The 60,880-nt window shown below is 41.9% G+C and overlaps 2 protein-coding genes across 4 annotated transcripts; one reads left to right on the forward strand and one right to left on the reverse strand.

Moving 5' to 3' along the window:
• Window positions 1-14,089: 14,089 nt before the first annotated feature.
• On the forward strand, window positions 14,090-40,142 carry chrna1 (cholinergic receptor, nicotinic, alpha 1 (muscle)). Its single transcript, XM_049599845.1, has 10 exons — window positions 14,090-14,301; window positions 22,781-22,923; window positions 30,021-30,065; window positions 30,580-30,689; window positions 30,797-30,992; window positions 32,518-32,755; window positions 35,332-35,555; window positions 35,659-35,773; window positions 36,069-36,193; window positions 38,011-40,142. Exons 1-10 carry the CDS (start codon window positions 14,247-14,249, stop codon window positions 38,137-38,139), a joined length of 1,380 nt encoding a protein of 459 aa, XP_049455802.1. The 5' UTR covers window positions 14,090-14,246; the 3' UTR covers window positions 38,140-40,142.
• A 484-nt stretch (window positions 40,143-40,626) lies between these two features.
• On the reverse strand, window positions 40,627-59,900 carry lnpk (lunapark, ER junction formation factor). Of its 3 annotated transcripts, none has more exons than XM_049599847.1 (16): window positions 59,754-59,900; window positions 57,934-58,003; window positions 56,321-56,362; window positions 55,742-55,792; window positions 55,512-55,648; window positions 55,297-55,355; window positions 54,982-55,022; window positions 54,128-54,211; window positions 53,965-54,016; window positions 53,638-53,748; window positions 53,254-53,346; window positions 51,784-51,889; window positions 50,766-50,836; window positions 50,389-50,559; window positions 48,671-48,760; window positions 40,627-45,832 (listed from the first exon to the last, which is right to left on the reverse strand). In XM_049599847.1, exons 2-16 carry the CDS (start codon window positions 57,958-57,960, stop codon window positions 45,642-45,644), a joined length of 1,326 nt encoding a protein of 441 aa, XP_049455804.1. In that variant the 5' UTR covers window positions 57,961-58,003; window positions 59,754-59,900; the 3' UTR covers window positions 40,627-45,641. The 3 variants fall into 3 exon arrangements, with proteins under 3 accessions (XP_049455804.1, XP_049455803.1, XP_049455805.1); XM_049599846.1 differs by having other exon boundaries at window positions 53,254-53,364; XM_049599848.1 differs by lacking the exon at window positions 48,671-48,760 and having other exon boundaries at window positions 53,254-53,364.
• Between the last annotated feature and the right edge of the window lie 980 nt (window positions 59,901-60,880).

Here is a 60,880-nt window from a genome sequence, read left to right on the forward strand (position 1 = left end):
TGCAGCTTTTTTTCCCCAGCTGAGACACTTTGGTTGCATCTGGTTGCTATGATACGGATATTCTGTGGACGTAAAAATGTCGGCACGAGGTAGAGTACACACTCCAGATGAAGGAAGGCTGAAGCATATAGGGCAACACATATTCTGTGTGGTCTGTTTTCTTTGTTTTGTGATTTAGCGCCACTCGCCATTCTTCACCTTTGTTTTCGCCTCACTTGACTCCTGTGTGGAGTTTCATATGCATTTATGTGACTTTAATTTTGTCGGAGCACTAAACAGTAAATAGCAGTGCTTGCCTGATAACAATCGGCTGTACGCTGCATCCCTCATCCCGGGAAATCTAAAAAGACTGCAATAAAAATAAACACCCTTTCCATGCACAGCTAGGATATAATGTCTGCTGCAAAACTTTGGCTGTTTGCAGTTGTATGATCTGCTCTTAGAGGAGGGCAGAGATGGATTTGCCCTCCTCCATCAAATCATTCGCACCAGGCAGCACTGATAATCACACGCGCACACACACAGGATACCTCATCCCAAAGGACTGCTGACATATGAACCCCTGAATACTGTGCGTTGTGTGTGTGTGATCATGCGTTTATTTTTAACACCCATCTGTACTGTGTGTTTGATGTGTTCCTCTATATGTGTGTTATCATATGTCACACTGGAATGTGTGCGTGCATGTGTGTGTGTGCGTTTGGGAGAATACCAGTGCTGTCAGGTGTACTTAGCTCAGGGCCCAGTGATGAGTTCTCCACAGTGGCTGGAGGGGTCACGACCCCATTATACACAGGTCACACACACTGACCTCCACTGTGGGGGTTTATGGGAGCGAAAGTCCTGCCGTGGTCTGATTGTGTACTTTATGGATTACATTTATTGTGTGTATATGCCTGTTTGTGGTGACAAATATATCACTTTTATATAATTCATATGTCAGCTTTAAGCACACGGGCAAATTCTCCATTTTGGTGCCTTTGAATTTAAAACAGATGAAGGTGAAACAGCAAATGAACAATAACGGCTGGAGAACAGCTTGTGGTGAACTCATGAACTGTTTTCATGCCGGAGTATATTGCTTCCAAACTGAGTAAATGCAGTCTCTTTGTGTCGGTCCCAGACACATTAAAACTCTTAATGCACTTGTCATGGAGAGAATCAAACTTATTTTCACACCACGGCACAGTCGGGACAGTTTTACATCTGGAGTACATTTGAATTTATTCCTTTACAAGAAAGAAAGTTTCCATCTTTTCTCAAGTGAGCTGCAACGTGGGAGATAATCTGAAACAGCTACAGGAGATATCCGTCTGATATTTGGCCATTTGGAGGAACAACAAGCACAAAGAGACACACTGCTGATGTATATTTGCCAAAAGAAAAGTGTTCTCAGCTCACGTGTTCTTAGACAATTTACACATTCGGGAAATGCAACATTATCCTACATAATCCCCATAATCCTATTGTTCTTGTTTTTGTATCAAGTAGACACACACAAGTCCTTTTACTTTGGCATCCAAGAACTCCTGAGAAAACCATCTGCAGCTGATAGATATTTAACTTTTTCACAAGCTAGTCGCCAACTTTTCACGCTAGCATTTAGTACTGTAAAGGTGAGAGCTTGTTAGACATTCTTTTGTTTACATGAACTCCCTCATTTCCAATTAGTCACTTTGGTCAAACGGAACAAAACAAACTTCCCGTCTCCAAATCAGGTAAATGTCGCTGTGTTCCCTGGGACCCAGTCACATTACCTCGTGTCCCTCAGGGACCAAAACTTAGTAAATGTAGGTAAATTAAAAACACATCAGTGCTCTCATCTTACGAGGACTTAATGCGAGTAAATATAGAATCTCAACCAAGAATCCAGGCTAATTAAAATATACTAGGACTCTTATCATTTGGGGACTTGTACTTAGTAATCATCTCTCACCTGGGGGCCTGTTCATGGGGACATTTATGTTTTCAGTTCCCGTCCCTGAAACACTTTCTTTTCAACAGGAGAGCAGACTTTTTGGCACTCCAGAGAATCATCATGACAGAGCTCACAAAGAGGAGGAGGAGGAGGAGGAGGAGGAGGAGGAGGAGGAGGAGGAGGAGATGAGGAGGAGGAAGAGGAGGAGGAGAGGTGGATGCTCTCAAACAGCAACACATTAAACCTCTCTTCCCGTCTGTCTCCAGTTGCAGAGTTACTGAACACGTGTCTAACAAAGTCCATTTTGTTCATCGTCTCACCTGGAATACAAACACACAACAACAACAAGCACTCAACCAACCAACCTCAACCTTTTAACTCTGTTGCATCTAGATGGATCTCAGCTATCTTAAAATGATGTGTTGGGCAGCTCTTCACAATATTTCACTGCCTCCTCTGATACTTTAGGGTGAGCGCCACAGCTGTGCGTCTCATCCAGCCGACTCAACCTTAAATTCTTCTCCTCTCAGTCACAATAAAGATAGCTGTGGAATGCAATTCTGAATTTCATACGGTGATAACAGCAAAATAAATGAATGACAGAAGATAAGTATGGTCTGACTAAACTGCAGATTCTTGTGCAACACATTCTCACTCCGACCTCGTCATATATCGACATTTGGTCATGGACATTCCACAGAGAGTCATTACGTCCAAGGTACCCTGGGTGTGTTGGTTGTTGACATTGTGGGACGCCGTGTCAACTACAGCCTGTTACATGCATTGTCTGTTTTCAAAATACACTTCTTTTTTCACAGGAAATGTACAGTTTGCATACAGTCTCTTTCAAAATAAAAGCACTGTGTCGTGTTGACTTTTTTTTCCTCCAATAACAGATACACATGGTTATGTTAAGCCAACACATGCACATGGTTTAGGTTTAGGCAACAAAAGCATGTTGCTGGGTTTAGGACAAAAGGGTTTGGCTTTACAATCACACGGGAAGCCAACACTGGCCTCCGGAGTGAAAGTCGGTGGTTGTTGGAGCCATCCAACACCAATCCTGCCCTCCATGCTCCGACTTTTGCCCCCTTAACTTTCACTGTTGTCTGTCCATGTTTCCCCCTGACGCCACCGGCTGCGTATCATGCCAACGTGAAAGGACAGCTTTTTTCAGTGTCTGACGCTGGAAGTCACTTGCAACGCACCGGTATTCGACAACTTTGGAGAGAGACCGGGTTGTGTTGCACACTGTAAAAACACTAGGGTTATAAATCACTAGCTTCATTACAATATATCATACGAATTCTTTGTAAAATGAGATATTTGCTGATATCACAATGTCGGCCACAATACCATTTCAATTTGATTCAGTTCAAAGGCCTGTGATTGACATGAGATGGTGCCATGTGCCCATTGAACACAATCTGTTGAAGAAGAAGCTGCAAATCTTACTTTTTCCTTTTGACCATAAAAGATAAACATATGAATAATTGTAAATAACTGTAACCAGTTAAGTGCAGTAAAGTCTAGGTTAAATTGACTCCACTAACACATACAACAGCTTCACAACAAGAACATTTCACAAAAGAGGTATAAAACGCCTCTAAATAATAACTGTTAAGGTTCACAGCCAAACAGTTGTTTTTTACTAGTGACTAATTATTAGTTCAATCTAGGCCTGTCACGATAACAAATTTTGCTGGGCAATTTATTGAGTCAGAAATTACTGCAATAAGCGATAATATTGCGTAATATTGCGCTTTTAAAACCATTTTTTTATTGTTGTAATTTTGCTGTTTTTAGACCATTTTTTAAACTTATGTAATGATAATAAAGGCATATTGGCATATGGTCGTATTCGCTCTTTTTGTTGAGATGGTTTTAGAACAAACCCGGCACACCGGCTCATCCAAATTACTGGGCTCCCCTCTGTCATCTGGTTTAAATCCAAAACACTCCCACACAGGGGCCGTGGCATTTGGTTTAGGAACAAGTTCCCTGTCTTTCTCTTATGCTCAACGCTGTTTTTTTTCTCCGCCTCGTCTCCCCCTCACGAAGATCGCACCGTGTGTGTGTGTGTGTGTGTAGCCCATAGCCCCCCCTCCCCCACAGAGACAAAGACACTCGATGACAAGAGCTCTCCCTCCGTTCATTACGCTAATGAACCAACTCACCTGGCTGCCAGACGATGCACAGCAGTGAGCGCTCGTCGTCCAGTCTCTTTGGTGGAGAGAGATGAGGAAAACAAACACGCATGAATATGGCAATTAATCGCGGACGGAAAAGTTACTGTCTCCCTTTAAATTTACCGAAGTGTATTTTGAAAACAGACAATGCATGTAACAGGCTGAAGTTGACACGGCGTCCCAGAACGTCAACAGCCAACACACCCAGGGTACCTGGACGTCAACTCTCAACGTGGAAAGTCTATGACCAAACGTGGATGTGTGACAAGGTCGGAGTGAGAATGCGTTGTGCTGTTTGACAGTGACACAGCCATGCAATGGGAATCATAACATATATATCTTCGAGATGATGATATGGATCAAGGTATTTCGATTCGGAACAATGGATCGTTGCCCACCTAAAAACCAGCAGTGCAACAAGAACTGGAGAGAAGTGGAGATGCAGCAGTGGATGAACTTAATTTAAAGTGTCCAAGCATATTCTATCGCTAGTTAACAGCCAAAAATACACAGTGCTGTCTGTGGCCATATAATCTGTTAATAGCACACCTGTCGTCAGTATCTATGGACCAGCGGGAACTCTGACTTCACCTGACAAAGCAGGTTCTTTACAGATTTCGCACCAAGCTGGTCACATCTTATTTAAAATCGCATATTTGGGATGAAGCAGATGCCATGAGGATACCAGACCAATTCAAAGCTCGAAACATGTGCTTTGGTCTGTGTCAGATTCAATAGACCAGGCAGGCAAACCTCTGGAAGCCATTCAGACACATTTGTAAGCATTAACGCCAGAGAATAAATGCAAATGTTAAACAGGAATACTTTCATGCCAGACATAAATCTGATTTGAATAAATCATTTCTCGGCACAATCTGGATGTTGTAGTCATAAATGTGATAATGTGGTTTCTACACAGCGAAGTAAAAGCTCCAAAACACAGACCAAATATAATCTGAGAGCAGATAGAGATTCAAAATTTTGCTTGAAGACACTGCAGACTGCTTTTGATGCTCTCCAATTCATCAGGTGTCTTCCTCTGCTCATTTCGCTCCCTGCTGAAGTGTCCTTCAGCAAGACATCTGTTGGCCTTAGATTTCTCCCGCCTTCATAAATACTGCTCTGTGGCCGGCGCTGTAATGTGACCTCCCTGTGGGTTGACATATTTCATCTTTGGTGATCTTATAAAAGAGTTTAGAACTTCTATCTTTTGTTCTCTGTTGTGTTATATTTCAAACACACAATACTGTTTTAGACATCCACATTTTTCTCACTATCTTTACAAATAACTATCCTCTTAGGGCAGCACTGGATATTACACAAATCATCTGTTACACAAAGCTGCATTTACAAATACCATAAAGGGATGAAATTGATTTTTTTGTGCCTGGTAAGGACACATTCAGTTCTCCTGATGGTGTCTCACAACAAAGGCCTTTTTAAAAAACGCCTTGAAATAGACTTCATTCAGAGAATCTCTGGCTGCGCTCACCCTGAAGGCTCTGGATTCAGATTTACAGTATGCCTGTCTTCTTTCGCTTTACTTTCCCTGTCTGTTATCAATGTTGCATAGTCGTGTCATAGCTCCGTCACATGGCCGATATACATCACTTTGAATCACCATCAAGAGCCTCAAACTGTGAACACTTCCCCTCAACATATGTTAAACATATTTCTGTTTGGTCTTTTCAGATTCCACCCACTGGAATGTGAGCTCTTCGGCAGACATCTTTCAGCCAGCTGGAGAGCTCTGCCCCTTTTAATCTGAAAGCATTCAGACTTCATCTCCAAGCATCCTGGACGGGTGAAATATTACCCCCAATCTGTGTCCATTCAACAACACATCTGCTTGAGAACAGTTAACAGATATATCCCTGCAATATATTCACCCAAAACAACAAACTAACTAAGCATCAGGAGTTTTGAGTTAGCACTGGGACTCTTTCCAGTCCTTAAATTGGCCTGAATTACAGTTTTAAGTGTACCGAACAGTACAAGAGCCACAGCCAAAACACAGACACAAACAGATTTCTTCTGAAACAGATACCAGTATGACAAATTCCTCCGTCACTGCCTGAAATGCTGAATCGCATATCAGCAAGTTCACAAGTCTATGCACCGATCTGAAAGTACAAAATGTATTTATAAACTTTAAAGTGGTTTCACACCTGGATAAAACTGCTGTTGTCTCGGAAATCAATTCTTCTTTGCTGCTCTAAAACAGGAGCCGACACAACAAGTGGCACAAGCATTTTAGTACCAGATCATAAATCATTTCCGTCCATATCAACACGACGATACACTGCCCCTGATGCCTGCCTGAGGGACTTTCCAGCACCTTAAATTTTGTTGTCCAGGGGCGTTTCAACCTCATGCCGTCCCACCGTGTTATAAACTGACAGCATATTGTACCACTGAGAGAGGATGAGCTCTGTCACTGTCTGACACAGGAATCAATGACCAAGCAGCGGTATCTGACGACTTTGTAATGAGAATGGGTTCACATGTTTCTGTTGTATGAAGTCGCTGTATGTATGTGTTCATGCTTTACAAAGGTTTTAACCTGAGCCATGTCATACATAAATTATAGTAATACTTTCAGATTCATACAGGGTTAGGAGTATACAGCTGTGATGTATGTACGTATTTATTTATTCATTACCACAACTGTGTCAAATCGCCACAAGGTATCAGCCGTCATGCAAGCTCAGGTATCAGAATCACTATCAGGAAGGAAAAAAAATGGAGACAAAACATCAAGAAATAATCACAACCAGGATAAAAACTTAGAACAGTTTGGAAGACCTGATTCTTTCTTCAGTTGTTGCAAACTTAAAGCAATAGGCCGTTGGCAGTAGTCAGATTAGAGTCATTAGATTTTTTTTTACAATACTCATTTGACTCTGGTGTATAAACATTCAAACGAGAACAGTGTGTAGCCCAAATAAAATCCTTTATTTACTTTACTTACACACCCAGCTGTATCCACAGAAAATGAATGTCAGTTCAGACTACACGAGGCTTATATTGCCATATTCTACACTCTAAAGAGCTGCCTTTATCCTCCCTGTGGAAATGTGTGAGTGCGGGGTGGAAGATCTCAGCAGAGCACACAGCAACAATCATAAAGTAGCTCTCTACAGATTAAAATCTCCTTGCTGTTTTTTGCTTAAAGGCCTCAACACACCAAGCCACCGGTCAGCCGTCGACCCTCTTATTGTGATGTGTCCCACACTGTTAGAAGTAGCCAGCACTTGTTGGCTATTTTTCAGTTGATTCGGCATGCTGAGTTGGCACCTGAGATAGCGGAACCCGTCAGTGAACGAAATCTGACTGGAGGTTCAGCTCAGCGTACAAGAAGAGAAACAGAAGTGAGGAACGTAAACAGCTATAGTCAAGAGGGAGTGAGACCAAAACTAATTTGTTACTAGGGCCTGACCGATGTATCAGCCGTTTATAGCCATTAGAGAATAATCGGCAATTGGCCAACGCCGATGTTAACACTTATTTAAAAACATAAAAATTTAAATCGGCTGATATATCGGTTATCGGATTTTTTTATTCCACAATATCGGAATCAGCATCAGCCCCAGAAAATCCATATCGGTCGGGCCCTACTTGTTACATAAGGTGAGGCTGTTTTTTAGCTCTTTAGCTGAAACAGTTTGTAGCAGTTTGCCTGTGCACAGTAAATATGCTTTGTTCTTTCAACATCAGGTCATGACTAACTGGCTAACTAGCGTCAAGACAGTCTTCTAGTTTTCCTTTCCTTCTGTCCATACTCAGCGTTCATTTCATCCATATTTGTGCACATTTTTGTTGAGCGCTTATGGAAGTGGATAACGATCGGTAATATTAAAACGCATTCTTACTCAAACCTTGTCACGTATTGACGGTCTATCAAGGACTCTGCACATCCACACGACGTCCAAGGTACCCTGGGTGTGTTGGTTGCTGACGTTCTGGGACGCCGTGTCAACTTCAGCCCGTTACATGCATTGTCTGTTGTACACATCCGGAGTTCTGCAGCCTTAACTTATTTTTGTGGTCCGTCCGGCAGCGTATCATGCCGACATGAAAGGATGGCTTTTTTCCATCAGTGTCTGACACCAGAAGTCACTGCCCAAGCACCATGTCGACAACTTCACCGTGAGACCAAGATGGTCATATAGTGAAAAAACTTGCTGTCCATATATTGGGATGTATATAACAAATATACAACAAATATAGACTACTGCCGTCTGCTGGTTTGAAAAGTTATCTCTTCCCACACATGCCACTATTCCTTTTATGTTGGTTTGGTGTGTCTGGGCCTTCAGTCAATCATTGAAGAACACATAGATACTGTGGGATTACACACATCTTGTCTATATATGGTGCATATCTGAAGCTCTTTAATCTGCTTTTAAATGTGCACGTCACGCTCATAAAACTGCTTTGCTCCGACTCTCACAGACTCCACATTCTGCCTGACAACTTCCTCTCACAGCCAAAGTAAATTAATCCCATGTGATGCACTTACACTTACTAACTCTGAAACTTAAACTTAAAATCTTGTCTTTGCCAATTAGAGCTCCACGTCTGTGTCAGACTCTCTAATTCAATATGTTTCAATAAGCCTCCAGTCACATACCAAGTTGTGGTTGTTCATTAGGATGATCACACGCAGTACAGTGAGTGTAACCTCTGAACTGTCCCTCAGCTAAATCAAAAACACGCCTCCTGAATGCATAAATAGTTGTTGCTGATTTGTTGTCAGCTTCCTGCAGAACACTTCCTCCTTCAACTGAGTAACCTTTTCATCAACAAGGAAATTAAGTTTCATTCTAAAATCTGATATCTGCCATTTCAAAGAGGTGACACTCACTGTGAGGAAACTGACTAATCTAAGAAATGGAGATTTTTAAAAGGGTATCTGGTAATGCAAGAGTGTGATTGACAGCACCCCGGCGCACTGGATTATCTTCAATATATTATAGATACACAGATGAACTTTGGGTAATGATTTTCGGCCAGAATGGGAATGGAAGTGATGAATTTTCTGCATGTCATTAAAGTTGGAGATATGAGGTGTCTATAAGACAGTGACAGGCGGCTTAGATTGCTCATCTCAAAGTGCTCTTTCATATCCCCCTCAAAATTCAGTCTCCATTTTCCACCCCCTGTATGAGTGAGGAAAGAGGGAAAAATGGAGGTCAGTGTGTGTGTGTGTGTGTGTGTGTGTGTGTGTGTGTGCGTCTGCCAGTGTAGACTGGCGGAGAGAGGCATTACCTCAGAGTGCCAGACAGACAGAAAAATAGGCAAACAGTCTGATACAGACTGAGCGCACACACACTACTATATTTACACATGCACCCTAGTGAAGGCCGTAATGTCATCAAGCCTTGTGTCATGTGCTGCGGTTTCTCAGTCTTGTACTGCCATCTAGTGGTGACAGCAGGTGATTCATTCATGTGTCATCACAAAATGTCCCTGCTGAGGCAAACTGGTCAGAGCTGCAAAAGCCTTGGCGGTGAACAAGGAAAAGATGCGCCAGACACTGATTTTCATCCCATGGTGGAAATATGTTATTTGTAAGACCAGATTTATCACTCTGAACTACAGGATTTTCAGTTTAATGTGAATACAAAAATAAAAAGTTCCACAAATTAGTGGGAGAGAGGAATATCACCTCCACAAAGTTCATAACTCATGAACATTTTGTCAGAGCAGGGTTTGCACCAGGTGTTTGAAGAGCTTTATGTACTTAAATTTTGAGGAAAAAATGTTTGTGCAGTCTCGGGATATAAACTAAATGAAAACATTTGAATCACTAATAATCTGAGAGCAGTTAGTTCTACTTTAAATACTTGAAAAAGGCTTCTGAAAGCAGCACAAGAAAAGTGATGTGGCTCCAGGGTTTCTAAGGGTTAAAGGAACAGAATAAACTAAAATGGGATGCAGAAAAAAAAATTAATATTGAGCATTCATATGAGAAAAAACTAAAGAGATTTGTATGACAACAAATATTGTGTCTTGGAAAACAAAATACAATGGGATTTAAAGAGGTGGAGATTTATACCAGGCGGAAGATTAAACAAGCAGAGACAACGAAAATGATGGTATGCCCAAAATTTTTATTCTCATTCCAAGCATTGCCAATTCAAATCCACAGATTTAAGTTTAATATATGGAATAAGATTAGTGTAAATTCTGTATGGAATAATAAAAAACAGAATTAAATTTAAAATCTTGCAGGCAAGAAACAGGAGGAAGGTCTGGGTGTGCCCAACCTGCAAAATTATTTTTTGCAGTACACATTCCTTGCAATAATGAATTAGATGACTCCTGAAACAGATGCAAAATGGATTCATAGAGAAAAGAAAATAGCAACAATATCAATAACTATTCGACCATTCGTCGGGAGAGCAGCAATGACAAAACATGTAGGACAGTGTAAATGTGTGGCAGACAGTCACAAATGGGAAATGTGCATCTATACTTCTAAGCCAGTATTATATATTATTCAGAAATGGGCTGTTCTACAAAATGACGAGTCAGTTTTGGTATCGTAAGTACATTTCCAAGCTAGCAGTTTTAGTATTTTAATATAGTAAAACTAAAAATGCACGACTTCTTATGTGAAACCGTTTTTCTACATTGTGGTGTTGCTACTTAAGTAAAAGCTCCGATGATCCTAAACACTGTACAACAAAAAGAAAAGAGAGACATACATACAGAGTTCAGCACATCAGTTTAATTAAACTTTATGTGATCAAATATATTCACATCTGTAGACACAAACCAGCTCCACAATAATTCTGTCATCTCAGGAAAGCCAGGCACATAACCTTGCATAAAAATTTATTAAAATAAATTTTGAATAAATGGCAGAGAAATCAGCTTTTAAGTAAGAGCAGCTGACAGATGTAGGCAAAACAGACTGACAATACTCCACAGCAGGTCTACACACAGACGTGTAGAGACCAGGATGAGCCAGAAAACAGCTAAATATGACTGCTGAATTACAAACTGAGTCTTTTCCAGAAATGTTTCTCCATCTGAGGCTCATTTGGCCCCTGTATATTTGGCAAAGTAAAAACAACATGTTCACACAACACAAATGACTTCTTCAGAAACATCCTGTAAATGTATACGTCTGTTTCTGTCTTTATCACAAGTAATGCAATGCAGCAAACCTAAACTTATCTTGCTGCTACCTCATCTGACAGTTCATCCCAGTGATCCAAAAGAAATGGCTGACTTCAGCAGCATGACTTCATTTCTTAAAAATCATAAAACAATTTTGCAGTAGCTGCTAATACCTGCTTTCCTTTATTGTACAACACCCAAAAATATAAACCGAAACACAACAACAAAACCTTAAGGTAATCAAAATAATGTTTCACCAGACAAACATGCGTGGATAACTGAGGTGGGGTGTGTCTCAAAACTAAGACAGTCTGATGTTTCAGGGTTGAGCCTGTGGAACAAGTGAAGATGTCATATTAAGTTATAACAGCAGATTTCTACAGCTAAAATAATTAAAAGGCTGTTGCATTAAGTTGTGAGGGACATGCTCCTGTAAATGGCTAATTGAGATATTTGTGTAATACAATCTGTAAAGTGCGTGAATCCCAGATGTCAGAGCAGTTCCCACTGCAATTATGATGTAAGCTAACACATTTGACTCTTGATAATGTGGTAGATTATAGTAATACAGTAGTAACATGAGTAAATCACAGATGAAGGGATTCATTACATCAGTCGTTTCCAGCCTGGGGGTCACAAGATGATTAGCCTATTGGTTTAGTTAAGGATCAACGCAAGCTGTTTACTTTGTATTGATTTCATTTCTCTTAACAGAGACAGAAACCAACCTAACTCAAACATGCCCTTGTGAAGCTGCACTTGATTTAATGAATCATTGTGAACAGAATACTGGAATTGGAAGTGAGCTTCATTTGTGTCACTGGAAGTTCGGCCATCTTGGATGAGGCCATGGTCATCCTGTCCTTCACAGTACTCACCTGGGCAAAGTAATCATGGTCGAGAGGTGCCACCTGAAGCCATGACACCTCATTCACCAAGGCTGCCCACTGCGACTCCCCTCCATCACACTCAGCAGGTGGCTGGTCGTCCTCCTCTATGGCCTCCTCTGGCTCAACCCCCACCCCGACACATACGTCATGTAATATAACACATGCAGTCATCACCTGTACACAAGACAGGGCAAACAGACATCTCTCTAGATATATGGCAACTCAGGACATCAGATTGTGTGATACAAGGTGCGGTTATGTGACTATAGCAATTGTTGGGCATAAAAAATGTTGGGTATTTAAAAGACAATTACCTAATGTATGAGAAACACTAGGAGGATTCATCATCTTGGGGACGCACTGTGGATGTACTTCAGGTGCTTCCTGAAGTGTCATTTGTTTAATTTGTGTGTGATTACATATATTACATAGCACATATTACAACACAACATTTTACATAAACCACTTCAGGCCTGCCGTCATTACAAAGACCCATCTTAATGGTGACCCTTTAAATGTTTGGTGGCAGCGTTTAAAGCTGTTCCCTTTCCCGTTTCACTGGCAGCGTCAGTCAGCCTCTGTCTCTAGTTTATTACATTAAGCTGTGTTTTGTAGTTGCTGTCCATACGTTGTAAATTCATTAGCACGGCATTTGTTGGAACACTAGATGCTCTAACCTCTATGGGAGAGTTAGTAAAATTCTCCACACCAGTAATTGGCATGACAACAAGAAGCAAACTTTCCCAATCTGATTATGGGTCCTCAGCGTTATTTCTTGACATGGGGGAACTGACACAACTGGAAGTAATGGGGAGATATTGTTTGCCAGTTAGTGTACCTGTTCACCTTCAGTTTTTTACCAACCTTTCCACATCGTTGGCAAAGACGCTGACAGTACAGTCTCCTCCTTCGTGCTGACTGCTGTCGATAATTCCACTTTGTTTCATCCCTCCATTTCAACAAAAGAGTTGTTGAGGACAACTGCCACTGTTGCATCTATCTTCCACAAATGTTTGGTCTTGTTTAAATGCTGCAGATGGGAGTCTAACTACAGTGGCTGGCAAGAAAATGCGAATGGCCCCAGCGAGAGTGTCCATTTCCAGTGATTATACTCAAAAGACAACAAACCTATCATATTTAATTCTTGCCAATATATTCCCCTAAATCTTACATACTGGACCTTTAAATTACCAGTCAGCCAATTTTACATATCTGTAGCAATGAAAACAAATGTGCATCAGAAGCTATGAAAACCAAAAGGTAACGTAAAAACTTTAACTTGTAAAAGTATGATTTAGAAGAAGAACTGTTTAACGACACACAATGGCTCCTCAAGACGCAGTGAAACTATTGTCTTTGTGAGACATAACTGGTCAGTTGTTCAGTCGGACACAAACACACACTAGTTTCCTGACATGGCATGCGTCATGCTGGCAGGGTGGTGGGCAAGTGTGTGTCTGTGTTGTGCGTGTGTGTGTGTGTATTGCGGGATGGCAGCATGTGTGGACATGCTTCCCATTCCATCAGTGACAGCTCTCAGCTGTCCTCCCGTCTGCCTCCTTCCTGTCTCCCTCTATGTCCCCTACACTGTCCATCCGTCTGTCTCTCCTCCTCTCCCCAGTGCTGTCTGTCCTCATGCCTCTCACTGCCTCCTCTCTGTCTCACTGATATAAGGTGCTATACTGGAGTCATTACTGTAAGAAAAACTTCCACATGTATGGGAAATGATGACAGTGTTGATTTGTGTGTAGTCAGAGCGCGCGCGCGCACACACACACACACACACACACACACACACACACACACACACACACACACACACACACACACACACACACAGTCCCAGCTGTCTGCTGTGCCTTGAAGTGTGCTGAGAGGTGGGGGTGCTGTTGGGTGGGGGGAGGTGGAACGGAGAAACCAGAGCTCTCATACTGGGCGAACCACCTTCCCACTACTCACTTTAACGCCAAAGGGCCTGCCGCAGCTTCAGTGTGTGTGTGTGTGTCTCAGTGTAAAGTCAGTTAGCCTGAGGTTAGCCTGTGACCTGCTAACTGCTCAACAGCACGTTAACTGAGTGGATGCTGTAGATTTCTGTTTTCATAAACGTCTGGTGGAGATATGAACCTCTCTAAGGTCCAGGTCTTACTGGCATGGATCCTCGTTGTACTTGCTGGTAAGTCTTCCTGTGTGTGTGTGTGTGTGTGTGTGTGTGTGTGTGTGTGTGTGTGGGGAGGGGGGGTCCTTGGTATTTCAACCTTCTTGGTTATGTTTTTTAGCTCGCAGGTCTTAAAACTGTCTGAATGAAGAGGTAAACACAGTCTTGCAGTCTTGGTCGCTGTATTCAAAGCTCTTTAAACAATACCACAAACTAAACTCACTTTAAAATGTTTTGAACTCATCAAAGAAGCCTGCTGTTTCTAGAAGTCTAAAACAAATCTCCACAACTTAAACTATTTAGAAAACAGCCTCCCAGCTGTCATTTTACGCATGTTCTACATATTTCAGCATGCATGTTGCTCAGTTCATGTCCTCTGTGGATGAAGTACTGATTCCTCCAGAGACTGTGCTCGTGTGTCCAGTGGCATTGCTCAGAAACAGGAGACTGCTTCCTGACACATGGCCCGACACCAGGTGAAGGCACTGTGAACACTCTCTCACTGTATATGTGTTTTTTATATTGGGAAGTTAACGTCCTGTGCTATAGTTCATTTACTGGATAAACCTTTGGGAAACAACAGGATGAAATAACCAGACAGACACTGCTTTTAGCTTTGTTTCATCAAATTAAAGAGATATCAGGGCGGGGACAATATTTTATCCTCCAATTCAACACTGTCATGATACCTGGAGGCCAATTTGATACAGAATCAGAAATACTTTATTGATCCCCGAGGGGAAACTGATTCATTGCAGTCCCTGCGATGTAAGGAATACAGAATTATAAGAAGAAAGAAAATAATGTATGTATGAAGTAATAAAATAGAAATAAAAATGTGCATTATGCTACAATGTTTAAAACTGCTACGTAAGATATTAAGAATAAAGATGTTCACTGTACTGAGCCTGTAAGTGTGTATTGTGCTACATAACTACTATCTTACATTCAAAAATATAATGAATATGTAGTTTTCCCTTATGTTGGTACTGTGACTTTTAAGTACTACAGTTCTAAAAGTATTGCGATTCGATATGATGACTTATTGCATTTTTTGGCACTACATCATGGGAAAAAGGTAAATCATACTCTTCTGGAAACAGCTTATCATGAGACATATTTAAAAGAAAACGATGCACCTAACATATCAGTATTTCTGACGGCTATACCAGCAGCATCATATACTGCATCAAATATTGGTAAATGACATACAAATGTTTCTATGGTCTTATTTTAACTATTTTATTTCAGTGACGTACTTTGTGACCTCACTCTGTGACAGATGTTATATTAAATAAACTTTATATTTACTAAAATGTACAATAAAATAAATAAAGATTAAAAACTTTTTTGACAGAAGCTTCAGCACCAAGACTCACAGAGAGCTGGGTCTAATTTGTGTCACAGCAGCAACAGAAAGTTTGCTGATCCAACAGGGCAACACACGGTTACTCCGACCTCGTCACATATTGACGTTTGGTCATGGACTTTACATGTCGTCATATGGCTTGCAAGGTACCCTGGGTGTGTTGGTTGCTGACGTTCTAGAACGCCATCTCAAGTTCTGCCTGAAAGGTACATGGTCACCCTAAAACGCAACCACGTGCATTAGTTGTTGAAGGAAATAAAGTCAATTTGCAGTGTTGACATAGTGACCGACACAGTGTGTTTATTTTGAAAGAGACTGTATGCAAACTGTGTATTTTGAAAACAGACAATGCATGTAACAGGCTGAAGTTGACATGGCATCCTAGATGTTAACAACCAACACACCCAGGGTACCTTGCATGTCACATTTTGACCAAACATTGATATGTGCCGATGTCAGATTGAGAAAGTATTGCCTGCACACGTAGCTGCAGCAGTTTACAACTCAGTCTTTGAGTTCGAAACTGTGTCTGTAACTTCCTGTGCAAAGCAGAAATGAGAGTGTGTTTGCATTTGTCCTTCAGCTCCCCTAAAAGAGGCGGCCCTGCATTGTTAGCATTCCTCTCTGCATTCATATTTAAGGCATTTACTGTAGCTGTTGTCCTCCTCAAGAGTGATTTATATTTATCAGTCAGTAGGAATGGGTTCAGTGTCTTTGTCCAAGGACACATGGACAGCACACATGCTTTCTGATGCACACACTGTCTCTTGGGGGGGAATTAAACCTGTGACCATTCAAATACTGCCGTCCCTGCCTCTCCAAACTGTGGATCACTTTCCAGATCTTTTAAATAGTCTGTATTCCTGTGCTTGATCTTCTCTTTGATGATTTTCTCTATCATTCAAACAAATGTTTCACCCATAAAGTGCATCGTCTGCTTATCTCCATCCACTGATCCCTGAAAATGAATACACTGCACATTAATTAAATGCTCATACCCCCATATTGCCCAAACTCTGCTTCAAAAGAAAGACAGTAATTATAACATAATGTGACTGGTTTATCTGCGACACAAATAATGAGACCTTGACTTTAATTACTGAAAACATCTACTGAACATCAAATTACATGATCTGCTCGTACCTACCGTGAAGCATCGGGGTCTTGGCAGAAAGACAACATATGATTTAAGATTAACTGTAAACAGCAGTGTCCTCTGTATCGATCACATGACCATTAAAACCTAAAAATATTATATTTACAAAGACTCAAACGCAACATTAACAACAGCTCTGAAAAGGCATAAATGTGGATCAGGATACAGAGTTGGGACTGACTGAATAAACTCTCTCTGACACACAGTATCATGCACTTTACCCCAGCACAGAGTTTTCATCAGGTCTTCAGTCAGCGCTTTATAAACACAAATATGCATATATGCAATCACACCTGATTTCTATTCAGTGTCGTTTATCAGGTCTTTCTATAATCAAGGATTCAGTGTCTGCAGTGGCGAGATTACCAGTCGATTCTTTTCAATAGGAGTTTCTTTCTATTTATCCTTTCCAAGTCAGTGATTCGGGTTCTGGCACACTTTCCAAAACAGAGTGGTGACAAATTGATGCGATGGCCAGATAGAGGTGTTATGTCACGATGAATGGATGCAGCCTGTAAGCCACCAGTTGGACATTATCTGCATCGCTGCAGATGTGCAATAAAAATGGAGCTCAGTAAATCATTTGAAGGTCTTTATCCCCGGATGCTACACGTCCACTTTGAGAATTATTTACTAGCTGGAGCTTGTGTGGCAGTGCATCAAACAGCCTCCAAACGTGACTGTTTTGTCTCAGGTTAAGTAAATTAAGATCTTCAGATAATGTAACTGTAAAAATAAAATCACAGCAGCCTTTCATGACACTCTTGTTAGAGTCAATGTGTGGTATCTTATTTTATTTGCACTCCTAACGATGAAGATCCGGTTAGCTGTGTTTGTTTTCTTTAATTTTAGGTTGCATTTGATTTTGCAGTGGGAGGTCTGTAAAGTGGTGTTGAGGGTAGGCAATGATTGACAGCTCCAAGTGGCTCCTCTGTCCCGCCTTCCCTCCCGTCTATTTTTGTCTGTGGCCGGATCAAAGCGTGCTCGCAGGACAACAGACAGGGAGCGGGCAGCCGGCGACACACAGAGACAAAGGTAGACAGCCAGGGAAATGCTGGAAACATCAGCAGCACTGTACACAACAACATCACCTGTCTGAGAAAGACCCCCTGAAACAAGCAAACTGCGTGTGTGTGTGTGTGTGTGTGTGTGTGTGTGTGTGTGTGTGTGTGTGTGTGTGTGTGTGTGTGTGTCCTCTGCTCCTGCTGGCTAAATGAAACTAGATCCCAGCCTGCTCGGTTCAGGCTGACTGTGGATCGCCAGCACATTCCAGGAATGTCATGCTAAGGATGTAACTTGTGTCACAACTTGGCGAGCAGCACTATGATAATCTGCTGAGTCATATTGTAACAAAACTACACGAGGTGTTTACTTGAACAAAGGTAATGTGATAGGCTGTTTGCAGTACAAAGAACAGCCTTCTACAGTCATGGTGCAAGCATGAGGGCAAATGCCCGAAAGATATGGTCACTGTTTCTGGTAGAACCAGAGCAGGATATCAAAAACAGTATCAGCTGATAACAGATCACAGAAACATGCTTGTAATCATTCAGAAATATAAAGATAATCATATATGACAATAGTTTTTGACCGCGACAGCATTGTAGGGTTGACGACTGATGCGTTCACAAAGTAATTATACAATGAGATTTTTGGTCAATAGCCGTACATGGATATGAGGATCAGGTGGTATCACAGGATTACAGTATACCAGGGTATTAAGTAATCCCAACAGTATAACTTTCTATACCATCAAAAACACAGGCACCTCTCTTTCTGTTCAACTCACAACAGTAGCAATAGTCCTCATTGTAATAATATTGTTAAATCTAAAACCTTTGAAGTTAGAAATAAAACATTGTATTCATCATTTCATCAATTCTAAAACCACCTTTGTGATTTACAAACTTGAATGTCAGGTATGCCGTATCTTTTACATTGGCCGTACTAAACGCAGGTTACAAGATAGACTTGCAGAACATGAGTATGCGATCAGGAGAGGTTACCTGGACTGCCCTATGGCTAAATATTTTAAAGAACATCATGGCAATGACCCCTCCTCTTTGTTGGTTATGGGTATTGACCATATTCCTGAGGCAGGGACAGGACAGACAGAAACGTCTCAGTCAAAAAGAGGCGGAATGGATTTTCAAATTGAAAGCTACTGTACATCCAGGAATTAATGAGGACCTTGACCTGACTCCATTTTTGTAAATTAATACTTCCTATCATATTTCAGTTGTCTCTTTTTTGTGTTTTATGTATATATTCTATTAATTTTCATGTTACTTCTGCTTCTGAATGCAGTTTACGTATATTTTTTTGTTCTCCTTATAGAATTTGACCTATTGATGGTTTATTGTGATTTTTTCTAATTATATTTGTTATATTCTCGTTGTTTGCCTACTGGCCCTATAATGCAGGTTTCTATTCATGAGTGCATTGTATAAAGGGAGTTTGCTTATATGCCTGCAGTTTGGCAAATGGAGTGTTGATTGGCTCCACCCATGTCCGAGTAGCGCCTCATTTAGGCCACCTGTGAACCCTGCAGCTTTATGCCCTGATGAAGGCCAGTGAGCATGGCTGAAACATATTGGTGATTTTAATGTTCATCATGAACTAGCCATTTAATAAGGGCCTTTTAACTTTTCCACCAGAGAAGAATTGCCTTGGATTTTGTATTTTCAAGATGTACTGCACTTCCTGACCAAAGAGCACCTTCCTGGATACCAGGATACTGCAACCCACATGAGCGCTTCATCCGCGGTTGTCTTCAAGTCACTACAGTAGTACTGCAACCCTACATACAGGGTGTTTCTTTTAGTGTAATACACTGAAATGGTAATGTTGCCAGGTGTGTTTCATGCAAAGTGAGGCACACAGTTTTTATTACCTTGGCCATGGTGTCTGCAGGTAGCAGTGACTGAAGTGTGGTTCAGCTATCGAACTGTGAGTGATGATGTTCTACGTGGATACAAGAAACTTTGTGTATCTATAAGCAATAAATGAAGTGGCAAAGATTTACCTTTGGACTTTGACATGAGGGCCTCTAGTTTCGCAGACCGGGCGAGGCAGGGGCGCAGCGCACCTGCGCTTCGCCAACTGGGTGTGGCCAGGTGGATTTTGCAAGTTTGGCACACCGTGCGCCTGGCGCAGCTACTCCTCTTTCCCACCTCCGTCCCTCCTACCTGCGCAAGTCGGAAAGAGGGAGGAGAGAAGGCGTGGAGTGGGTTTTACACACATCACACCAATCAAATGAGCCCCTCTCCTCGCCCTTAAATGCGCCACGCGAAGGTGTAATGAGAGTTTACTCAATTCGCCATGGCAGAAGAGAGCAGCAGCGTCAGACGGCCAAACTTCTCCCAGGAGGAAACTGATGTTTTGGTCCGGGAGGTCCAAGCTCGCAGTGTCTGAATATACAGAACTGCGAGCAGACCTCCACGGGCTGATGATGCAAAGGTAGCCTGGGAGGAGGTCACCACAATTGTAAATCAATGTTGCGTTTCTCTCGTGTGTCCGTGCGCTCTCTCTTTCTCTCTCGCAGTCTCACTCTGTTTCTTTTCTTTTGACTTTTCTAAGATGACAGATGCTGAATATATACTCCCTATCTGATGCTGTGGCTGTTTGTGGTTGGCTGAGAGGGATGTGAACTCATTAGTTTGCAGCTGTGTTAATCAAATCAGGTTGGGTTTCCATTACGCGTGCCAAACGTGCCAAACGGTGCCAATCCCCTTTGATCTGACATCAGATGTGATGGGACAGTCGATATAGAGATACATTTATGTGCTGATTGCAGATAGTTGCATTGAATAGTGGTTTTTGGGTATTTATTGCATCGTTAATGTGCCTGATATTCTGGAAACCTGCCTGTGAGGTTTTGGTGACGTGTGCGCACTGTCCGCCGGTCAGCCAAACTTCAGCTTACATCGCCTGCGCTCCGCCTGCGCTGACAGTAGACCTGGTTTCAGTTGGCGAGCTTTTAGCGCACCTTCGGCGAAGCCTTTTGGCACGAAACTGGCACTGCGCCAAGCTGGGTCTGTCGACACCTCCCCCTGCTGCGCCGCCACACCCATCTCAGCGCACCTCGGGTTGCGCTGCTCGAAACTAGCTCTGCGCGGGATTCGCCACCCTGCACTGCACCGGGAAACTAGTGCCCGAGGGGTGTAAATCACAAACTTCATCATGATATATCGATTCTTCGGTGAAACGGTACAATATTTTCTGATTTTTAAAAAGTCTGCCACATTAAGATTTGAATTTGACTGAATTCAGGGGCCTGTGATTGAGGTAGGCTTGGACAGAAATGGTGACACATGAGCCATACTGTAGGAAGTTCAAAAGAAAGGTGTATCTTTTAAAAATGCTGATAGGTAGAGAGGTAGAGATAAATGGAGAGATGGAAAGATGTTTTTTACTGTGAATAAATGATATCATTGCTCACTGAATCAGTTTATCAATCCAAATTGATGTATTGCAACACCCCTAATTGGTTTGCACACTACACAGCCAATACCTACAGTACATATCAGTTAAGCTTGCCAAAACAACAGCACCTCAGTAACTGATAAGAAAGCCACTATAGATATTAGGGTTACAACCGTAAGACATTTTCACGGTACGATCATGAGAGTTAATATTATTATTATTATCAGTTAGAATGGTTAAATATTTTATTAAGATAATACAAACTTGATTAATGGAAGTATGGGTAAAAAGTCTCTTCAATATCGTGAATAAGCAAATACATAAGGTATGATAACCGGCAACTTTCATATCACCATATACCTTGAAACCAGCATACTGCTACAACCCTAATAGATATATTAACCTGCTGGGATTTTTCCAGGGATACAAAGATTAGAAACAGTCATACAGCACAGCTTTTATCCTATACATTGGCATAACTTAACTGTGGTATCACAGAACTGCCAGAGTCTAACTAATAAATGCTTTCCAAATGAATCTGAAGAAAATCTGGAACAAGGTACGACAGAGAAACAAACACACGTCCAGTGGTATGCCTCCTAAAACTATGAGTAAGCAAACAACTGCTGCATGAGTTCAGGTATTTTCAGCATCCACAAAGCTCATCGGAAACCAACAAGTGAAGCTGGACTCGTCCACAGTGGGCCATTAATATTTTTATGTTGCATATTCCATAGTCACAGCTTAATTTATGGGCTCATAAAGTCATGGTTTAAAAAAAAAAACTCTAAGTCTGTCAGCTGAAACACTTTTTGTATGAAGAGGTGTTAAATGCGGGTTAACTGTTCTGAACACGAAATGATCCAGACTGAATGTCAAGTGGATTGGCTGGAGCTGGTTTTCCCCAAACACCCTCTTAACACTCAGCTTAGGTTCGCTCCGAGGACTTATACAGAAACATACTTGATCGCAGCGCTTAGACAGCTCATGGGACACTCAGTGCCGAGGCTTTTCACCAGTGTGGCACGCCAGTCACTCCACTGCTGTTGCTGTTGATCTGTCTGCATGTGCCTGCGCCTGTCTGTCGCTCTCATCTGATGTTTCCTCTGTCTTCCTATACATTCTCGCACTCTGTCGCTTTAAAAGGGTTTCAGGTTGCTCGCCGTGAGCCTGGGAAATGTTTGCTGTGTGAATCACAGTTGAAAGCAATCTGCCGGCCTCCGGCTCGCTTCAGCTGCGAGTTCAGTTCCAGTATGAGACATTTGTGGGGACATGGGCGTCAGCTGGGGATGACAACATGTCATACTGTGTGCTGTGTGCCTCAGCCAACGAGGCCAATATAAGAATGCATTACAAATGTTTGTACCACAGCGCAAATCATACATCACTGACATGAGGAACAAGTAAAGTTTGAAGGTTTTGAAGCTTAATCGTCCAAAAATGTTTTCCTCTCCTTATTAAATCACTGTGAACGATGCCTCCAGAAGACGAGGCTCAAGTGAAGAGTGTGACAAGATGAAGTCTGACTGATTTTTTTTGTGCCCTAGGTCCAGTTTCCTGCTCAGAGGATGAGACCCGTCTGGTGAAAACCCTGTTTACTGGTTACAACAAGGTGGTTCGTCCCGTGGACCACTTCAGTGAAGCCGTAGAGGTCACTGTGGGACTGCAGCTAATACAGCTCATCAGTGTGGTAAGGGGCGAGGCAGGAGTTGGTATTGGCAAAAGCAAAAGAAAATTAAAAACTACTTAAATTAAGTGGCATGACATTATGCTCGCACTTTCACTTGAGGCTTTCAGGCTTCCTCCAAATACTAAATAGTGAAAACCATCCGTGACTCAATTTGTGCAAGAAATTAAAGGCTGCCATTACTGTAACTTAACAGCTCTTATAGCCCCTGTACCTTCTAGGAATGTTTGTAATTTGAAAATTTCTAATTGCATTAATGAGAGGGTAAAAGCAGACAAGATGTTTGACTCGACTGGACACATTGCTCTCCATACTGTGTTGAAGAAGTTGCATATTAGCAGCATGGTTTCACTTCATTACTGTTGCTATGTTACCTGCAGTTAAATATAGGATTTATGAAATTAATTCAAAGCAAATTAAATCAGAATATAGGCACACAGACACTACTTCAGAGAAAAAGTTACCTACTGTATGATCACAGCACGCAGAGCTATTGTAAATGTCGCTGTCCGAGGTACTGAAATATACAAGGCAGGTCTGCAAACTTCAGTCAATAGAGAAAGAATGTCACTGTATGCACTGGTGAAATTGTATGAAAATAACAGGAAATATTCGACAACACACTGCGTTTCAATGACCATCTGAAACACAATCAAGAAGCAAAGTTTCAATCAAGAACTGCCAGAAAGTCACAAGCTTTGACACCTTCAGATGGCACAGCAGCCAGAACGATGCAAACAAGACGCAAAACAACCAGGAATTCAAACACACTGTAAACACCAAGACTACAAATCATGAATCCACCCAAGCGACAAGGTGACAGAGACCTTATGACAATAGGCAAGACTCTACGGACATCACAAGCATATCACTTCAGTGATGGCACGACAGCCACAAAACACAGCACAAAGCAAATGAAAATAAGCTGCACTTACTTTTGTAGCTCTCCTTCTGCACCCAGGCTGTGAGGAGGAAGTCATGGCACTACACTGCAGTACATTATTAGACCCAATGATCCCATGTCTTCCAATTAGCACCCAGCAATGCATAGAAGCTTCTTTAGACACTGTCATCAACACTATAGAACCAAGGTCACAACAAGCAGCATCAGCTCAGAGCTGGCACCACAGCCACAAAACAACTTTCCACTGAAGTGGAGCATCAGGAAGATCACAGTTCCTTCAACCAGTGTAACCCACGCTACGTCAACCATGTTATAGAACCAGCGTCAACAGTACAACAAGTTCATCAGCTCAGTGATGGCACGGCGGCCACAAAACACAGAACAAAGCAAATAAAAATAAGCTGCACTTACTTTTGTAGCTCTCCTTCTGCGTCCAGGCTGTGAGGAGGAAGTCATGGCACGTCGCAATGAATGAAGTGAACAGCAAATAAAACAACTGAGCGCAGCTTTATGACCACATTTGTGGACCACATGATCCAGTTTTCACCCCAGCAGCAGGCCATGCCACCCATATGCTTTTTGAGGATGACACGCAAAATATAAAACCAGAATCACAACCACAAAAGATGACGTCAGAGATACAAAACGATTGCAAAGAGACAAAAAATGACCGCAAAGAGACAAAAAACAACCACAAGGAGACACTAAACAAGTGACAACATGACCAAAGAATTAAAAAGTTACCTCAAAGAGACACAAAACTACTTCAGTAAGACACTAAACTACCTTAAGGAGACCCAAACACTGTCATCAACACTATAGAACCAAGGTCACAACAAGCATCATCAGCTCAGAGCTGGCACCACAGCCACAAAACACAACTTTCCACTGAAGTGGAGCATCAGGAAGATCACAGTTCCTTCAAGCAGTGTAACCTTTGCCTTTTGGGGGCTACATCAACCATTATAGAACCAGCGTGAACATTACAGCAAGTTCATCAGCTCAGTGATGGCACGGCTTTCACAAAACACAAGCACAAAGCAAATAAAAATAAGCTGCACTTACTTTTGTAGCTCTCCTTCTGCGTCCAGGCTGTGAAGACGATGATCATGGCATCTACCTGAATACATGCAGACCCCACAGTGTATAGGGAGGTGGATTCCCACCGTATGACCTCCTACACCCTCTTCAGCAAGCGACGTAGGGGCGACAGGGCCCCTGACAAGAGGGCTCCACTTGTGCTAATAGAATTAGGGTTACATTATCGTAACCTTTGTTCTCTCACACAGGCTCTGCCCTCGAATGGAGTCTATGGGTACAGTAGGTGGAACCCGATGAATGAACGCCCTGCCGCAACATAACATCGACCCAGCCACAATGATCCTGACCCACTAAAGGTCAGTCGCCTGCTTACAGATAACCCAGGACACCACAGTGGAGAAATAGAGGACCCAAGCCAACTCAGGTGGTGAGCAACCGAAGTGGGTGGACGTGTGGCCTCACCTTACAGGGGTCCAAAGACAAGCAATAGACACCCTGCCCACTACATGTCCCAGTTCATCAAGGAACACAGAAACATGTTGGTGTATCACGTCCAGAGGGGAGTCAGGTGACACACAGCTGACATACACCCAGCCCTGTACACCAGTCCTGTGTTGTTACAGCGAGCACAGACCCTGGAGAGGAGACTGACAGGACGTAAACCACAATGCTGCCACATATGTCCGGGACACGTATCCCACTGAACAAGGCCGCCAACACTGCCACACCATGTGTGGAGCATGCGCAGACCACACTGGAAGGGTCCCTGCCACCTGCCTGGAGGTCTGGAAGATACACTCGCAAAGCCATCGCACAAGGCGTTTCTTGGTTGGGGCCTTACCGGCCATGCCATCACCAAAACACGTGTGTTGGGAGCCATGCATTCAACATAACATGCTGATGCACAAACTGGGCAGAGAAGATGCAATGCTGCATCTAGCTCAGTGCGCTACTCGCTGCTCACTGAAGAGAAAAAGGACGTCCGATGGCGAGAATCCACCTGCCTATATACTGTGGGGTCTGCACGTCTTCAAGGAGGCTCATCCTGATTGGCCAGCTCATTTATGCTTTGCTTGGGATAAGAGGACTGTTACACAAAGAGTCCAGTAGAGGGCGGAGCCTGTGTGAGGGGGGTACGTCACCCATACTATAGAACCAGTAGGACTTAATGTCACAACAAGCATCTCCTCTCAGTGTCAGTGAGGGCACAGCGGCCACAAACCAAAACCAGCACAACATAAGCACAATGTTGATTCTTCTATGGAAATAAAACAGTTAAGCTTAACTTCACCAGTACATTTCCAGTTATCACCCCAGCAATGCATAGAAGCTTCTTTAGACACTGTCATCAACACTATAGAACCAAGGTCACAACAAGCATCAGCTCAGAGCTGGCACCACAGCCACAAAACAACTTTCCACTGAGGTGGAGCATCAGGAAGATCACAGTTCCTTCAACCAGTGTAACCCACGCTACGTCAACCATGTTATAGAACCAGCGTCAACAGTACAACAAGTTCATCAGCTCAGTGATGGCACGACAGCCACAAAACACAAGCACAAAGCAAATAAAAATAAGCTGCACTTACTTTTGTAGCTCTCCTTCTGCGTCCAGGCTGTGAGGAGGAAGTCATGGCACGTCGCAATGAATGAAGTGAACAGCAAATAAAACAACTGAGCGCAGCTTTATGACCACATTTGTGGACCACATGATCCAGTTTTCACCCCAGCAGCAGGCCATGCCACCCATATGCTTTTTGAGGATGACACGCAAAATATAAAACCAGAATCACAACCACAAAACTTTCTCAGTAAGACTCAAGATGATGTCAGAGATACAAAACGATTGCAAAGAGACAAAAAACAACCACAAGGAGACACTAAACAAGTGACAACATGACCAAAGAATTAAAAAGTTACCCTCAAAGAGACACAACACTACTTCAGCAAGACACTGAATTACCTTAAGGAGACCCAAATAACTACAAAAGGCACAAAAAAAACACAAAGAGACACAAAGCAACCACAAGGAGATACTAAATGAGTGACACAAGCCAACTAAAGAGGACAAAATTACCTTAGAGACACAAAACTACCTCAGTAAGACACAAAAAGGCACAAATCAACCATGAGGAGTCATTAAACAACCACAAAGAGATACAAAACAACCAGAGTAAAGATACCTCAAAGAGACACAAAAATTACATCAGTAAGGCATGAAATTACCTCCAGGAGACCCAGATGACTACAAAAAGGCACAAAACAACCTCAGCATGACACAAAATTACCTCCAGGAGACCCAGACAACAACACAAGGGCACAAAACAACCACATAGAGACACTAAATGACTACAGAGACACAAACCCCCAAAAAGATGCACCGGGACCACAAAGAGATGCAAAACCACCACAAAGTCTGTGCATCTCACTCCTGTGCAGGAGAGGTGGTGGGGCCCTTTGAGTATCAGTGCACAGGAACTCACTGTCTCACAGTCCGCCCCTGTGTGGGCTCTGCCAATCATAATCAGACCCGTAACAACCAACAGGGTCACAGCCAGCAACATGTCAGCTCAGTGATGGCACGGCGGCCAAAACAACACAAGCACCATGTCAATAAAAGAAGCTGCTGTCCTACTGTTGCAGCTCTCCTTCTGCTCCTCCAGTCTGTACAGGTGTCGAGTCCTCCAGCGACGCTCCGTGTCCCGCTCTGTCCCCTGAAGGTGTCACATTGATATTGGTAACAATTAAAAAGTGTTTGCAGTGTTGACAAAAGTTTGCACAGCAAGTCACTTTTCCACACTCTGCTGCTGCTTTGTGTTTGGTAATCCTCTCAGACAGACGCTCCTGACAGTCTGCTCTGCACCAGGTACCGTCTGAATAACACACACAGACTCCTGGAGAACACCTGATTATTATTACCAGCAGTTTGGTCTGTGACAGCATCCCGCAGCTGGAGGACACTGAGGTGATTCATCTTCAGCTTTTCTTCATCATTAAGACGCTTCAATCTATTCTGTGGAGGTCATCCATTTTGTTTGCATCACCGGTGTCACCGTGTCCGTTACAAGAAATACAAACTTTTACCAATTCAGTTACTAGCCAATGATGACAGCAGGACTTGGCAATCGGCCAATCAATTTGCGCACCCGGAGTCAAATTGATCAGCGCACCTGGTGATCAGCGCACCTGGAGTCAAATTTGTGCCATCCACTTTCATTGGCTGAGACTGTGAGCATGCGCATTAATCATTCCCCGCGCTACAAAAAATGATAAACTACCAGTCAGTGTGAACTCGGTACATTCATGATAAATTACAGCTGGTGTTTTATGTCGTGCAGTAATCCAGAGTTATATTCTGAATTACTTGGAAGAGATTAACTGGCAAATAAACATGGCTTTTAATTTTTATACTTCCTGCGAATATAATCTTAATTATTTTTCCACATGTATTTTGTGTCTACTGTTCAGACCTTGTTTTCTTATTTTGAAAAGCAGAGGTGGTCACATGTGTCCTGGGCTGCCCTTCAATGAGCGATTAGAGAAATGTTCAGTCAAACACTGAGTGAGGAAATGACTGCGAGGTATTAAGTCATGAAATCAAATCAGAAGTGAACAGTTTTTATTTCTTCATTTATTTATTCAATCTTGAGGCTACTTTAATCAAATATTAGTTAAACTGTGGTAAAAATGGAAATATTCCTTTTTCCCTCACCAAAATTTAGCAGCAGATGGCATGTTGCTGTTTCAACTACATTTATATATCATGTAAATACATATAACTTGTGATATAAGTCAGTAAGTAAATTGTTGCACTTGATCCAGTTTAAAGGGTTAACCATAGAGCTTTTCATGTGTCCCCCCTGGCCTTGGACATCTGTACACTGTGGGTGTCCACACAGGTCACCAGACTATCACAGGGCTGACACATAGAGACAGACAACCATTCACACTCACATTCACACCTACGGACAATTTAGAGTCACCAGTTAACCTGCATGTCTTTGGACTGTGGGAGGAAGCTGGAGCACCTGGAGGAAACCCACGCTGACACGGGGAGAACATGGGGTTTGAGCCAGGAACCCTCTTACTGTGACGCAACAATGCTAACCACTGCACCGCTGTGCCACCAGAATGAAGTATTTAAAAAAGTCACTTAATAGCTTTAAAACATCACTTTTTCTTTCAGCTGCCAGTAGGTGGCACCTTAATTCTTTCAAACATTAATGTAAATCAAAGCAAATATATAATTAAACTATAAACTATAAGTACCTGGGGATACACATTGACAATAAACTGGACTGGGCTAAGAACACTAACGCTCTCTACAGGAAGGGCCAGAGCCGCCTCTATCTTCTGAGGCGACTGAGGTCCTTCAACATCTGCCGGACTATGCTCAGGATTTTCTATGAGTCTGTGGTGGCCAGTGCTATCCTCTATGCTGTTGTGTGCTGGGGCAGCAGGCTGAGGGTGGCGGACGCAAACAGACTCAACAAACTGATCCGCAAGGCCAGTGACGTTGTGGGAAGAGAGTGTGACTCTCTGATGGTGGTGTCAGAGAGGAGGATGCTGTCAAAGCTATGAACTATCTTGGACAATGTCTCACACCCACTCCACCATGTGCTGGTCAGGCACAAGAGTACTTTCAGTGGGAGACTCATACCACCAAGATGTACCACTGAGCGCCACAGGAAATCATTCCTGCCTGTGGCCATCAAACTGTACAACTCCTCCCTCTGAGTGGCCCTGAGACTTTTTCACACCCTGCAATAATCCAATGTAATGTAAATTTCTTATATTTTCACGCATCTTTCCTCTCTTGCAAGGAGCACCTGTAACATAAATAATTTCCCCTCGGGGATCAATAAAGTATTTCTGATTCTGATAATTACTGGCACAGTGAGGCAGCTGTGTCCATCTCCAGAAAGTTTGTCTTTGAGATGAAAAGAAGATGAAATGAAATGAGACGTAGCCTCTCTTTTTGTCCAGGAGATTTCACATTGTGTGCTTTTTGACATTTCTTTCAAAATGACACAGAGAGTCAATAAAAACACAAAATTAATGGTTACAAGCATACACATTGTATTTTGTCTTGAAATCTTTACAGAAGATGTCTCCTTGCTTCTGACTGTTTTCTGTCTTTTTCTGCACCTCTCAGGATGAAGTGAACCAGATTGTGACCAGCAATGTCCGTCTCAAACAGGTAAATGTGACTGCTGGATTAGTGACAACAAAAAATATGCTCACCCTTCACTTGTAAATAACAATCACAATATTTACAATTTCAGTGGATATGCTACAGTGAAAACATATTGATATGGTTTGGAAATTAGGCACCACATTTGTTAGAGGTCCTTTATTTTACTTAACACTAATGATTAGTGTATGTTTTTGGAACTAAAGCAATGTGTAGCTCTGCTCACAGCTGTCAATGAGTTTTACCAACCATTATAAAAAGTGTTTCTGCTCATGTAGCTAAAATCCTTAGAAATGTTACTGTTTAAAATGACACACCTGTGAAACCTTCAGTGTATACAGTTAGGATTTGTGACATGGCGGCTGCTGGACAAGATCTTTATTTGTTCTGCTGTGACATGAACTGTACATGACTCCCAGGTTTACATTAGCAAGGATTTAATCAAATGGAAATAAAACAACAGAATACAGCTCTGTAGTATATCATTAGACTAAATGATATGATATGATTTTCCCCTCAGTCGTGGGTGGATGTGAACCTGAAGTGGAATCCAGATGAGTACGGAGGCATCAGGAAGATCAGAGTCCCTTCAACTGACATCTGGAAACCTGACCTGGTGCTATACAACAAGTAAACACACATTCTCTGTCTCTGTATCATCTGTCTAAACACAAACACCACCATTTAAACATCTGGCTGCTCCTTCCCTTTGTCCTTGTCCTCTTCTTCCTCTGCAGTGCTGATGGTGACTTCGCCATCATCCATGAAACCAAAGTCCTGCTGGAGCACACTGGGAAGATAACATGGAACCCTCCAGCCATCTTTAAGAGTTACTGTGAGATTATCGTCCTCCATTTCCCGTTTGACCTGCAGAACTGTAGCATGAAACTAGGGACATGGACATATGATGGACTGCTGGTCGTCATCAACCCAGTGAGTGTCTCTTATACACCCACAGGGTTAAACTGAGACATTAGTTTGAAAGGTTGTAATGAACAGAAGTGTCTGTCAGTTACTATCCAACATAAAACATAGATAACTTAAAGGGACAGTTCATCCGCAAATTAAAACTAAATATGTTTCCTTTTACCTGTAGCGCTGTTTATCAGATTAAATCATTTTGGTGTGAGTTGCCGAGTGTTAGAGATATCAGCCATAGAGATGTCTGCCTTCTCTACAATATAACTGAACTTGATGGCACTCAAATTGTGGTGCACTAAAGACAAATACATTTGAAAAACTCAACAGCAATGTCGCTTTCCAGAATGCTTTCAGCACCACAAGCCAATACAGCCAAAATCTCTAGTTCTCGGAAACAGTGTTTATTTCATTGACAAAGACTATGACAAAACATTTTCATCAACGACCTTTTTTTCATGACGAAAACGAGATGATGATGATGAGCCAAAAACACATCTTGATAATAAAAACTAAGATAAAATCTGTGTTTCATTTTCGCTAACGAAACAACAAGTGATGAAAATGTTAGGGGTGGGCTATCGGACATTTAGCTGTGCTTGTATTCATCAACAAGCTAGTAAACTCCAGTAAATAGTCTGTGCCACAATGTTTTTCTAGCCAGCAGAATTTGTGGAGTTTTTATGTTGCAGCGGTGGCTGTTAGCAGCTCTGATTGTTCGCAGCTAAACTGCAGTGGAGCAAGCAGCTATTGGCCGCCACATTTCACATGTGTTGATCCCGTGAGACTGCGCCCAAATCTGGACTGTCTCAGGAAGGTTAATGGTTCGATGGTGTTTGACAGGCAGGTAGGAGGCTCACTGAAGTTTTCTCTGACAGAGATGAAAGTTTAGTTTTAATCACCAACTCTGTGAGACATGAGTTTAAACCTTCAACTGAAATGTCGCATAAGTTATTTTTCTGCTTCATAACAGTCAGCTGGATAAGTCAGAGCTTATAATGAACCTGGGGACAAATCCTAATTGTCTCGCATTAGTTATTTGTGGTGTCAAGGAGCATAAATAGAGAGATGTTGAGCTTTTCAAATGATGATCAGTAAATCCCCCCTTAGACCTGCCAAAAATTGCTGGATAATAAGTGTGTAGAAATTTAGTTGGAGAAAAAAAAACTGTCTAAATGAAATTTTTCTACAACCTCATCCACTAGAAAGTTTTGATTTTTCATCAGTTAAAGGACAAGAATGACTAAAATGTGACTAAATCTAATAAATATTTTCATCTCAAGATGGACACTAAATCTAAAATAGCTGTCAAAATTAACACTGCTCAGCAACTCACTCCAAAACAATCTAGACTGATAAATAACACTACAGGTACGAGGAAAATTATGTATTTTTGATTTTGGGGCAAACTGTCTCTTTAACTATCCTATTGATCACTGAGTTTAAAATATTAACCCCCGAATACCCTCCCCTGTATCACTTTGCAATAGGCCACCCTATTCTATGACAGTGAATGATTTCCTTCTCTTGTGTGTTTCAGGACAACGACCGTCCTGACCTCAGTAACTTCATGGAGTCAGGTGAATGGGTGCTTAAGGACTACAGGGGCTGGAAACACTGGGTTTACTACACCTGCTGTCCCGACACGCCCTACCTTGACATCACCTACCATTTCCTGATGCTGCGGCTGCCTCTCTATTTCATCGTCAACGTCATCATTCCCTGCATGCTCTTCTCGTTTCTTACTGGACTGGTCTTCTACCTGCCCACTGACTCCGGTACGTAGACCCTGCTGGGTTGTGGAGCGCCTACAAACTTTTCCAAAAATGTAAAAAAAAAAAAACTTTGATGGTAGGTATCAAGAGGGTATACCAATGCCTTTTCACCAGTTGGTGCAGTTTTTCATTTTTCAAGGTGTTTTTTACCAAGTAGGTTTTCACATACAAGGAATTTACTTTGGTGTTTTGGTGCACAGACAAGAGCCATAAATCTATACTAGGAAAAACTACAATAAACATATAAATAAATGCTAATTAAATCACGTACAATGTAACTTTGTTAAAGCTAAAGGGGTAAAAGGGGTTAAAGGGGTATACTGGCAGAAATGGAAAATAATATAATAAGTATATTTTCTTTAGTGTGTAATCACCGAAAAATAAGAATCGCTGTGGTTTTGTTATGTTGGATTGAGTCGTTTATACCTACATACAGAGCACGTCCACATCTACAGAGATCACCATGTTGCACCGCCATGTTTTTACAGTAGCCCAGAATGGACAAACCAAACCCAAGCTCAAGACAGGGACATTTGTGGTTTTGCATCAGCCACCTAGTAAGAAGCCCATCTGCAACAAGCAACATCCAAAAAACACTGCTTTGTAAAGTGAAACTGTTTTATTGAGTGTTTTTACTGCTTTACATCATCGGGTCCGTTTGTTTTGGAGAGGAAGATACCTCTGTGTATAGTTCTGCTCCCAGTAAAAACTTTCTCAACATCTGACTCTTAAATTATCAGAGTAAATAGGTGAGCACTAGGCAAGCAGCCCATCTCTCAGTATGTTTACCTGACATTAGAGAAAATCGATTAATTGTGTCAGTCCAACTAAAATCAGACTTTTAAAATACATTTAAACATGTTCGTCCAACTGAAATCGTACTAAATCAAGTTTCTCAAAGTCGCACTAACACACACAGATAATGTTTATTCGGAGTTGAATTCCTCCTGCATGTATACGGTCAATCAGACCCAAACTGGCCGAGGCGCTCTGAGCATGCTCCAGTTTCCGCCCGGGCTTAGACCCAGAAGTCAAAGAAGAAGCCGGTAACAACATTGTGAAATCTACATCCAGAGCTGTGCATTTTTGGACAGACAAGATGTAAAGAGCTGTAAAGTTGTCCACCACAGTAGCAGTTAGCTGCTAGCTAACCATAGCTAACTTGTTTGTTGATTGTTTGGTCTGTGACTAGAAAAAGTTTTCAATACTAACAAGCTGAGAGGGGGCATGTTGCACCATCTACCTATGAAGTCCGGCATACTTAAGGATATGAATCGATTCCCCTCCCATGCTTTTATACTGGGACAAAGACAGCAGTCCAATTAAATGGTCTAGTCAAGCTATAATTGTAGCTTGACTTAAAGGAAATGGTCACTTCAGAATGAAAATACAGACAGTACTTACTGACCCTCATGGCGACAAGAAGTCTAGTGTAGTTTTTTAATCCACAAAACTCATTCAACAGCTTGTCCATCGTAATCCAAGTGCCCTGAAGCCACGGCATGCAAAATTGACTTGAAAAGACATAATTTACTCCACTTTTATAGCATCATTTCTCACCGTGGTCTGTTAGCCTGCAACTCGCACGAGACTCAAGAACAAGAACATCTCTGAATGTTCTCGAGTCTTGCGCGAGTTGCAGTTGTCAATTTTGCATGCCGCGGCTTCAGGGCTCCTGGATTACAACGGAGGAGACGTTTTTGAAATGCATTAGCAGAGTTTTATTACATTTTCAAAATGATTTTGGACGTGGGTTCCGTGCACTTCAAGTGTATGAAAAAATCCGGCTAGCTGTTATCCTCTGATACCCTGAACAAGTTTTGTGGATTAAAAACTACACTGGACTTCTTGTCGGCATGTGGGTCAATAAGTCCTGTCCGTACTTTCATTCTAAAGTGGCCATTTCCTTCAACTGTGCATGTAAACATACTGACTGATTTGCAATACAAAACTATTTTGTTTTTCAGCGTTTTAATCACTTGGTCTGTTTGATTTGGAGAGGCAGAGACCTCCTTGGATAATTCAGCTCCTGAACAATGAACAAAAAAGGAATTCTAGCCACTAAACCCCCTAAATCTCACACACTGGGACTTCAAAATGGAAGAGCAAGACTGAAACGTGCAAAAACTGTATTTCAGGGGACGTAGAAAGATTGACAGTATTACGCATTAAAGGAATATGTAATGTACAGAGATACAGAACCAAAGATGTGCATTTATGTAAAGCATAGAGATGTAAAGAGGTTAACATCAGATATCATATACACATTTTGACAGCACATGAAGTCGAATAATTTCAGACTCCTTTGGGGCCACTTTCATGTGTGGAAATTCTATTACATCCAATATGATTTGGATCTCCATCACTTAAACTCACAGACTGGGGTGCTCCAGACATTCGCTCGTACTACATGAATTTAATTCCATTCTCAGGAGTGACTCTGTAACATTAGAGCAAGATAGTGACGAGTTAATCAGTTTCTAAAGCTCTAACTGGTCACAGCTGTCTGCTGTAAGAGCTATCAAAAAGTGTCAAAGTAGCTCTGATGTCTGTCTTTGTGTCCACCCCTCTGTCTGCAGGTGAAAAGATGACTCTCTCCATCTCCGTCCTGCTGTCTCTCACTGTCTTCCTGCTGGTTATTGTGGAGCTGATCCCCTCCACCTCCAGCGCCGTCCCCCTCATAGGGAAATACATGCTCTTCACCATGGTGTTTGTCATCGCCTCCATCATCATCACCGTCATCATTATCAACACGCATCACCGCTCGCCCAGCACACACACCATGCCCGGCTGGATCCGCAAGGTTTGTGCCTCATTGTTATCAACCTGTGATGGTTTAGGAAATGTTTTTAAATATGAGTGTTTGGCAGGATTGTGATCATCATCTGTTTATATCTGTCTCTCAGGTCTTCATAGAAACCATTCCCAACATGATGTTCTTCTCAACAATGAAGCGTCCCAGTCAGGAGATCCGCCAGAAGACGTTGTTCCCCACTGACATGGACATCTCGGACATCTCAGGCAAGGCTGCAGCTTAATGACAGAACCCACAAACATTTAGTGAGGACAAGAGCAACATGTTCTGGGCAGGAAGCCAGATAGTTTATACTGTGGGCCTGTGAGTGTGCCACGCAGGTGTTACTGTCAGTGGGAAGGTTTGAGATAATGTGAGTCACAGAGACACGTAACACCAACTGACCCCAGACGTGAACTAAAAACATCAAACCGTAGTAATATGCTTGATGAATAAAAAGCAAAAACACTTCATAAGTCAGTAATAATAAACTACATCCTGTCCATGCTCTGTCCTCTGCAGGTAACCCCACCCCCACCAATGTCACCTACCAGTCTCCCATCACTAAAAACCCTGATGTTCGCAGCGCCATTGAAGGGGTGAAGTACATCGCTGAGACCATGAAGTCAGACGAGGAGTCAAACAACGTAAGAAAACACCTGCATGAATATTATTGACACAAGAGTATGGACCCACACAAAATTCATTAACCCGTTCAGATCCCCTGTCCAAACCTACGGACATTACTCTCTAGAATGTCTAGATCCATGATTACTGTCATCTGATTCCACCTATGTCTATAAACCAATCACAGTGTTCCACATCATCTAAAGTGGACTGCAGTAGAGCCACGCCCTCTTTTTTAACGAGCATAGCCAACCAAGGCCCCTACAAATTTCTCCCAGTGGCCACTCATGGTATTGCAGCCATTTCCTGCAGCCCACACAGCATTATCCCCATAGACCACCATTATAAAAGACACGTCTGTAAAACCGAAACGTGTCGTTGTCCAAGTAGTTTAATACTTAATAAACAAACAGGATACAATGAGTTAATTAGTGGATGTTAAAGGTGCTCGTAGGCAGATTTGTTTACCTCCATTTTTGGTCTTGGTGTTCAGGGTATATGCAGGAGTCCTGAGGTTAATTTCAATACCTTTTTAAGACTTTTTTAAGACCTTCCAAAAAAACCTTAAGACCTCATCGCCACTTCACGCTGTCGTTAGCAGCAACGCATCTTTAACTTACTAAAAAGTTGTAGTTTGCAATTAAATCTATGGAGCACAAACATACAACAGAACTGAGGTAAGATGAGAAGGATTTTTTATTGTCTTTTGCTCCTCTGTTTGGCGCCTGGATGTGCACTGTCACATGATGTCGCACAGGTATGCGCACGGCCCCGAGTGGCAGTCCGAGTGTGCCTACCTACACATCGTTGTTTGTAATAGTCGCGAGGATGAAATTAAGTTATACATTCATGGATACTTTTTGTCAAAGCTTGAATGCCAAGAAAATTTAATACTTCATAAAATCGCAATTAGGACTTTTTAATACTTTTTAAGGGCTTTAATTTTCCAACATTTGATTTATTAACTTTTAATACTTTTTAAGACCCTGCGGACACCCTGGTGCTAAGCTAGGCTAACGGGCTGCTAGCTCTGGCTTCATATTTACTGAACGCAAGTCTGCGAATCCGAGGATGGTGAAGGAATGGCCTGTCCACATTGCCTTTGGTTTTTTTTTTATTGAATGCTGGTAAAAAAAAAAGGACACTGGCAACCACCCTATCACCTCCTTACCCTAACCTTTCCGTGAAATAAATCTGCCATTTTTTTAATTTCACAATGATTAGAAGCTAGTTACTGAAATGGACCAAGCATAATTTAGGATGACTCCAGGGCAGTTTCCGCCTCTCAAATCATCCTCTTGGACAATGGGAAAAAAGCGGAGATGATGTGGGGCGCTTTTCCGCTCTGAGTTGAAGTTTTTCTCAACTCGAGGAGTTCAGACCGATCCAGCAAAAACACAAGGTGCCTAGAGCGCAGAAACATGAGGCACATAGCAATGCAAAAACAGTTAGCAAAAAGCTTCATTCACATTAAAAACAATCACAAAAAGCTGCCTCCAGCAGCTAAAACACCGTCTGTGTGATCAGGGTCTTACTCTGCCTCTGAGTGGCTCACCCTGACATTCTTACACTAACCCTAACCAAGAGGACATCATGAAAACCTGAACCAATCTCACTCCTCTTGCCTAATCCTAACCAATCCAGCCAACACTGTCTTTCTTCCAATATGTGTATGTAAAATGAACTTCAAAAAACAAAAGGCATCTAAACTGTTTATATGACTGGTGAAAGAACATCAGTGTCTCACTGATTATTAAATATCTAAATGACAAACCTCCAAATTCAGACGTCCTCAGATTATGACTCTCTCGCTCCTCCTCGTCTCTTCTTGTTCCAGGCAGCAGAGGAGTGGAAGTTCGTTGCCATGGTTTTGGACCACATCCTGCTCTGCGTGTTCATGGCCGTGTGCATCATCGGGACGCTCGCCGTCTTTGCTGGGAGACTCATCGAGCTCAACATGCTGTAGAGGCCTGACCCATGAAGGAGGATGTGTGTTGTCACAGCAGAGGTCACCACTGGAGAATCATTTCTCTCTCTCTCTCTCTCTCTCTCTCTCACACACACACACACACACACACACAGTTTGAGTCACTTTCCAATGTGCACGTTTGTGTATTTACTGAAATCGAGGAGACTGCAGTTCAAGGCAAATCCTGGCATCTTAAAGGCACGAGTCTCGTGATCTAGATGGGTCATACTTGAAGCTTTTCTTGCCTTTTGTTTTCGTTGTTTTTCTGCTTGCTGCGATGCACTCTGGTGGAGTGTATGTTATTACTGTAATGTTAAATCCGTAACAGTAATAACTGATGTGTTTTGTCTTGTTTTTGGCAGCTTGATTTGAGGTTTAAGTCGGAGGATTTTCTCACACCTTTAACATGAGAGTTTTCACGTCCACTGTGCTGAGGATCGACTGGGAATGGATGCTAATATCATTAGCACATACAGCCCTGATTCCAGAAAAGTTGGGACGCTGTGTGACATAAATAAAAACCGGATGCAATGATTTGTAAATCCTTTTTTTCCTATATTCAACTGAATACAGTACAAAGACAAGATATTTAATGTTCAAACTGACACACACAGTCTGAATTTGACGCCTGCAACACTTTGTTGTCCTAACTTTTTTTTGGAATATGTTGCAGGCATCAAATTCAGAATGAGTGTATATTTACAAAAAAAAACTGGCAATACGTCACAGAGGATATGCAAATTGTGGGTTTCCTCCCACAGTCCAAAGACAAATCCATTCTGTAGTCATTTATATTTTACACAGCGTCCCAACACTTTCGGAATCCGAGTTGTACTTGTACTGTCTATTAACACTTTGAGTGCACTAAAAGAAATGAACTCCGTGTCCATCCTATCACTGTAGGTCAGAGGAGGCTTCAGTTTAGAATGAGTATCTTCGATTGTATTTCAGTCCAACTTTATTGCCAGTTGTACAGACAGCGTCTGGTTGACGGTCTTGGAGTGCAGGCGAGACGTTTTCCTGCCTGGAAGTTTTATTGTTCTGTTTTGCCCGACACTCACTTGACTTCTAAACGTCTCATTTATATTTATGGGTTATGGCTGTGAGTTGTGTAAATATTCATGAGTTAGTGGAAAGGTTTGCTTTGTCACTGACGCATGTGAAGTCCTCTTAACTCTGTTGTACAGTTTGTTAGGGGCTCAGTTGTTTTGAATACTATTTTTCGATGAATTATGTGATAAATGATTTTCATCCATGTCTTTGTCAGATTTTCACATTTTTCCAAACAGAGCAGTTTAAGGTAGAGTTACTGATAAATGTACAGCCAACAAAGGCATGGAGTCTGTCGATTAAGTCATAATACCTGACATCATGATGATTTGGATAAATATGGTCAAAGAATTCTCATTTAGGGAACATAGACTTAAAGCTGATAATAATTGTGTGGTTTGGGTCCAGTGTGTAGGATTTAGGGGCATCTGTCAGCAGAAATGGTTTATAATACTCAGAAATGTTCTCAAATAAGAATTGTTGTGTTTACAATGAGACATTTTTATCCACATGGGCAGGGGGTCCTCTCCCACGGAGGCCCACTGTTGTTGTTTCTACAGTAGCCTAGAAGGGACTAATCAAGTACCGGCTCTAGGCAGGGCCATTGGCATGTTTGCATTGGTCACCAAAGTTCTCCCAGGAGAAGTTTCCTCACTGCTAGATGCAACTAAATCCGACACACTGAACCTTTAATTGTGTTGTAGCAAAGGCAGATTGTTGAGCAACGTCACAGCTGCAGTGTTGCTGCCTGTGTTCACAGAAACTGACTGAAGGCAACTTGATTTATTTTGCAGCTGTGATTCCTTTTAAACATTTATCCATTTAGTTTGGTTTAAGACAGTAAAGTTCTGCTGTCATATTTCTCTGATCATTTATTGTTTTTTTTTATATTTGCAGTTGTGGAGATGTGAAATAGAGTGAAAAATAAAAGTCATAATTTGTTTATTTTATGCCTTATTATGTCTTTATTGTTGTATTATAATGTACGTAAGTGGTTTGTGATTTATTCTTCATAGCAGGCTAAATATCTTGTCACGATTGTGCACTTTGGTCACATTTCCACGACAAACCCCAAAAAATACTGTTGCTTCATTAGGATACAAGGGACAGTAAGGAAGCCTTGAGAGCCAAGATGAAAAAAAAAAAGTGTAGTAGATATTATCTCCTGCGTATAGGACATTCCAGGAGATAAACTTTTGGCCAACGTTGCCTGCAAATGTTCTTTTATCACCTTGCATCTGAGGGCTTCCGTAGTGATGGCCTACATGGGTTAAAGGCACGTTCTGTGGAGTTTAAACAAAGCAATTCAAACATTTTTTTCACTGACCCTTTGTGGTCTCTGACCTTGCGGCTGGTTTATTTGGGCCATACTAAATGAATCTGTGAAGCAAACACTGAAAGCCTATAAAAACCACACCAGAACGATGACTGCCATCTTTGTTGCTGAAAAACTTTTATTAGGCGTGCCATGCGCCCACTTAATGACAACCAGCATTGGCAGAAAGGTAACTGATAAATCTAGCAGAGAAAAACAAAACTACAAATACAAAGTAAACAGGTGTTACACGAGTCAGTGTGTGAGACAACTTGTTGACAGGTTTTTAAATATCTTAACGACAGCTTTATATTTATAGTTTTTACCACTCTTCATCACCAGCAGGTATCATGGAGGATAAAAAGCTTGTAAACACTGGCACCACTCAGCCAACCACGAGTCAGTCAGCTGATACAGGTACACTGATGCAACATTTTGCAGGGAAATAACAAAACAAAATGGAAATGATAAGCAGTGGTCAAGGTGCAGAGTCAGGCAGCTTTAAATACATTACATGGTCTCGCCTCAATAATGAAGGTTCGTCTAGAAGCACTTCTGCTGCCCAAACCTTCAAGGTCAACTTTTCTAAATGATTCTGGGTTGTTGAGGGTTTGAGGTCAACAAATAACTAGAAACACAGAATTAGTGTGAAAATCTGAAATTAACACATTAAGATATACACATTAAAGGGAATTCAATGTGTCGTCAGTTTATCCCTCAAGAATATTTGGCCCAGGTAGCCTGGGTGTGTTTCTAGGACCAGACGTGAACACCACAGGTGAAACCACCACATATTTACATTTGCATAGACACTCACTATTTCTCCTGGTTCTAAGAAGCTGTCAAAAGCAGCGGGTGCTAGTGCTGGCCAGACGAGCCACGAACCTCCTGAATTTGTTGCTACAGTAGTTAGACATACAGCGATCAGCCACAGTATTAAAACCACTGACAGGTGAGGTGAGTAACATTGATCATGTTGTGATAATGTGATGTTCTGCTGGGACACCTCGGGTCCTGTCATTCATGTGGATGCTCCACCTATCCAAACACCTCTGCAGACCAAGTACACCCCCTCATGGCAACAGTACACCACTATGGCAGTGGCCTCCACACCCTACCACACCACAAAAACTGCTCAGCAATGGCCCGAGAAATGTGACAATTACCTCAAGGCATCAACCTGGCCTCCAAAATTCCCAGATCCCAATCTGATAAACCATTTGTGAGATATGCTGGTGCCCCATCTCACAATCCACAGGACTCAAAGGATCCGCTGCCAACGCCTTGGTGCCAAAACACCAAAGGACACCCCTAGAGGTCCAGTGTCCATTGCCTCGAAAGGTCAGGGCCAAGTCTGAGCCAAGGTAAACCACCAGGATTAGGTGGTGCTTCTGGGGCATGTCCCACGAATCCTCAAACAGATTGGGATCTGAGAAATTTGGAGGCCAGGTTGACACTTTGAGTTCTCTGTCACGTTCTTTGGGTCATTTTTCAGCAGTTCTTGTGGCGTGGCACAGCACATCTCCCTGCTGGGGGGCCTTTGCCATGAGGGGATGTACTTGCTCTGTAACGACCCAAAATTTCCCAGCAGCACATCGCATTATAACAAAATGATCAATGTTGTTCACTTCACCTGTTGGTGGTTCAAATATTTTGGCTGATCAGCGTGGAGCAGATTACACTGTAAACAGTAGCAACCAAAGCACCAAGTACCTACTGTGAGTGCACACATTTAAAATATGTCAAATGAATAAAAGCAAAAACAGAAAACACAATAAAAACATTTCAACAAATGCTAAAAAGCAACCGGAAGGCCACAGAACCCAAACCAGGCCTTTACTTTTAAACAGTGATTTAAGTACCGTGGCAATTTAAGATTACACGTCTAAATGTTTCAAACGAAACAGTGCATCAAATCCTGAACACAGATTAAAACGCATTATGGCCAAATAAATAAAGAGAACTCAGTGCAAATGAAGTCAGGTAATACAGATAAAACTACAGCACATTTGGCAAATGATTGGCAGAAAACAGACAGATGAATTGGCAGTTTTAGCTCCAGTCTGCTAATTTCTTTCACCTACCAAACGTTGAAAGGTTCAGTTCATTCAGAAACTGAACGATTGTTAGCATTGCTCATCAACACTGATGCTATCCTCAAGCACATAAATTAGCTTCAGTCGACAGGCACAACCTTGAAGAAAGATCTTCAATGATAAAGTTTAATTTTAGAGGTTCACTTTTCCCCCCAAAAAAACTTGGTTAGAAAAAAAAAGAGTCAAATAAAACCTGATGAGTGCACATGCTGTTTGTATGCAGGGAGAGCCCGGTTTATGCAGCAGGGTTACATACCTGTAATGGTTTACAACCTGTTGCACCACTGATGGCTGATCTGAGTTCAGTTACACACAGTACACAGTAACTGCAGTATAACTGGGACATATAGTTGGTGAAAATAATTTGCTGCTGAGAGACTGTATCTAACTCTCTGACCAACAAAGAAGAAACAGAGGCATAAATGCACAGACTTGCAGCAGCTGCTGTCTCTGGTAAGTGTGTCATCCACTTCAGCTCCATTTCCACCAAACACTTTCAGTTTGGTACCTTTAGAACCAAAACTAACCCTTCAGACATTAAGGTACCTAGACCCTAGATTTGTTAAATGTTTCCACCGCAAACAGTACTTTTAAATGTGGGTGGGGTTCTGGTCTCCGTCCAACACTCGCTGTATTTTCTCATCACCAGTAAGCAGTACACCTGGTTTATCGTCCACAGAACGAGGCTACACCTCGACATTTTCAGAACAAAACAGAACAGGCTGCAGTGAGAGTCTCTCTCCATGGGATATTTAAAAATAGCAGGTTTGTGAATTTCGTCCTTCTCAGGCAAGCTCAGGGGTTTAATGTCTCCATGGCCAACAGGAACGATGCTCCGCGATGCTTTTTGTTCTCTTACATGAGCCTCAAAACCAGCCACAACTCAGCCCTGAGCAGAGTGACCGTCCTCTACTGACCAGTCAGACTGCAGTGTTCACAGCTCCACCTTTTAGTACCAGATCTGTGTGCTAGGTACCCCAACAGAGGGGGGACCAAACATGGGGACGGTAAGGAACGGTTCCATTGGTACCATCCACAACTTTTTACAGTGGAAATGGAAAAAAAATGTGTATCGGACTGAACCGTACCGTACTGCTCGGTGGAAACAAGGCTTTACTGGATATATACATATATACATATACATACCCAGATCTACTCCTTCATTTTGACCTGCACTTAGAACTTCTTGCAGATCTGAGTGCAGCTTACCAGAGAAACATCAGCTGCATTCACACGCTCTAACTTCATCTTAACGCTTGTCTAGAACAAGCTGCATGCTAAAACATTATTATATAAAAACTTTAAAATTCAGCAGGATAAAATGAGTACATGCATCAGAGTTTGATAAAATGTCAGTATTACTATTTGTCCAAGTATCTGTGTTTAAAGAATACTTAACCTGCAAAATGATCACTTGTTTATTAGTTAGTTGAATTTGTAAAGAAAACTGTTCTCTCCACAGTGAACGAAGAATCCAAAAAAAGACGAAAATTCTTCATGAAGTGAAGTCACTGGTGTCTGCGTTTAACAGTAAAAAATCTGTTCACAAACTGTCACACAACTCCGTGCAGTATAATCAAAGTTTCATTTATCCAGTCGTATGCTCAGCACTGCCCACACAATTATCACGGAAATAAACGTATGTGTGTATGTATTTGTGGAGAGATTTTGTGGAATGGACTACAGAAAGATATTAAACCAAGTAAAAATATCAGACTGTTAAAAATATGAACAAATGTGTACATGCTAACGGTGATTTTGTCATAACTGGTTTTCCATTTCCTTTTTTGAGTGTGTTGCTGATTATATATATATGAAGAAGAGCAAGTGATTTAGTTGTTCGGATAGACACTGGGGCAGAGAGTTGGTTTATGTGATTGACTGTGTATCAGAACAGAACAGGGGCAGAACTACATAAGCAGTTTGTTTCTTCCTACTCCATTTCAGACATGAAACATGAAACATAACTTATGTTACTTATCATTACTATCTAATTTTTTTCTTGGTTACTTTTGTTCGTTCGTTTATTTCAATTCATGAAGAAAGTCCGCCTTTTTGGATTCTCTGTTCACAGTGGAGGCATTGTGACACGTGGTGAGTCGTTGTTACACAAGTGGTCATTTTGCCAGTTAAGTATTCCTTTAAAAGGCTACGAGCGTGTGTGGGGGATTAAAACCAGGAGACGAAGAAAGCCGCAGCAGCGTCTTGAAACTTAATGGCATACCACTAACACAACAGATTATGTCCTGATTCACAACAGGTTCGTCTTCAGATGTAGTTTGTTTGATTTCATGTTCTCTCACAACCCGACAATACAATAAATAACATGTATGCCCTACATTCAATTTGCATCATGATAACGTGTGATATTTAGCTAAATATACAGACGCTACACTGAGTGGCGTCAGAGTCAGCGAAGGAAGCAAAATTTCAGCATGTTCTCGTTTCATCTGAAGACAAACATAGTGAACCAGCAGTTTCATCTAAAAACAAACTCTCCATGTTCAAATCCTACGGCAGGCGACTACGTCAAACCTAAAATAACCTTATCCTGTAAATTATAGAATACTGAAAAATTAACAGTCAATCACCACGAATACAGCGTCATCATCAGCAAACTGCTCTACTGAGAAACAGCCTTAAAATTAAAACTACGGTCATCAATCTGACATCTTCCAAGTGAACCACTCAGACTGTTAAGGCCATGATATGTTGGCATCATTTAGGCAATATTTTTGGACAGTTTTACCATTAAATACAATGAGCGTACATCCAAAGTTATTATGTTGTTCATTGAGAATACACACCATTTACCACATTACCTACATAATCTCCTCTACCTGCTTTGTGTCAGTATGACAGTGATTGATCTAGTTTTTGGTTGCAAGGAAGTACAATATCATTATGCTGCTGCTAGTGACAATCCTTGTCCATCTATACTGCTTTAAAATGCCACCTGTCTATCATGGCCACTACCAACACCTTTTGTTCCAATCGAATGATCCGACATTCCTGGTCCTCCTCTGGACTCTCTGCGACTATGACGGCTGAGACTCTGACTCACAGGGGGTGCTGTGACTCTGCTCTGATTCCACCTCCTCCTCCTCCACCTCCTCCTGAACCACTTCCTCTTCTCTTTCTTCTTCTACCTGCTGCTGCAGCTCCTCCGATTGGCTGTCACTCTCTGCTCCTTTAGTGGGTCCTTCGTCTTCCCCCAGCTCTTTCTCATCTGAGGAGAAGATAGTGTATGTGAGTTTCATGTGTATATGATCAGTTAACAAGAGATAAAACAACAGGAAACAGTGAGAGACAGTGGGAGCACCTTGGTTAATGTGAACAGTTTGCAACAGAACAAATGATTGGTTGTTGGGAGTTAAAATCGGTGATAAATCAAAGAAAATTAGCAGCATTCCCTTTGTTAGAGTTAACATGAGTTAAACAAGAGTTGGGAGAGGCAGGGAGGCTTTACTCACATCCCTTAAAATCTCCCTCCTCCCATCCAACAAAACAGCCTCCAGAGGATAATTAAAACTACAAAATGTCTCTGTTCCAAAACCCAACAGCAGCTGCTGTGGTGTTACAGATAAACATATGTCAAGAATACAATATAGGGTCATTCCATACCAACTTACTTAACACCTCTCAGTTCATGTCATGGATTTCCTTGAAAAAAAAACAAAAAAATAACAATAATAGTAATTTGAAAACTTCTTATAAATACATCAAACGTGGTGCAATCCTTCAGTGATACATTTTTGAAGTTTCGGCCTTGAAAATTCATTACTCAAAATGTATTCCATTACAGCGGCAGGATTTTGCCAGGTACCATAAACTGTACTCCTCCTTTGCATAGGAGTTTGAGTATCTCGAGGTCTTGCTCAAAGTGAGGGTACAATAGAGTGAGATGGATGGTGCCGCGTCAGCCGCGATGAGGGCGTTGATCACTCTGCTCAGGTCTGAGTTGTGGCTGGTTTTGAGGATTATGTAAGAGAGAAAAAAGCATCGTGGAGCATCGTTCCTGTGGGCTACAGCAACACTAACCCCTGAGCTTGCCTGAGAAGGACTAAATGCCTAAAGCTGCTATTTCTAAATATCCCATGGAGAGAGACTCTCACTGCAGCCTGTTCTATTTTGTTGTGAAAATGTGGGCGTGCAGCCTCTTTCTGTGGACGATAAACCAAGTGCAGACTTCCATCTGTGTCACTGCTGATGAGGAAATACAGCGAGTGCTGGACGGAGCAGTGAGTGACAACAACCTCGCCCACATTTAAGAGGACCGAGGGTCTAGGTACCATGTCTGAAGGGTTGCTGTTGGTTCCAACGGTACTATACTTGAAGTGTTTGGTAGAAATGGGGCTTAACAGGCAAAGCTCTCGATTTACCCTCAACGTTCCCACCCTCACCTATGGTCAAGAGCTTTAGGTGGTGACCGACAGAATAAGATCGCGGATAAAAATGGCCAAAAGAAGCTTTTTCTGTAGGGTGGCTGGGCGTAGCCTTAGAGATAGGGTGAGGAGGGAGCTCAGAGTAGAGCCGCTGTTCATTCACTTTGAAACAGGCCATGTGAGGTGGTTCGGGCACCTGATCAGAACGCCTACTAGGGTGCCTCCTGTCAGAGGTTTTTCAGGTAAGTCCAACTGTTAGGAGGCCCTGGGGCAGACCCAGAACATGTTGGAGGGATTACATATCTCCTCTGGCCTGGGAATGCCTCGCGTTCGCCCAGGAGGAGCTGGAAAATGTTGCTGGGGAGAGGGACGTCTAGGGTACCTTGCTCAGCCTGCTGCCCCTGCATTCTAGCCTTGAATAAACTGATGAAAAATGATGAAGTTTTTTAATTTTTGGAGAAAATCCATGACATGAACTGTGAAAAGTTCTTAATTCTGGGTGAGTTTGCATGAAATGACCCTTTAATCACATTATTAGAATCACTGCTTCTTAATGCGATCCTTAGTATCTTTCATTTTGGATCTAAAAATCCAAAGGATTCACAGTCTAAATGCACCATTATTTGCACACTTTAAGATTAATTCCATTACACAGAAAATAATCATAAGTCCACAAAGTCTGGAGCCCCATTTGGACAGGATCAATATTCCAGAAGGAGATGTGAAATTAAGTTGCTGCCCTGTTCTATGGTTACTAAACTCACTGTCCAATCACAGGAAATGGTTTTTATAATAGGTGAGAATATTCTGTGGTAAGATCATGTCATGGATCACCTGCTCAACTGAATACAACTAGAAACTCAGATCTAAAAGTGTGAAAACTCATATGTAAGGTGCCTGTACAGATGGGACTTAAATTATGGGATGAACAACATGTAGATAAAAAGGAGCCATTAGACACTTTGATTACAACAGGGATTAGGATTAAAATCACTTATCAGATCTCTTGAATTAAAATCTCCCAAGCTCCCCTAAAGAAAAGAATGTTGTCCGAATGGGGGTTAAATTATTATTAAAAATCACACTTAATGCACAAAATATTTGACACTCTTGTATTTTGTTCACATGAAGTGATTTGACCAGGCACAATCTCTGATCTCTTTTTGTCTAATGCCAGCGTACCTGACACGAGTTCAGATAATGTGAGGATTTTCAAGACAATTCAGACACTAACTTCTACAGATTGAAAAGCAAATTAAGAAATTAGGAAATGTGTGTAAATATTTTGTACAATCAGTTAAGACCAGATCTGGGCCAAACAAGTGTATTTTTTTTTTTATTTCAACTTGAATGTTTAGGATTTATCCATCAGGACAGTTCAGACAAAATTCAATTAGTTGTTCATTTTTCTGATTTTCTAAACTCTGCCAGATGAATCTGAATTCTCTGAATGGGCTTTAATGTATTTGTAAACACATGTATTTGACCCAGGTCTGCTGAAGACATCCAGTATCTGCTTCGACCCACTTTGGTTGCTTTAGTGTGATTAGAGCAAATTTGGGATCAGCATTTGGCTGCGCTCTACGATGTTATGGATTCTACAGTGAAGAAAATCGATCCATTCTGGTGTAATCAGTTTCAATTAAGCCAGATCAGACACAGTGCAGATAGAGGAGGGGAACCTGGACTCTGCAGGGGTCGGTTCTGGGGGTTCTTTGGACTCTGCTGGATCTGGAAACTGTGGACCAAATTCCAAGGAGCTGGAGCCTTGGCTAGAGGCAAGATCACACCGTTAAACCCACTGGTCACTAGAACGCAACACGGTTAGCGTGTTCACAGGTCTGACAGAGAAAATGTGCAGAGGAACATCTACTGCGCTCACAGTCTGTTGTACTGTTCTGCTCGCACAGAATTCATTCACCCTGCAGTAGTTCAACCCAGAGCAAGACAAAAGTTTTTACTCTGGTTAGAAGTTGGATAGTGTTGCACCACCCTGACGACAAACCCGAAGGTTCTTTTTCACCATGAAGGAGCCATGCCAGGATTATATTTTTCAGTCCCTGCAGAATTCTACCGCTTCATTTTGTGCTTGTTGTGGCCTGAAATGCCTGATTTCATGGCAGCTTTTCTAAAACAACGCCAAGCATGTTGCAATGTTTACATACAAGTTTTGCATTAAAATTGTGGGGACAAGTTAAGAGTGCAAAAAAAGCCGTGACCCTGTCTCACATCCAGAGCTTATTATTATGAACATTCAGTGTTTCCCATAGAATAAGAATGTATTTGTTATGGTAGGGGGTGTGGGGGCGGCAACAGCTGATCATCAACAATCAGCTGTTGCTGCTGTTGCATGAGCTAACACAGCACAACGTGATCTCATCCTTTATATTTTACCGCTTGAGCAGAAGGCAAGCAGCCGCACTTAACATCTGACAATGACCCGGATATCACACACCGAAAATGCTCAACTCTGACGTTAATCCTGTTAATAACCGTTCTGTTAGTCCTGTCACTGTATTTGACTGTCCCAGGCAAAGAGCTCTGATCCCACAGCAGTAGTCTCATAATAAACAGAGTGAGCGAGAGGGTCAAGGAGGGGCTGAGCGAATCAAGACGCTGCATGCAGCTCTACATTGAAATGAGATTTTGCTTTAAAGTTGCGGTGACTGGACAAAATTGCAAGGTCACGCAGAATTAATGGAGACTGGCTGAATTTGCATGAACTGTTGAGATAGCAACATCCTGGAGGGACTGAATTTACAACTGATTTCATCTGGTAAAAATGATGAAAAAAGATATTGAGAAAGAAATGAAATTTCTTAAACATTCTTCCTACTGGAGCTAAACGGATGGTGGTATTTAAAGTGGTGGTGTCTCACCTCCGCTGACTCTGTGCTCACAAACAACTACTAAAGGGTAAAAGTTGACATCATTAACATTGGGAGAAGAATCAAACACAAACAAATGAAAACATTGACTGGAACACTGGACTACAAAGCATTTAACACAGGGGGTTAGGACATGGAGTAAGTCACATAAAGATGCACAGAACGGTGTGAGTTTGACAGTGTGTGTGTGTGTGTGTGTGTGTGTGTAGGTCTCTCTCAGATGTGTCACACACGTTCAGCTTCTTGGTCTCAAGTCTGAACCACTTTTCTCAATTTCCTTCTCGTCTCAGATTCAGACCCAGCTTACTTTTTGTCTGATCTCAGATGTTTATCCGGTTAAACACTGTCTGACTGCTCTTCAAATGTTTATGAATCACGACAGATATTGTGTTTAGTTTTATCACTGGTCCAGTTTAGGATTTGCTACCATCAGCAGGTTTTCTCAGTTCAGACCTGAGGAGACCTCGTCGTGCTCGGTCTTGCTTGTTGTGTGTCTGTGTGTTTTTCAGTACCTCCAGAAGGAGGTGCACTCTCCTCTGTGTCTGTTCCTGAACGCCGCATTGGTCCAGGAGAACGAGACTCTGCTCGCAGCCTCCTCTCGTAGCTGAACTCTGGAAGCCTGGGAGCCTGAGGGCGTGTCTTCCTGGCCGGATTCAGGAAGTAGCAATACGCACAACGGAACGCTGTGGCGTTGGATAGAAAGATAGAGATAAAGAATTACAGAGAGACAGTGTTTCATTTTACAGAGTTACAGTTCCACTGGATAATATTTCCCATTAGCTTTACAATAACATCCTGGAGTTTATAATCTCAAAAGCTCTATTTACAGTGTCCTCTGTCAGTGAGATGGATCTTCTCATTATATGCAGAGGTGTGTTTTTGTTCTTACCTAGATATTCAAACTCTTCCTTTAGAGCCATGCCGTTATGAGAAAAACAATGCTGGCAGATCAAAGCGTATCTACAGAAAGAAAGAAGGGACAGAGGGAGACAGAGACTGTTTGATATAACACTTCTGTGATGTTCAGTGCATTGCAGGAGTTATTTTGTAGAAGCTGATTCCCATTTATCTGCTTCCGTCATTGATTATCTTTTTTCCAGAGTATGTTTGAAAACCCGAGGACATGTGTACCTCAAGGCATGGACTTCATTTTTAAATCAAAGGTAAACATATAGCCCAAAAGGTGCAGGTAGCTCAAACCAAGGGTATGTTTGTGATCAAGGGCTCCACCAGAGTCTAGAGTATGCAAGTCTCTCTTGCAGCTGCATCAACATGTCTTCATTTACTGGGTGAAACTGCTGCAGCTATTACTTCCTATTAAGTCCTACAGATAATGCAGACTGGTACGGCTGGTTAGTGCTCTGACGATGACTGAACACCACTCCCTTGTGGAGAATCTGCAGACTACTTATGGGGATTTTAATATGGCATTAAGTTGTTAGCCACTTTCACAAGGTTGTAAGAGCCAAATATGTCCTTTCAGTTTCTAGACATTAATTGTATTAACCATGTGTGCACACTGGGTGGCGCTGTGTTAATATTTTGGGCTGACTGAATAAAGGTAAGAAGGATATTGTTGCTGTTAGGTGTTTGATCCCAGAGGGGCAAATGGTTTTTGACCGCTGTGGTGCCTCAGATGTGTTCGGCATGCTGGAGGTTGTGTGTTCCGTTTTTGGATGAAAAGAAAAAATGTATTTAACCTTATGCTTGCTGGTATGAATAAATATGCTGATTGTTCTGCAACTGGAGCCTGCAGGTCATTTTCTGAACACAACACAACCACAGGAAGCTGTGGCATCAACCGAAGCAGCCAGGTCAAGCTGGGTTAAATATCTCAGTCGCTGCAAGGAGTAGACTTAGCTTTAACAAAGGTGTTTTACATTTTTGGAAAAACAAAGGGTCTTCACCTGTTCTGTGGTCCGTCCCCTACCAGGTATTCAATGACTCGGTCCATGGCTCCCCTGTCTTTGGGCAGGATGGGTCTTGCTAATGGAGGACCTGGTGGGTGCAGGCCTTTGAAGACACACACATGGAAATTAATACACAGGTTGAAATCAGGTTGCATCACGGCATGATGAGAAACTTCACAGATGTTCTTCTTTCTCAACTCGAACATGCGTGCAATACAAATTCTGAAAATAATGGCCCATGACACACTGCAAGTAAGTATCTCAGGGTCTTGTTGACGAGTGAGGGTAGGATGGAGCGGGAGATTGACAGGCGGATTGGGGCGGCGTCAGCAGTGATGCAGGCGCTTAACCGGTCCGTTGTGGTGAAGAGGGAGCTTAGCCAGAAAGCGAAGCTCTCAATTTACCGGTCGATCTACGTCCCAACCCTCACCTATGGTCACGAGCTCTGGGTAGTGACCGAAAGAACGAGATCGTGAGTACAAGTGGCTGAAATGAGTTTCCTCCGCAGGGTGGCTGGGCTCAGCCTTAGAGATAGGGTGAGGAGCTCAGACATCCGGGAGGGACTCGGAGTAGAGCCGCTGCTCCTCCACATCGAGAGGAGCCAGTTGAGGTGGTTTGGGCATCTGGCAAGGATGCCTTCCGGACGCCTCCCTTGGGAGGTGTTTCGGGCATGTCCAACCGGGAGGAGACCTCTGGGCCGCCCCAGAACACGCTGGAGGGATTATATCACCCGGCTGGCCTGGGAACGCCTCGGGGTTCCCTCGGAAGAGCTGACGGAAGTGGCTGGGGAGAGGACTGTCTGGGCTTCTTTGCTGAGGCTGCTGCCCCCGTGACCCGGACCTGGATAAGCGGAGGACGACGAACGAACGAACGAACGGACACACTGCAAGATATTAAGACTATCGTGCCAGAGAGCATGGATGCACCACCTCACGTAATCTTATGGGAATACGGATGTCAACAAAATGGAGACTGATGTGGTGTGACACCTTGCTGTCATGCTGACAATACTTAGCAATGAAAAAAAAAAAAAAGGAGGATAAAGGAGTCCTGATGAGAAAATGGTCAACGCATCTTGTCTATTCTTCAGTGAGAACTGGAGATGAGAATTTAACTGTCATCTTTAATATCTGTCAACAGTAGTATGCTAGCTAATGTTAGCCTCAAGAGCAAGAACATTATAGCATTGCCATTACTTGGCAACACCATCAGCTGCTCCATGCTGATGTAATCATTCAGATCGAAAATCCGTCCTATCAGCAGTTTGGGAGGTTTAACACCGGATCTATAAACCTTTCACATCATCAGATAATCTGAGCCGAACATCGGTACCAACCAAGGTCCGAGACCAGATTTCTCCTGGAGTCTGAGCCCAGCTTTAGATTGCAGAAGCCAGCAACAGAGGATATTTCATGCAGACAAGGAAGCATTTGTGCCAAGACTTAATTCAAAGGCTTGACAACTTACCGACTCCTGGTATAGGAGAGCTGGGGGTCCTGGGTATCGCCCCCTGGAGGACAGATGCAGACAGAGCAGATCTCTCCGGCGGTCCTCCTGGAGCTGAGAGAGGGACAGGTTCTGTAGGGAGAGCAACATCGGATAAAGACACAAACAGACGTCTGAAACAACTAAGTCAAAGGCAGCTGGGCTTGCTGTTCAGTCCAGTTGCCTTTGACTTAGTGATTCGGCCTGAGAATCTGCACAGACAGACACTGGTCATGAAAAGACACATCTGACGAGCTCTCGATGTCAACTCACGGAACTGTGTGGATCCCGGATCAAAGTTCATGTACTTACAAACTGTGATACTTCATCATACGTCATGTCAAGTATCTCAGTAAGCCCTCTTACCCACAGGTGTGCCCCCTGGTCCCATTGGAGGCCGGGCTCCAGGTGGGGGAGTCATTGCAGCCGGGGTGCCCATCGGCATGGGTCTCATTGCCACCCCTCTCTGTCGAATCTCTGCACAGACAAGAGAAATTCATCAGAGTAAATTACTTTGCAGAGGCAGACATTTGATATGTCTCTCCTTTAATCACATCATGTATTCTCTGAGAAGCAAACACTTTTTATAGCTCTCATTTCTGCATTCCTCTGGCCTGAGCTCCACCAAACACCACTCAACAAACTTTAAGCGTGATGCTGTATCTTTCTGCTGTGTATTGATCTGTGTTGTACCTTGTCCTGGCCTGGGAGTCATCTGTGGACGCACCGGAGTCGACTCCAGCTCCTACATCACGACAGCAGACAAGACCAACAAAAGTCAGACAAAACAAAGATACAATAAAAGATAAAAACTCAACAAACACACAGATAAAGTTAAAAAAAACAGACAACTCACAGCTTTCTTCTTCGCTTCAGGATCAAAGCGCTCCAGGATGAGTTTAGCGTTTTTGTATGTCTCTGTTTCCATCACTTCCTCCAGCTGGAAACACAAACCAGGGCAAGTTTTATTCCAACGTGCAGACTGAAGCCATGAGGATAAACTTGGTCTGAATAATTTATCTCAGAGTAGCAAAACCTTAATGTTTAGAGGGGACACTACATGCAACTGTTTTCTGAACTTGTTGAAATGAGCCATCAAAAAAGAATTTCTAAAGAAAGAATTTCTTGTGGATTTCTAGTTAAACATTGTGCCTGGAGCTCATCGTGTGTTAATGATACTCGTTACCTGGAGAGGTTGGAGGGAGATATACGTTTCTTACCCGTTACAAAACCAAAAGCAAACCCCAAAAAGTGTAGGGTTAGCTAGCTAGCTACTGAAGGTATAGCCGACTGAATGTATACACATGCTCTACAGGAACCAGTGAGGGGAAACAGGGAAATCTTCCCATGTTCAATCAGCTGTGCGTCATCACAGTGTGTGCAGATGAACGTTGTTCATTTTTACACTGTGATCTGTACGTTAGACTGAAGCTTCTATCTTTATCTTCTAAATCTGTTTATTATTATTATTGTTGCTGCTGAGTCAGTTTGACATCCTGGATATATCCCTCAAACATACAGTATATTGTCGACTCTTTTGTCTGCTTCTCTCTGGAATCACTTTTCTGTTTTCCCAAAAATGTGACAATAATTCTTCAGGGAGTGCAGTTAGTAACAGCGAGGGCTCCATGCTCGTTCCAACAGCTTGACAAACCATCACAAAGGGGCGGGGCTTAGCAAAGGGTCACTTGTGACAAGCTGGACACTTACAATCTTTTTTTTGGCCGCCTTCAATTCTTCCAGTTTATCACCTAAAAAAAGAAGCAGAAATAATATTTGTCAGTTCTCTGAAATCAGTTTCCATCCAATCAAACACACTATGTCAAACATATCTGGAAGTGGAGTATACTAAGTTTATTATGAAGCTGTGAGATTGTATTTTTACAATATTAACAAGCTGTTTATTCTGTAAGAATGCAAAGTCATTGTGTCCTTTGTTAAGTCCTAAAATTAACAGGGGCCTGAAAGGAATATGTGATGCGTTAGCTGGACGGATGGACAGAGAAGGACAGATGGACAACTTACTGTTTCTCTCAGTGCGTTTGGAAAAAAGGAAGATCAACAACTTCCTGATGAACCAAACCCTGATGAAGAGGAGGAATAATCAACTTGAGAGTCAAACTTGTCAACAAACACTAACCAACACGCTGCTGGACAACTTATCAAATTCATAGAAGATAATAAAATACAAATAATTAAGTAAATACAAATTTACACTGTAAAACAACATGAGCACTCACAGCACAGGGTATATGAAGAAAGGCAGAGCCATGGCGATTCTATCCAACCATTGCTCGGGCAGGTAGAGACAGTACACAACCAGACATGTCAGCAGGTATAGGACTGACGAGTAGAGAAGCAACCGGCCGACCCACAGCTGCAGGCAGATACACACAAGTACTTCAATGAGAGACAAGAATCTGCAGTTTAAGAATATCGTGGCACATCTTGGGTGTTTTGCTGACTCTACCTTTTGCAGACGTTGGTTTTTGGCTCTGAACTCCTCTAACTCTTTAATCTCCTACAAGAGAAACATGGAAGTTAAAGGTTATTTAAACAGTGCAAAGAATCTCCAAAAATCAGATGTTAAGTTTAGAGTTCATCAACTGGGAGTTTGCAAAATTCATCGTCATCAAGTTGAAGTTTTCTTCTGTTTGCTTTCTGATTTGGGATTCTCAGGTAGAGTTACTGTTTCAGGATGATACAAGTAAATGCCACATCCCACCTTCAATAAAACAGTGACCTTTCTGATGAGGCAGGATTGATGAAACTAGCTGGATAACTATTGTCAAATTCCTGCCCCATGTTCTGTGTGATCATCCCCTGATTCAATAATCCTGCTTCTGAGACAGGCTCCAGTTAACTGTGCAATAAATCTTCATTATTAAAAACCACAGTGCAAACTGGGCGTGCATGTTTCATTTGACTGTGCTCATACTCTGTGGAAAAACACAAGGAACCCGAGAGACTAAGGAAGACATGGCATCCATTTTCTGTGCTGTAATCATTGTGTCAGTGCATAAATTCAGATACAATATTCAGTCCGTACCTTGTCGAGGGTCTCCAGCTGCTCAACTGTGGTTTGCTTGGTCTGGAATGAAGATAAAGATCAGAAAATCATCATCAGGTTCATCAGCAGAAATAAGCAATGGGATTCTCAGTGCTCACATTCAACAGACTCAGAACTGATCACAGTAAACAATCAATCCTGTACCTGTAAACACATGTTTACTTGTGACTTGGGGTGAGAATCAATACCTTTAAGGTATCAACTGAGTCTTAACTTTATTTATTCTTATATTTTTTTATGACAAGACAAAGACATAACACTGATAAAACAAACAACATGAGATAAGAACAGTGAAACAGGTCAGTTAAAATTTCCACAAGGGGCCGGAGTGTTGATTTGATTTTAGTGTGTGTGTGTGTGTGTATTCTAAACAGTCAGTCTGGCATGTTTGTGTCAGGGGGCGTTACGAGGTCAGTGAGAGTGTCGCTGTGTTCGCCAGCAGTGAAGCTTGATCGCGGCACCATCAGGGGGCTCCAGTGTGGGTCATCAGGGTCAGTCTGGCACAATCAACCAGGTGTGTGTGTGTGTGTGTGTGTGTGTGTGTGTGTGTGTGTTGCGGTGTATTTGTTGCATTATGAGTGGTAGGGGCATTTTACGCAACTTCCATTCACATGATGGGTGTCAAATGAAGTACTCGGTATTGGTGCTGGTATCGTAACCCAGCTGTGCTTGTGACTCATCGAGGGATCAGTGTCTGGTTCACTGAAATATCTGAGGTGTATGTAAATAAAGGCAAATGTGAATTCACATGTCCCTGCCTCTGCACATGTCTGTGTGTTCTTTTGTTTTTGATTCCCATTCTGTCGGTCTGAAAAATGACTAAATGCAAAAACCCAGGGTTGTATTCTGCTGCTCACTCTCTCTGCATGTCTCTCTCTCTTTCCCTTTGACTTCTCTAGTATGTCTAAAAATAGCATATGAATTACATCTAGCTTGGGTGCAAGGTTCACTGCGTTGACAACCAACACACCTAAATGATTTCCCATGCAGTCATCACTTAAGGAGAACACAAGAAAAATCTACTATGACTCAGCTGTCCATGTTTGTGGAGTTAAACAATGTAGTTATCAAAATGATAAAACAACATACCTCACTTCCTCTCTATTCATTAGCATTTTTCTTCATTTTAATCTAAGAATCATGGACTGTGTCATCATTTAAAACATGACATTTACTGTCTATGAACACTGGGACAAAACTATCACAAAGTGCATCAGAATTTAAGACTTTGACAATCGACAATCGTTGCCTGTGGGGTATATTTTGGGACCAATTTCACTAATACTGGTTGACGTGCTGCATGACGCGGCGCTATATTTAATATCAGCCCTTTAAAATCCAAGTGATGAAAGGCGACCTTTAAAATGTTTCTCTCCCTGAGGAGCTCAGACCATCAAAATCAGTTTGATCTGCTGAATCTCTTCTTGAAAAAGACTCAATGACACTTATATTAGCCTTGTCTCATAATTGTTATGTGTTATTATCATTTTCCTGTTTATACTGTGCAATGTTAACTCTTCTTTTTGACTCTCATTTCTAGTACTTTAACCTCATAGTGTTTTTTGACTTTTTCTGTTCTACCGTCCACGTACCTTCCATCTGGATATCAGGCCCCCCATGTCTGTAAATTACAGTCGTCTCGTCTTTGATTCCTTTGGCTCACTGTGGAACAGAAAGTCTCTGTTAGCACATAATACTCACTGTTTACAGCTACACATGATGTTAAACACCACATTTACAGGACACTTACATCACCAGGAATTAGCAAGCCGTCTATAGAAAACTGGACACAATGGCTGCTGCTGTTGTGGATTTACGAAGGAAAACTTTGCTTACGGCTCCTTATATAACTTACAGATACAACAAAGACGCAGTTCATATAGTCAACTCTGAAAAGCTGTTAAATCTGCATGGCCGATACAGACGGTGACATCTAGGAGTGATTTAACTCATAACTACACATGACCTCTTCAGAACATGACTCATTTTTACAAGTGATGTTGGTCCACATGCGCCTGCTCATGATTTCACAACTGTCATTCAGGCAAGAACGAAAAAAACGATGGGAATTCCCTGGAAACTCTATGAACCATGTGGCCCAGTGAAAAATATCAATTAAAATAGGTTAAAACTGCACATGAAAGTAGCTTTCACCTTTCTGAGGATATCATTTACTTGTTACTAAAGTATTATTTTCAATCAAAGTACTTTAAGTGTTTTAATTCAGAATCACGTGAGGACACCAGACAAAATCTCACACAGGAAAACATTGGGTTTTTTTCTTTTTAAGATGACTTTTTTGGCATGTTTGCCTTCATTAGATGGGACAGTCTCGTGTGAAATGTGAAGACAGAGTGATGACGACATGCAGCAAAGGGCTGGAGTTCGAATCAAACCCTCAGTCACTGCTGCTAGGACATAGCAATAATAATAAATATATAAAGTGAGACGAGAACGGAGGGACTTGATCTGACAAACTCCAACCCTACACTTACTGCTTGACTTCAGGTCACAACACAAGACAGCAGCACATTACTAGATCAGTCTCACATGCACTTATTCCTGTACCGCCTTAGAAAACAATTATGGTCAGAGATCATTTTGTCACACTTACACTAAGATCTGGAGCAAGATCCCTCACTACATTAGAGCAATAACCTCTATTACACATTTCAAACATGCATAAAGATGCAACCACTGGTTTCAATCCCATTTTACTGACTCCACCTCAGTTTGCTACTCTGCATTGTCTGTGCAGCTGCCTGTGTTTTGTTGTTCTGCCTCTGTTCATCGTTTCTGTTTTTACTCTGTATTATCATGTGTTTTTGCTGCATAGCAGGAACCTGCTGAAAATCAGTTTTTAATTGAGTCAGGACAGTTTTAACTGTAACACACAATGATTTGCATTGAGTTTGTCTGGTTTGCACTGTTAGCAACAACGTTTGGGTACATTAGCCTCAGGTTGGTCACCGGAATAAGTGCTGGTCATGTTACAGCATTCACTGACTTTTCCTTAAGACCTCCTGTTCATAACTTAAAGCTGTTTAAAGGCAAATAAGACATTTAAAGACTGTTATAACTGCACGTTTCCAGCTAATGGGGTTACAGCTAGCATTAGCTGCTCCATCCAAACAGTGTTTACAGCGCTGCTAGCTAGCGACAGTAACGCTGTTTAACCACCATTACACCAGACAGAGAAGCCTTATGTTTTAATGTTACAGATACATTTGGTCTAAATCAAACAGTCATACCTACAACATGAGCTTAGCATGTGTTCACTGCTGTGACGTTATTTAGCTAGTTAGCTAACGTTACTGCAACAACAACACAGCACATTAGCATCGACACCAGCTAAACACTGACGTTAATGCTAAACATCTTCATTGTGTATTTAATTTAAATAATTACTTACATCCGGAGGTGTCTCAGAGTTCCTGATAGCCGCTCATTTAGTCAGGTTAGCGCACACACGAGCAGACAGGACACTTTCTCTGTTACCTCAACTGACATGTCAAGCGTGTTGAGTTGGCGCGGCGGAGAGACGTAACAACGGGTGACGTCACTTGGGAAGCAGAGGTTGATGTGTTTCCCAGAATCCTTTGCGTTGTAGTTTTTTCCCTGTACTTTTGTGACGCGATAGATAGATAGATAGATAGATAGATAGATAGATTATATTAAAAACAAATATTAAAATGTAAAACAACATAAACTTTTAGTGTTCAGATTAAGGGAAGGACTACACTACCAGATAAATCAACTAATTGATTAGTAAAAAAAAAAAAAAAAAAAAAAAAAAACAACTTAAAAATAAATGAAATTATGCACTTATAGATTGATTGAAGTGAAATTATTTGTAATATCTTGAGTCGTATTTCAGAATGCAGAATTCATGCCAGTGCCCAGTCATTAATCCACAACAATAAATAAATCATGTATCTTCTTTCTAAGGGACTGTTCTTTATTCATCAGAGGAGGTGGGTGGTGGGAGTGTGACTTTGATGTTGTTGTTGCTGTTGTTGTTTGTTTGGTTTTTTTTACCCTCCCCTCACAATAAATTAGTCATTAGATTTTTAAAACTTACCCAACTCCAAGACAAAATCCTGGTGTTGAAAAAATTCAAGGTTTTTCCACTTAGTGCAAACAATTAATTTTTTGCCCAATTTGAAATTAGATGTAGAATAAAGCTAATTAGATGAAATAACACTATTTTGAGCTCAGCTTTGACAAAGTGTTTGTTGCACATGTTGTGTCGATGGTCCATTGGAAATTTGAAATCTGTTTCTTCAGTTTCTGGCTGTGATAAAGAAAACAAGCCTTCCAAACCAACCAGTATGTTTTCTTTAAAACATTGTGTAACCAAAAGTAAAACCACACAAGTCTCTCCCTAGTACTTAAAAAATGTTTGCATGCTACCACCTTTTTGTTTTTTGAAGACTTGTTGGCAGCCTTTTCCTATAATGTCCCCTTTAAAGTTTTAAATTTAATTTAATTCTTAACCATCAGGTTACACTGTACCTTACTCCTGACATTGCACTTAAA

This window comes from Epinephelus fuscoguttatus, linkage group LG16 (genome assembly GCF_011397635.1).
Source record: "Epinephelus fuscoguttatus linkage group LG16, E.fuscoguttatus.final_Chr_v1".
NCBI lineage: Eukaryota > Metazoa > Chordata > Actinopteri > Perciformes > Serranidae > Epinephelus > Epinephelus fuscoguttatus.

What these genes read in the sequence shown, in the direction of transcription:
- chrna1 (XM_049599845.1), top strand. Translation starts at nt 14,247, where the DNA reads ATGAACCTCTCTAAGGTCCAGGTCTTACTGGCATGGATCCTCGTTGTA. An exon ending in TAATACAGCTCATCAGTGTG is followed by an intron (nt 22,924 to 30,020) that starts GTAAGGGGCGAG and finishes TGCACCTCTCAG; the next exon opens with GATGAAGTGAACCAGATTGT. An exon ending in CTACCTGCCCACTGACTCCG is followed by an intron (nt 32,756 to 35,331) that starts GTACGTAGACCC and finishes CTCTGTCTGCAG; the next exon opens with GTGAAAAGATGACTCTCTCC.
- lnpk (XM_049599846.1), bottom strand. Translation starts at nt 57,960, where the DNA reads ATGGGGGGCCTGATATCCAGATGGAAG. An exon ending in AGGCGGCCAAAAAAAAGATT is followed by an intron (nt 54,212 to 54,981) that starts GTAAGTGTCCAG and finishes TTGTGTTTCCAG; the next exon opens with CTGGAGGAAGTGATGGAAAC. An exon ending in GGGGACGGACCACAGAACAG is followed by an intron (nt 50,837 to 51,783) that starts GTGAAGACCCTT and finishes TTCTTTCTGTAG; the next exon opens with ATACGCTTTGATCTGCCAGC.